This window comes from Ceratotherium simum, chromosome 6 (genome assembly GCF_057802395.1).
Source record: "Ceratotherium simum simum isolate JZ-2026a chromosome 6, ASM5780239v1, whole genome shotgun sequence".
NCBI classification, from domain to species: domain Eukaryota; kingdom Metazoa; phylum Chordata; class Mammalia; order Perissodactyla; family Rhinocerotidae; genus Ceratotherium; species Ceratotherium simum.
This window is the reverse complement of record NC_141905.1, coordinates 29,520,220-29,591,215: the sequence shown is the minus strand read 5'-3', so window position 1 is coordinate 29,591,215 and position 70,996 is coordinate 29,520,220. Positions and strand designations below refer to the sequence as shown.

General features: G+C 51.6%; 1 protein-coding gene across 1 annotated transcript; it reads left to right on the top strand.

Annotated features, from left to right (window-relative positions):
- The first annotated feature begins 30,571 nt into the window (after nt 1-30,571).
- On the top strand, nt 30,572-69,658 carry CHST3 (carbohydrate sulfotransferase 3). Its single transcript, XM_004427007.3, has 3 exons — nt 30,572-31,596; nt 62,093-62,317; nt 63,506-69,658. The coding sequence occupies exons 2-3, from the start codon at nt 62,178-62,180 to the stop codon at nt 64,767-64,769; spliced, it is 1,404 nt and encodes a 467-aa protein (XP_004427064.1). The 5' UTR covers nt 30,572-31,596; nt 62,093-62,177; the 3' UTR covers nt 64,770-69,658.
- The last annotated feature ends 1,338 nt before the right edge of the window (nt 69,659-70,996 follow it).

Here is a 70,996-nt window from a genome sequence, read left to right as displayed (position 1 = left end):
AGGGAACATGGTATATTCAGAGCCCTGGAGAGATGAGGACCTAGGGGAAGGCCACCCGAGGCCAGGAGCAGGTTTTGGAGTTTGGAGAGGCTGCATCCCTGCTGTCTCCCTGGCTGCCTAAGTCCTTTGAGGCCCTGACATCCCATGGCTTCTTGAAGACAAGGTCGTGTAGATGCTGTCCAGCAGATGTGTCTGGTCCCCTCAGCAAGTGCCCAGTTCCGGGCCAGTCCCCTCCCCTTGGGGCCAGCCCGGGTCTTCGGACACAGCAAATGCCACCAAGACAGCTGGCCTGAATCGCAGAGGCTGCTTGCTGGGGGTCCATCCCCTGGCCCCAGCCCTGCCTCAGTCACCCACTGTGGTGGACTGAATGTGTGTCCCCCCAAATTCGTGTTGAAATCCTAAGCGACGTGATGGTATTAGGGGGTAAGTAGGTCATGAGGGTGGAGCCCTTGTGAATGGGGTTAGTGCCCTCGTAAAAGGGACCCAGAGAGCCCTCTCGCTCTTTGTGCAACGTGTGAGGACACAACGAGAAGTCGGCAGTCTGCAACCCAGGAGAGGGCTCTCACCAGGATGTGACCATGCTGACACCCCGATCTTGGACGTCCGGGCTCTGGAACTGTGAGAAATAAATTTCTGCTGCTTATAAGCCGCCCGGTCTGTAGTAGTTTGTTATAGCAGCCTGAGTGGATTAAGAACCCACGAAGGGGTCTCTGGGGGTGCCACAGTCCTCAGGACCATTGGGGTTGGATCCAAGAGGGGGGCTCCAACAGGGGAGCTGCCCCATGGCATTTAGGGTTCTCTGGGGTCACCCTCGGCTGCTGCAGTAATGGGGGAGGGGCACTACTGGCATTTGGGGCAGAGGCTGGGGAGGCTGGTCCTGCGACGCCCGGGGCTGCCCTCGGGATAGGAGAGTGGTCCCACGTGTCCACTCCTGGTTTTCACACCTCCCTTCAGATGTTCATGTCACTGAGAAAACCAAACTCCATTTCACACTTAAACATGGGATATTTTTGCATATTTTAAAACATACTCTGAGAGGGCCGGCTCCGTGGCTTAGCGGTTAAGTGCGCGCACTCTGATGCTGGCGGCCGGGGTTCGGATCCCGGGCACGCCCCAAGGCACCACTTCTCCGTCCAACCCGAGGCCGAGTCCCACGTACAGCAACTAGAAGGATGTGAACCTATGACATACAACTATCTACTGGGGCTTTGGGGGGAAAAAATGAATAAATAAAATCTTTAAAAAAAAAAACATACTCTGAGAATACAAATTAATGGGAGGTGAGACTTGGTTTTGTGGAGAACTCTACCAAGAGTTTTAGCCATTTCAAAAAATCACAGTACTGATGGCAATATCTCTCCTGGGATTTGAGTCCTCAAACAGTATCCTTAAGGCCATCTGCATTTTTAGCCGGGCCTGTGTGACACTCTTAATGTGGTGTGAGCGTTCTTGTGTCACCTCATGTCTGCTGGTAGGATTGTCGCTGGGCACTTACCTCCTGAGATGCACATAAATGTATTATGACTTTCTTTTTCCTTTATATATTAGTGGGGGAATTATATTGTTTTTAAAAAATTATATGTGTAGGTAAGTTTTATTTTCTGCGTTGATGATTTTATAGTGAGGTCCATGACCCCTGGAGACTCTGAGACCCTTCAGGACAGTACCAAGATGTCATTGCCTCTCTCACTGTGATGACCTTTGATGGAGCAAAAGCCACAGCGGGGAACTGCTGGGACCTCAGCAGGAGGCAAGGCTGTGGCCCCAAACTGGGCTGGTCGTCACTGTGTCCTGCATAGACACACACTCGCAGTGACAATACAGGTCAGTGTCACTTAAGAGGGTCCTTGGTGAAGCAGTAAAACTGATACATTTCATTGGATCTCAGCCCCTGAGTACACGACGTTCAGTATTCACGGTGATGAGATCCACGTCGGCCGGGTACCTACGTAGACGGCTGTGGGAGGAAGAGCGCCTGTGAGCCTGCTCCAGTCGGAGCTGAGCTAGCCTCTGTCCACGGAACCCCACTTTCACCTGAAAGGGTGACCACAGACACCCTGGGGGTATTCAGACTCACCTATCTGGCAGACAGGTTTTCAGACAGGAGCAGAGTGAGCCTGTTGCTTCCAGGAAAAACAATTGACCACATTTGTTGTCAATGATAAAATTTGAGCTTTCAAGAAATTAGAATTTTGGAAAACTTGCATCCGCCACTGCGAGCTTGATGGCTTCCCAATATTTAAAGACTTTTCTGATGAGATGAGTGGTCATGTTAACGAATGCAATTTTGACCTTGTTTTATGACGTGTCATCTTTTGGAAGATCTGCACCATTCAGCAAACCACCATTTTCCAAGTGACCAAGGCATGATCTACAAAATTATACCTGCGTAAGAGACCCATTTAAAGTACAAGATGCATTTTATAATAAGAGAGTATGAAATGTTCATTGATACGGTTTCAGATTCCACACTGCAAATGATCTTTAAGAAACCACCAATTATTGAGCTCTGGTGCGGCAGCAAAGAGGCATAGCCACAATTATCTGAAACGGCTGTTAAAACACCCCTCTCTTTTCCAACTGCATGTCTGTGAGGCCAGATTTTCTTCAATCAAAACAACATATCACATGGGGCCGGCCCAATGGCGCAGGCGGTTAAGTGCGTGCGCTCTGCTGCTGCGGCGGCCCGGGGTTCACCGGTTTGGATCCCGGGCGCGCACTTGATGCACCACTTGTCAAGCCATGCTGTGGCGGCATCCCATATAAAGTAGAGGAAGATGGGCACAGATGTTGGGCCAGGGCCAGTCTTCCTCAGCAAAAAAGAGGAGGATTGGTATCGGATGTTAGCTCAGGGCTGGTCTTCCTCACACACACAAAAAACATATCACAACTGACAACACAGAAGCAGATACAAGGATGCAACAGTCTTCTGTTAAAATAGTCATTCAAGAGATTGGCAGAAGTGTAGAACAATGCCTTTCTTCACACTAAATTTATTTGAAGTTTTGGAAATGTAGACATTTTTCATAAAAATATTTTGTTTTATGCATATATTTCATAAAAGTATTTCGGTTTGTTTATAATAAACCTATTACATGTAATGGATTCATTGTTACGTTTAGATGAATTAATATTTTGGTTCTCAATAATTCTTAAGACAGCAAAGGTGTCTCAAGGTCAAAAAGTTTGAGAACCACTAATCTATGCATCTAATTTGAAAATAGGAAGGGAACATTTCAAAATATTTGTTTTGAAACAGGACGCATTGGGCTGCCACTTCACACCCACTAGGATGGCTGTAATAAAAAAGACAGACAGTAACAAGTGTTGGTGAGGATGTGGAGAAATTAGAACCCTTGTACACTGTGGGTAGGAATGTAAAATGGTGCAGGGGCCAGCCCCGTGGCATAGTGGTTAAGTTTGTGCACTCGGCTTCAGCGGCCCAGGTTCGCGAGTTTGGATCCTGGGTGCGGACCTACATCACTCATCAGCTGTACCATGGTAGCATCCCACATACAAAACAGAGGAAGATTGGCACAGACATTAGCTCAGAGTGAATCTGCCCCAACAACAACAAAAATAAAATAAAATAAAATGGTGCAGCCTCTATGGGAAAAAGTCTGGCAGTTCCTCAAATTGTTAAACATACAGTTAAGCTTCTCCACTCCCAAGTATATATACCCAAGAGAAAAGAAGGCATACATCCAACATAAAAATCTGTACACAAATATTTATAGCAGCATTATTCATAATAGCCAAAAGTAGAGATAGCCCAAATGTCCATCAACTCATGAATGCATAAATAAAATGTGGTATGTCCTTACAATGGAATATGATTTTGCAACAGAAACGAATGAATTACTGATTCGTGCTATGACATGGATGAACCTTGAAAACATTTTGTTAAGAGCAGAAGCCAGTCACAAAAGACCGCATATTGTATGATTCCATTTATATGAAATGTCCAGAACAGACAAATCTATAGAGACAGAAAGCAGATCAGTGGTTGCCTAGGGCTGGGGCTGGGGGTGGGAATGAGGGACTAACAGTTAGGGATGGGGTTTCTTTTTGGAGTGGTGAAAATGTTCTAAAATTTGATAGTGGTGATGGTTGCACAACTCTATGAATATACTGAAAAAATATTGAGTGGTATGCTTTGAATGGGTGAAGTATACAGTATATGAATTATAGCTCAAAAAAGCTGTTTAAAAAATAATCTACTTTTAATAAGCTAGGGTTGGATGGGGAAGTATTGGGTGGGATAGTGTTGAGAACCCTGCCCTCTTGTGGCCAGTTTCAGCATAGCATCAGGGAGACAAGGTAACCGGTACTTGCTATCCTAAGACTGACCACAAGAGGGCAGAAGAATACAGCATTTGCTATGCTAACCCCTGGAATACTTTGCTCCTAATCTTGTGAAGCCTCACACTCGGCCAGGTGCCCGGGACTGGGGCAGGAGTGACCTTATAGAACTGCCCACAGTAATGATGCCCGAAGGGCCCCCATTAGCAGACTAAGCCGTCTTCTCTGGCTTCCACATAAGCCCACAGCAGCCCCAGGGAGGGGCACCCTAGACCCCTGAACCCAGGTGGGCTGAGGAGGATGCAGAACTGGGCAGCAGCAACCCAGAGGGTTATCGGATGCCAGCTCTGGCCATTCCTGTGCTTGGCTCTGGGAAAACTAGATGTATGTAAAACGTTTAGTCCCTGGTACCATTCACTCATTCATTTAATCAAAAAAGATGTCTGAGCACCTACAACATGCCAGATACTATGCTAGTCACTGAGGACATGGTAGACCGGGACAAAAACTTCACACACACACACACAGAATCAAAGTTTGTTTAGGGCTGTGAAGGAGGACGGGTGCTCTATGGGCACTTAAGACACAGATCTTCTTTATCCTGGGAGTCAAGAAAGAAACATAAAGGTGTAGGAGTTTATCAGGTGATAGTGGAGGAAGGAGAGTTTCAGGCAGAGGGAACAGCCTGTGGAAAAGCCTGGAGGTGGGGAAAGGTCAGTGACCTCCAAGAACTGAAAGAGGCCGTTGGTTTGGAATATTATTCAGCTGTAAAGAGGAATGAAGCCCTCATACATGCTGTGATGTGGACGAACCTCAAAAAATTATGCCAGGGGCCGGCCCGGTGGCGCAAGCGGTTAAGTGCGCGCGCTCCGCTGCGGCGGCCCGGGGTTCGCTGGTTCGGATCCCGGGCGCGCACCGACGCACTGCTTGGCAAGCCATGCTGTGGCGGCGTCCCATATAAAGTGGAGGAAGATGGGCACAGATGTTAGCCCAGGGCCGTCTTCCTCAGCAAAAAAAAGAGGAGGATTGGCGGATGTTAGCACAGGGCTGATCTCCTCACAAAAAAAAAAAAAAAAAAAGTGGGAAAAAAAAAATTATGCCAAATGAAAGGAGTCAGTTACAAAAGGCCACATACTTGTATGATTCCATTTATATGACATGTGCAGGTTAGTGAGGCGAATCCATCAAGACAGAAAGCAGATTAGCAGATGCCAGGGGTCGGGGGAGGGAGAATGGGGAGAGACTGCTTCACAGGTACGGGGTTTCCTCTTGGGGTGATAAATGGTTTAGGAACTAGATAAAGGGGGTGGTTGCACGACATTGTGAATGTACTAAACACCACTGAATTACACAGCTTAAAATGACCGAGCTTATGTTATGTGAATTTTACCTCAAGAAATGCAGGGGTCCAGCGTGCGGAGCTTAGTGAGCCACAGGCAGCCGGGCAGGACGCGGCGCGGCTGGGGAGTCAGGGGGAGTCTGGGTTTCATGCTCGGGGATCAGGAGCCATGGAAGGTGGAACGTGTGCAGCGCGGTGTGACCACTCTGACTGCTGGGCCAGAAGAGACGACATAGGGGGCCCACAGTCCGGTCAGAGCTGATCACCAAGGTCATGGCCGGGGAGCAGGGATTGAGAGGAGGAGAAGCGCTGGGCTGGGTGGACCGGCGAGCTGCCGGGCACAGGGGAGCCCTCGCTCCTGTCTCATTGTCCCTGCAGGACCTCGCCGGGGTCAGGAGCCCCGAGCCTGGAGGTCAGCGGACAGTGAGGTGTGGGGACTTCTACAGCCCTGCCCTTTCCACACTCTGCCCAGAGACCCGTCCTGGGCTGGATGGCTTTCAGTGGCGGGAACTCCGCCCTTTCTGTCGCTGTGCTGTGCTGACGCGACTAAGAGCTTCCCTGTGTTGAGCTGAAGTTGGCGCCTTCTGCACGTTGGTACCGCTCTGTCCCCCGGCAGCCTGCTCTCTCTTTCCTGCAACAGTCCTTATGTAAGTCAGAGACCCAGTCCCCTGTGGGTCCCTCACGGCCCCTTGAATACCTCCTAGTCTTGCTTATTGCTCCTTTCTTGACCTATTATGATACTTTGTCCCCCTAGACACAATCCTGTTAATGTCTCTCTTAAGGGGTGGGGTACAGATCTGAACCCAACCTTCCCAGTGTGGCCTGAGATGAGGGCCAGAGAGCGTCTACCACCTCCTTTGTTCTGCACGCCATGCTCCTTTGAATGCAGCCAGAGCACCCATCTGGAAACCACATCACACTGCTGACTGTGTCATTCAAGGTTGATGCCAATTCAAGCCCTTAAACCTTTTCTTCTCATGTTCTCAGCCAAGACACATTACCCCTGTCCTGTGGTTCTGAGCTGATTTTGTGGAGATTTTGGACGTTCTACGCTCACCTTGCTGGGCTTGGGCCAGCGTTCTGGTGAGGAACAGATGGCCTGCTTCTGGACTGGGTCTGACCCTCAACTGTGTGGCCTTGGGCAAATCACTGACCCTTTCTGGGACTGTCAAATCGCCACCAAGTCAGAGTACCTGGGTTAGAGTCTGGCTCAGCCTCTCACTTATGTGACTTTGGACAAATGACTTCATCTTCCTGAGCCTCAGTTTCCCCATCTGTGAAATAGGAAATAATAGTGTTCACCCCACTGGTGTCAGGGCTGAGTGAAATGCTGGGTGTAAAGTCCGACACACCTGCCTGTGGGGAAGCGTGTTCCAGTTCCTTCCCTGGCTGAGTGATTTTGAATGACCTTGGGCAAGCTGAGTCACCCCTCAGAGACAGACGATGGATAAGGATGGTGCATTCATTCAACAAACACTTCTCGGGAGACCACTGTTGCCCAGGCCTGTACAGGGTTCCAGGCAGGCATGGCAAGAGCAGGACGCAGGCTGGTCTTCCGGACTTCCGGTCTGACGGTGAATTTGGACACAGACAGGAGCCGGTGGTCATGTCGCCTCTTGAGGGACCTGGGAAGGCTCAAAAACTGAATCCTGAGGCCCAGCCCCAAACCCATTGGCTGCTGGTCTCTCTGAAGGCTGAAATCTGCTGTAGCCACAGAGTCTGGGGCAGTGGATGGGTGGAGCGGGCTGGCCTGGGGAGGGAGGAGACCCACAGGAGGAGACTCCCCACCTCCCCCCCCGCCCCCGGCCATCCCTGGAAGTGGCTTTGGGGAACAAATCCTTCTAATACTTTTGAGATTATTTTGTCATTTGCTATGTTTTCTTGAATACGACCACAGCGGGGAAAATGTGGGGCTGTTGCAGTTTGGCCTGCTCGACCTCCTCCCTCCCTCCTTCCGTCCTCCCCCCTCCCTCCCCCTTCCCTTCCCCCTCCTCCCTCCCTCCCTCTCCTTCTCTCCCTCTCCTCCTTCCTCCCTTCCCATCTCCCATTTGCCAAGCTCCTTACACATTTTTCCAAAGCAGCAACCCAGTGAGTTAGTTTGGGTCAGGCAGGTAGAAAACAGTAGCATCAATTCAATGTTCACTGTTGGAAACAAGAAGGAAAGACATGTCACTCTTGGTCCTGCTCCTCAGAGAGAATCACTGAGAATATTTTGTAAGATATCCTTCTAGTTTTTTTCTTTGTGTATATCTCATTTTTTAAATTAATATATATTTTTATATAATGAGGTCATATTGTACATACTGTTCTGTAACATTGCCTTTGCAATCATGTGATTCCCATGTAAAGATAGGGAAACTGAGGCAGAGGGAGTCCACTGACTGTCAGGAAGAGTCAGGGGGCAGAGTGGGGTGTGGATCCCTGTTTCTGTCCAGGACTCTTGACCCCGAGTACACCTTGGAGCAGCCGGGGGCCCACCTGGAGCTGGGAGGGTGGAGGGCTGACAGCCCACAGGATAGGCTCCCACTGCTGGCTCTCCAGACTGTGTGGGATGCAGAGTCCTTTGTCAGCCTGCAGAATGACAGAGATCCAGGCTCCCATGGGAGAGCCTTCTGGGCCCACACTCACCCGCTCCTGGACACGCGCCCTCTCAGAGCTGCTCCGGGGCCTGGGCAAAGTGTCCTGAATTTTTTTTCCTTAATACTGAAAAATAGAAAAAAAAAATGTTCAAAACTCACCCCAAATCCCACCATTCTACAAATTATACAGTAAAAAGCAAAAATTTCCATCTTTGCCCGTCAAATCCCAACCCCACCCTCCCATTCCCCTACCCCATGCTAACCCATTATCAGCTTAGGGCACAGACTTCCTGAATTTCCCCAAATTTATGTCGATATAGCTTTACAGGTAAGTTTATAAATAGTAGACAGCAGAATACATTTTTTCCTTTTCTTTTCAAAAATGGGATTATGCTATTAATATTGATCTGAATTTTTTTCACCAATAATATATCCTGGACGTTTTTTCAGCTGAATATTTATAGATCTACTTTATCCTTTTGAATCACTGCCCAGTGGTTAAGTTTGGCACGCTCTGCTTTGGTGGCCCAGGTTCGGTTCCCGGGCGCAGACCTACACTGCTGGTTGGTGGCCATGCTGTGGTGGTGGTCAACATACAAAATAGAGGAAGATTTGCAACAGATGTTAGCTCAGGGTGAATCTTCCTCAGCAGAAAAAAAAAATCACTGAGCAAAATTCCATTACATACATGTAATTTTCGGTTTTTCTGTATTACAATGTTGCAACAAAGATTTACATCTACATCCATAACTATATATTTGTATCAACTTCTAACAGATGTTTTCATGCACACTATATTTCTGTATGACTCTGTGGGGAATCAGAATTGGCCACAAAATATGTCTCTTTACCTTGATTATTTTCTCTGAAAGAAACTTTGACACCCCCTCCCCGCCCCCCTCCGCCACTAACTGCCTAAAAGAATTTAACTCTGGGTATGGATAGACTGGGAGGGTCCTTGCTAAGCCCATTCCAAGTAAAAGTAGAAGTTACCCTTTGTAAGAGACATTTTTTATTTTTAAATATTTTTAATTTATTTATTTTTCCCCCAAAGCCCCAGTAGATAGTTGTATGTCATAGCTGCACATCCTTCTAGTTGCTGTATGTGGGACGCGGCCTCAGCACGGCCGGAGAAGCAGTGCGTCGGTGTGCGCCCAGGATCCAAACCCAGGCCGCCAGTAGCAGAGCGTGTGCACTTAACCGCTAAGCATGGGGCCGGCCCGATTTTTACATTTATAAGGGAAATCTCCATTTGTAAAGCTATCTTCCTTTCTGTACGAGGAAGAAGGGGGGATGACCTTATATCTAGAAACTCTTATCAGTGCAGAAGGTGAGGACTTAAATCTGTGTATCAACCTTACTCTTGTTTACTGTGCTTTTCTGATAATCTCCCATAGCTGACTCCCCCTACCCCCAACATCCTCCTTTGTCTTTCTATTTAAGAGGAGAACCTCTGCCATTTTGTCAAGATACTCAGTTACCCAGTGAGTCTCTCCCATGTATACATGTTATGAAGCTGTGTTTGATTTTCTCGTGCTATTCGGTCTCCTGTCAATTTAATTTGTAACCCAGCCAGAAAGGATCCAGAGTGGGTAGAGGATAGTCTTCCTCCCCTTCAACTCATTCCTAGAGGTAGATGGCTTATTCTACAGAGTGGGTACATGGATATAAAATTTTAGCACCTGCCTTCAAATTACTCTCCTAAGAGGTTGTACCAATTTATGGCCTCATGCGCAAAGGATGAGAGTGCCTGGTCCCCACGTGCTCCCCAGCACTGGGGATGGCCAGTCTTTGAAATGTCTGCTCCCCTTTCTCCTTCACAAAACCTGAGGCCCCCTGGTGGAAACGGGAGGAGGCTGAGCGAGGTGGTGTGGTCAGCTTAACAATGCCTCCCTCCAGGATGTCCACGTCCTAATCCCCAGGACATATGGATGTTACTTCCCTTGGCAGAAGGGCTTTGCAGGGGTGATTGAGGTTACAGATCTTGAGTTGGGGAGACTATCCTGGATTGTCTGGGTGAGCCCTGTCTCATCATGTGAGTCCTTAAAAGCGGAGAATCTTTCCCAGCTTTGGTCAGAGGAAGATGTGAAGTTGCTGGCTTTGAAGATGGAGGAAGAGGCCGTGAGCCAAGGAATGTGGGTGGCCTCTAGAAGCTGGGGCTTCAAAGAGAATGCAGCCCTGCACCACCTTGATTTCAGCCCAGCAAGACCCACGGTGGACTGCTGGCCTGTAGAACTGCCAGAGGATAAATTTGTGTTGTTTTAAGCCACTAAGTTGGTGATAATTTGTGATGGTAGCACTAGAAAATGAATGCAGCAGGCAAGTACAGAACTGCCTGTTGCTACTGGCAGATCTCCCAGGAGCTCGGAGGCTGGGCCCGTCTCCCCGGCTCTGTGGCCCTCTTCCTGGGAAGAACCTTCTGGTTTCCTCACCACACCCACCACACACGGCTTCCTTCCTGCTTCTGTGCAGATCTGCCTGCCAAGAAGGCCCTTTTCCTGCCTTTGAACTGAACCCCTCACCTCCCTCCCCACCTACTCCCCCCACCCCACTCCATGCCTTCTGGAGCCCAGTCAGACTGCAGGGAGCTCTTCTTCCTTTAACGAAGTTCAGTTCGGCTCACCTGCATCTTCTCTTTTGTCGCGCGGATGGAGAAGAGAGAAGAGAAGTGGATGAGTGAATCTCTGCTCTCACGCGGCCTGGATCCAGCTGGGGAACGCAGACCCACAGAGAACAAGCAGGCGTGAGTATGCTTTGGGCACCTCTCCAGGCCAGCCTGCCCGTAAAGGGCAAGACGGGATTGTCCCTGCACGCCTTCACCAGCTTTTGCTTGATTAGGGCAATAAGAACCTGCACCACAGCAGGTGCTCTTCGTGGTCACATCCCCCTGGCCCCTCTGAGGGCAGCCACAGCTGTGACGGGCAGACCCGTGCGTGCTGACGGCGTCCCACCCCCTCGCGCGTGCGGCTCTCCACTTTTCTGCTCCAGGACTTTCTCCAGAGCTGTGGAAGCTGGCTGGGCCCCTGGGCAGGCACAGCCTGGAGGGGTAGGGAAGCCAGCGGATGACTCCTCCAGCTCCTGCCCTGCGATGGATCATTCTGGGATGCCTTTTGTAGCAGACACACCCCCGTTGCTCACAGCAGTGACCTCAATACTGCACCTTTTATTAGCTCTTCCTGTCTCTGAGTCATACTCCCTCTCTTCTTCATCCCCGTAAACTCCTGCACCCAAGGCCTTGTCTGGGGCTCTGCTTTCAGAGGAATCCAAACACAGGAATGATCGCGAGTGGAAATCCAGTGTGGTCAGTGCCAGAAGGAATGCAAATAAACGGCTATGGGACACAATACAGTGGCTTCCATGACAAACAAGGTTGTTTATTTCAGATTAAATAAGATCAAAGAGGGCCGGCCCCGTGGCTTAGCAGTTAAGTCCGTGCACTCCGCTGCTGGCGGCCCGGGTTCGGATCCCGGGCGTGCACCGACGCACTGCTTCTCCGGCCATGCTGAGGCCGCGTCCCACATACAGCAACTAGAAGGATATGCAGCTGTGACATACAACTATCTACTGGGGCTTTGGGGGAAAAATAAAAAAATAAAAAGATCAAAGAGAAATGCAGCCAAATGCAGCTGTGACGCTTGATTGGCTCCTGGATCAGAAAAAAAAAAAGACATTTTGGGGGAAAACTTCAAGAAATTTGAAATGCAGACTATATATTTGATGATATTATTAATGTTGTTGTTCTTTTTTTGTGTGTGTGAGGAAGATCAGCCCTGAGCTAACATCTGCCAATCCTCCTCTTTTTGCCAAGGAAGACTGGCCCTGGGCTAACATCCATGAGCACCTTCCTCTACTTTATATGGGACTCTGCCACAGCATAGCCTGACAAGTGGTGCGTTGGTGCGCGCCCGGGATCCGAACCTGGGCCGCCAGCAGCAGAGCGCTCACACTTAACCGCTACGCCACGGGGCCGGCCCCTAATGTTGTTGTTCTTGAGTATCATAATGATTCTGAGATTCTGTAGGAGGACGTCTCTGTTCTTAGGAGAAAGCATGTGTGTTTGAGGGTGAGGTGCCAAGATATCAGCAGCTTTCTTTCAAATTATCAGGAAATAAAAGAGAGAGAGAGAAAAAATGTGCTAAAATGTTAAGAATGGGTGAATTTGAGTGAGGGATACAAGGGTGTTCATTGTACCAGTCTTTCAACTTTTCTTCAATCTGAAAGCTTTAAAAATAATAAAGATGTGCAGAAAGAGCTACAATACCCCAGAGAAAGAGAGAAGCCATCTTCGGGGAGTCAGGACGGCGTCATGGAGGAGGTGCTATCTAGGAAGAGCCTGGAAAGTGGGCATGTTAATTGGCAGAGACAGGAGGGCGTTCCCAGCCCAGGGAACAACACATGCAAAGGTGTGACCGGTAGACTATGTGGCTTCCTTCTGAGGAGCTACCACAGTGAGGCGGACATTGTGGGTTGGCCCCCTGTCTTAGTCTGTTTGGGCTGCTCTAACAAAATACCACACACTGGGTGGCTTATAAACAACAGAAATTTATTTCTCACTGTTTTGGAGGCTGGGAAGTCAAAGATCAAGGCAGATTTGGCATCTGGTGAGAGCCACTTCCTGGGTCATAGACAGCTCTCTTCTCACTGTGTCCCCACATGGTGGAAGGGGCCAGGGAGTTCTCTGGGGTCTCTTTTAATAAGGGCACTGATTCCATTCATGAGGGCTCCACCCACATGATCTAATCACTTCCCAAAGGCCCCCCACTTCCTAACAACATCACATTGGGGCTTAGGTTTCAATATATTAATTTGGGGGGACACAAACCTTCAGTCTATAGCACCCACTCAGCACACATTCAAGCCCCTCTTCCCTTGACTTCCTCTCCTATAGAATCTTAGAAAACGAAAACCTCGCCTTCCCTCATCCCTTGCCGCTGGAGTGACCAAGCGAAGAAGGTGTCAGCATTCGTCTGCTGAGGAGCCCTGGGAAAGTCTTTCCTCTCTGGGTGTGGTTGCAACCTCATCTTCCACCGTCCTCCTCCTGGAACTTGGGCTTCACTGAAATTTGTAGAACACTACACTCACCAACTAGAGAATACACAATCTTCAAATGCCAGGGAATGCTGATCCAGATAAACCGTATGTTGGGCCATAGAGCAAGTCTCGATAAATTTAAAAGGATTGAAACAGCATAGAGTATGTTCTTTGATGTGATGGCATTAAGTCAGTTATGTTAGACATCAGTAACAATATGATATCCAGAAAATCCCCAAATATTTTAAAATTAAGCAACACTTCTAAATGTTCTATGGGTCAAGGAAGAAATTACAAGGGAAATTAGAAAATATTTCTGAGTGATAAAAAAAGCACAACATGTTAAGATAGATGGGGAGATAGCTGGGGTGCTGTTAATCTCTTCTAGTGAAAGTTTCTTTTTCATATGTTGTCTTTTCTGTTCTAGGATTTCCACTTACTGCTTCTTTCCCCTAGCCTCCTCAGAGTGTGGCCCACACGTGTGCAGTTCAGGAGTCAGCTGGGAATCTGAGGGGGGTTTTAGGAGATTTGAGGCCCCTCTTCTGGGGTTCCCACCTTGCTGAGATTTCCTCCTTCAATCACTAGCTGCTCGACCAGCCCTGAGCTCTGACCTCCCACTCCTCCAGCCTGTGCACTGTGGCCGCTGCTTGAGTTCATTCCCTGAGCACAGCAGGGCCTGTGATGTGCCCTCAGGAAAAGCTGGAGAAACGTGGACCTCACCCCGTGTGGACCTTTCCCTCCAGAGCCATCTCCCCTACATCTTCCCCCTGCTTTGGATAGCTCTCCAGTGCCTTCCACCAATTGTTTTTCGCATTTCATCCAGAGTTATAGTTGTTATCAGCAAGTGTGTTAATCCAATGACAGTGACTCTGCCACTCCTGGGAGCCGGAAGTCACTCTTACCCTTTGGGTGATCATCTTCCCCAACACCTGTGCATGGGACATGTGCTCCCGATTTCACATACATGGAACCATTCAGTCCACACTGTTTTGTGTCATGCTTTTTCCCCTCAACAATGACGTGCATGTTTTTCCGTGTGCATGTTTATAGATCTGAACTGTCATTTTTAAGAGCTACATAGTTTTCCACGGATACATGTAATTTATTTTCCTAATCCCAGCTCAGGACACAAACAATCCCGTATAAAGTCCTTTTGCAGACATCTTTCTGTGCTTCTTTGGACGAATTCCTAGCAATGGAACTGTTGGGTCCACAGCACACCTCCGTGCCCTGCCCCCATTTTTTGTGTGTCTTCTGAGCCTCTTTATAGTAGGCAAATGAAAAACTTAAAATCTTTCCACCCAGCTGTGGTCCCAGCCACCTAGTTCCCCTTCCTGGAGGCAACTCATGTTATCAGTTTCTAGAGAATTCTTATGGGTGAAACCCATTCTTCTATATAAAGAGACAGGTATATATTCTTCCCCAGCCCATTTTTCACACAAATGGTAACCTACTATGCACACTGTTCTGCCCTTGTAGCACATTTTAAAAGCCACAATCCTGGGCCAGCCCCGGTGTCCTAGTGGTTAATTCTGGTGCTCCGCTTCAGTGGCCCGGGTTTGGTTCCGGCACGGACCTACACCCCTCGTCTATCAGTGGCCGTGCTGTGGTGGCTCACATACAAAAAAAAAAGAGGAAGATTGGCAACAGATGTTAAAAGCCACAATCCTTAAGAAAAATAAAACAAAACATAGCATTATAAGCTCTATAAATAGGCCTCAAAATATTATGCCAAGATTTTTTTTTAATTGAGCCCCAAAGATGGGACAAAAATGAAATAACTAGCATTATAATTTTAAATCCTCTTTCTTGCCCAAATTGTCTCTGGACAAGTGGCTCTCAGCCGACTGGGCTGAAGGGACCAGCTGCTGCTGCAGAGCTAGGGTGCAGAGGCCACCCTGGGCGGGCCGGCCCTCAGGCAGAGACTCAGGGCAGAGGGAGTGGCTTCGTGGTGGCCTGCTTGGCTGCAGAGCTATGTGCAGAAGGGAGCACAGCCCCTCCACCAGGGTCCTGCCAAGGCCAGCCTGTAGCTGCCCCAGTTCTCAAGGGGAGATGCACCCCTCACCTCCCTGCCTTGGCCGTGGACTCTTTTTATCCTTCATAATCACCAGTTAGCCTGGCAGCCCTGTAATTTGGGAGCCTGGCCACCCCTGTCCTGTAATTCCCCAGCAGACACTCAGACCTTGGGATGGCCCCTTTGATTTGCACTTTGATGATGCTCTGTGGCCAGAAGTCTCTTCTGCAAATTAGAGTCAGGACTCGGTGCTATGGAGTCAAAACTGGGGCGAGGGAGGAATCTGGGGCATCTGGATTTGCTGCACCCGCCTCATCTCCACCATCAGATTGGGCTTGGCCATCTTGGAAGCAGTGGGTGCTATCTTTTCTCAAAGGAGACGGGTCAGTGCTGCGTGTGGGGTTGACTTTACAGCAGCGAGGCTGGAGGACCCGCACGGGAGGGGCGCTCAGGCGCAGGGTAACCTTCAGTGAGGCGCATCCGTTTCTCCTTGCCCACCCGGTGCACGGTCACCTGCAGGGGTGCCAACTTTCCTCGCCCACCGGGCCTGGCATCAGTGACGTGGCTGCACCCTCTCCTGCCTCCAGGAGGACTCCAGGGAGCCTTTGTGTGCCTGTCACGTTATTTCACTAAAACCCAGCCGCCATCGTGCTGCTCCTCCAGCACCCAGGAGACAAGCCCAGCTCCTCAGGAAGAGGGGCTCTGCATGTTATCGAGGACTTGCAGAGTGCCCAGCACAGCTAAGGTTGTTTTGTTTTGGTTTTGGCAGATTTTCATTTGTTTAACGAGTATTAATGCATCAATGTACACAGACACCTTAACAAAACAAAAAAAAGAAGGCTTCATAATAAAATAAGATCGGAAACTGGATGAACTCATTTGCTACCTGTCCTTCCTTGGCACACATCACTGGTAATGAGTCTGGCTAAGAAACATGCTGTTTTTCCCGGCGTCATTTACTCTGGACGGTTAAGGGTTTTGTGGTGTTATTTGATCCTCATGACATCCTTGGGAGGAGTGTGTTCCTCACTCCAGGTCACAGATGAGGACACTGAGGCTCAGATTTGGGCCAGGAGCTCTGCCCAGGCTGGAGCTGCCTCTCCAGCACGTTATCTAAAGGAATTTCCCCCACGTGAATCCTTCCCTGTGCCCTGTCCTGTGTCATATGTCTTCATAGCACTAACCTCTACCTGAGAGCGTGTCACCGCCGAAAGCGTGTCACCCCCGAGAGTGTGTTACCCAAGAGCGTGTCACCCCCGAGAGCGTGTCACCCCCGAGAGTGTGTCACCCCAAGAGCATGTCACCCCTGAAAGCATGTCACACCACCTTCCATTGCGTTCCATTGTATTATCTGATGTTTGTGGCCTGTGTCTGTCACTAGACTGTAAGCCCCTTGAGAACAAGGAGCTGGGGGGCTTTGATCACACCTGAGCCCCTGCACCTAGCACAAGGATGCCCCATTGGGGGCATTCAGCAAGTTTTGTTGAATAAATTCAGGGGCGAGGAGTAGATTCAGACCCAGGTCTGCCCGGTCCAAAGTGGGCGCTTTTTCCATCCCGCCATCCGGCCAAAGAAACCGAGGCTCAGTGAGGAGACCTGATGGATGGAGCCAGCTGGAGGCTGAGCTGAGGATTTGAACCTGAGTCCTCTAGTCCCACGCTCTCTGGTGGGGTTCCTAGTGAGAGGAGCTGCAAAAGAGTTTGCCAACCATCTATGCTCCTTCCTCCCACCTCCTGCCTGGAAAGTTGCAAGCAAAGGGATTTGAGGGGGCGGCGGGTAACTGGAGTATTTCTGAGCAATAGCAGCAGAGCCCAGTCAAAGTGCTCAGCAGGGTGGGCGTTAGGAATCTGGCCACCCTCCGTATGACCCCCTTCACAGCCAAGGAGGCAGCCCCTCGGCCAGCTCGGACCCAGGCAGATACTCCATTGCCAGGCCTGTGCTAAGAGTCAGGCAGGCCTTTGTGTTCTTCAGCAGCACCCTGCTCCCTACACTGCTGGTCACCATGGAAACTGGGCCCCTGGGTTTCTGATGGCAGCTTTGGATAGCATCCCATTAGCCCACAAGCCCCTGCTGCCCAAGCTGGCCCTGGGGAGAGACTCCAAGTGGGCTGAGGCCTCCAGGGCTTCAGGGATGACCTGTTGACCCAGTTTCTGGTCAAGATTTCAAAAAAAGAGAGAAGGCCAGACATCGGCTCATTTAGCAGGGAGGTGTGGTTGGCTGGAGCCCTGTGCTCAAGGCTGGGAAATGGAGGCCTGCAGAACCGCTGATCCAGAGCACAGGGGGCCTCGAGCATCAACTGGTCCAATGTCTTTATTGCGCAGATGGGAGAATGAGCCTCAGAAAAAGAAAGCAAGTTGCCCAAGGTCACACAGAGTATGAGTGTCAGGGGGGGATGGCCCCTTGGAGACGGTCTTAGGTTGGATACTCTGAAGTGGGCTCTGAGTGTAGGATTCACGTGACAGTGATAATTTGGGGTTGTTGTCCCAGAAAAGCCAGCAGGGGAGTGGGAAGGGGTGGAAGCCAAGCAAGGGGGAGATGTCAAGCCAAGTACCATGGGGGAAGGTGGGGGACCTCGTCCTGTAGGCAGGTTTGGGATGGGGGTCACACCTCAGGGTTGTCCCAACAGGAATCAGATGCTATGGCTGCACGAGTGCCAGCTGCTGTCGAAGGGTGGCCCCGGGAGGATGTGAATTCCCAGGCCCTTGCAGGGCTCCCTGCACAAATACCGGCCAGCCAGGCTCCGGCATCCCAGAGCCTCCTCCCACGAGAGGAGCACGCTGGGGGAGGGTGTGCCCAGAAAGGTGAAGGGATGGGGGGTCTTATCTGCTCCACAGAAGGAAAGTGATGCTCAGAAAAGGCAAGTGACTCGCTCAAGGTCACCCAGCTACTTCGTGGCAGAGTGGGGCTGGGGTCAACTCCCCTGGCTCCAAGTCCGGGAGTCTTCCGTTTTACTCAGTTGGTTTTCATCGTGTTCCCACTCCGAACTGCTGGACAAAAGCTACCCAAATCAGAGACACTCTGAAAGCCACGAGAAGGGGGGCGATGCCTGGGCAGTCTTTGGCAGGTCTTGCTCCAGGTGGTGGACTGGCCCTGCACACAGGAGGCCTTCTAGAAACACTCCTCTGGGAGCATTACTGGCAGCGTGGGGTTCCTGCAAACGCACCAGACCAGCGTGAACAGAAGTCAGAGGGCAGAAGCAAGGGGAGCGGAGCCCAGAGCACTCGGCTTCATTCCCCACTTCAGATTCTCAGAGCTGGGAGGGTGCCCGGCGCCACGGCACCCACGCCCCTGATCTGCAGAAAGGGAGACTGAGGGCTTCAGAGTTAATGACCACCCAAGGCTGCACAGATCAGTGAGGGAGCCAGAGCCTGGCCTGCAGGGTCCTATGCGGTCATATTTCCCTGTGGTTCCCAGTACTGGGTACTGGCTGGTTATTTCTCAAAGTAGATAACACACATCACACACAGTCATCCACACCCCTCCCCTTCTCCCCACCTGCCTGGCCTGCTGAGGCTCAGGCTCTCTTCATCTCTTCTGGACCGTCAGAGGGCCCTCAGGCCTCCCTGCCTCCAGTCCAGCCCCTCACTGCCCATGGAACGGCTGGGACCCTCCCGTTGAATCTTTCCTGGCTCCTGTTGGTGTGCACACCTCTCTGTGGGGCACAGGGGCCACCCATCTCTCAGGCGCCCCCCATCTCACACCTCACATTTCCTTGCCCTGGAGTTCCTGCAGTCTTCCAGTGAGTGTTGCTTTATTGCCCATGAGGCTGTCAGCTCCAAGGTCCTGTTCGCAGTGTCTGTCCTGTTCGCAGTGTCTCTGCACTGCATGGTCCAGCGCTTGGCACAGAGGAGATACCGGTCAAATATGTGAAGAGTGTAGGGCCAGCTTCATGGGTGTGTGATCTAGGCAGCCTCACAGGACCCCAGGCTTAGAAGGACCCTGCGGTGGGTTTAATGTTCTGCTACTGTTGTCTTGAAGTTCTTAATAATCTGTGAACAAGTGCTCCTCTATTTTTATTTTTCGCGGAGCCCCACAAATTATGGAGCCAGTCCTGGGTGGATGGATGAATGAATGAATGAGTGAATAAGTGCCTCAGTGCCTTTGCACATGCTACTTCCTCTGTCCCAAAGGTCTTGTGCTCTCTTCACCAAGGAGGACTACTCAAGCTTTATTCAGTCAGGGTCCTGGCACACTTAACAGGCCTTTGTGGAAGGACAGAGGACAGAGGTGTGAGCAGGGTTAGGGGGGCCAATGTGGGATGGGGAAGCACCCAGGGACTAGCGCAGGCAGGAAGCTTCAGGGCCTGAGGGGCAAGAAGAGGAGGCGGTGCTACTGGAGCCAGGGAGAGCTGGACCCAGGGCTGCTGGAGGGGCTGTGGGATTAAAATATCCCCCACCTCTGTGCTCCCATCCTTCCATCTCTTGTCAGTGCTGCCCACAGGCCGAGCCCAACAGGAAGCCAGAGGGCAGAGCCCTGGGTGATGCGGGCAGTAGAGGTCCACCCCTTGGGGCACAGAGCAGGCTGAGAAGGGTAGAGAATGGATGGGGTGGCAAAGGGGGCAAACGGAATCACCACAAACCGTATGTTAAGCATCTTTCCCCTGCAAAGCCTTTTGTGATGACCCTGAGGACAAAGGGATGTTTCCTCCCCTGTCTCCTCACATGACAGCAATAATAAGCACTACCGCACTGTGCCAGGCACTATGCTAAGTACCTATGCTGCAGAGTCTACTATCAGCCCATCTTACAGATGAGGAAACTGAGGCTCAGAAAGGTCACACAGCCAGCAGGCGGGAGAACTGGCATCTGAGTTCTCCTAACCCTCGTCCTGGTTGCCTTGCTCTGGAATAATTAACACAGGTCTGTCTCGCCACCAGCACGCAAGCTCCCCATGAACACCGTATCAGGTTTACCTCTGTCTCCCCAGCACCAAGTCAAGGGCTGAACGTGTAACGGGTGCCTGGCAAATACTTGTTGAATAAATGAATGAATGGATGATTACGAATTGTAAAGCTGTTTTCCAATATATGATTATTATTTCTTCTTTCTCTTTTTTCCTTACCCTTGATCCCTTCCCGATAATTAGGCCTGCCTTGGTGGCTCTATTCCCCCACACTCCGAAAGGCTTCGGAATCCCTAGGTCCAGGAAGAGGAGGTGCAGGACCACTGCCCCCAAGAGGCAACTTAGTATAAGGGCTAAGAACGCAATCTTTAGAGCCGGACTACCTGGGTTTGAATCCTGGCTCTGCTGTTGACTAGAGGGTGACCTCTGTGAGCATCAGTTTTCTCACCTGTAGAGTGGGGATAATGATGGTGGTGTGATAATAATGATGATCATGTATCACACACCCCTTAGGCACCACTTCAGATGCTCTTGGCCTCTGCTATTACTCATTCTAACCACTGCGGTGGCAACAGCTCTGCCTGGACTATGACCAGCTTCGATGGGGTGCAACCTGACAGCGCCCGGCCTCATGTCCACGCTGCGTGCCTCTGGCCTCCTGTCCTGGGGCTTCTCGGAGGCCATCAGAACAGAGGGTGCCGCAGGGCTCTGCTTGCTGTCTACTCCTGCATAACCAAGTGGGGGGTGGTTAGGTAAAGACCCCTGTGGTGGCCATTGGCCAGTGGGAGACAGGAGCTGGTGGATAAATTCTTCCTCCTTTTTTCCCCCTGCTCCAACTGTCTTGAGGTGCATTTATACACCTTCTTGAAGGATGCTCCCAGGGGACAGAGCCTTCATTCCACTGTACCTAGTGGAGGCCAGTGGGATCACACACCCTCCTTCCCTGCGTCTCTCCTTGTCCCTCCCTCCCGCTCCCCGGGGTCACTCCTCCTAACCAAGGTTAGGAAAGTTTCAAACCTAATGTTTTACCTCGGGCTTTGCTTCCTAGGAATCCAGACTAAGACAACCATTCCTTCCTCTAAGGGTTTGAGAGAAGATGAAACCAACTCATTAACGTAAGGTGTTGAGATCAGGCCCCGCACCAGTGGGCTCCGTCCCATTACCGCTGGGCTCCTCCTTCTCCCTCTTCCCCACGTCCAAGCAATCAGAGGCCCGCTCACTTCACCTCCTAAATAAATCTTGACTAGGTCCCCCTCTCTCTGCCCCCATGGCCACCACCTGCTCCTCGCCTGGACCCTAAGTGGGTGCTCACTCCAGCCTTCCCCTGCCGAAGCCTCCTCTACTCTGTGTCCACAGCGACCTTCCTAAAGAACAAATCTGGTTGCACCTCTCTTCTGCTTTGAACCCTGCCATCTCTCCCCACTGCTCCTTAAACTGGCTCAAGCTCCTTAGTGTGCCGAGACCCGACTCTCCAAGGCTCCTCTCTGACCATGCCCACCCGCATCTGGGCTCCAGGCAGCTCTCCCTTCCCTTCAGCTCTTCACTTGCACCGTCTCTACCTGGAATGGTCTCTGCATGTCCCGCTTCCCTCCTCATCTGGCTAACATCAAGTAACAGCAGAAACGGGGAGCCTTTCACTGAACTTTTTATTGAAATTTTCAAACACATACAGATAGAATGAATACTATAATGAAGCCAATGTACCTATCACCCAGCTTGAACAATTACCAATACATGGCCGATCATGTTTCATCCATATGTACCCCACCCACTCCTTCCTCTTCTTCAGATTATTAGGAAGGAAACCCACACATCATGGTATCATTTCATCTGTAACTATTTCACTGTGTCCCTTTACAAGATAAAGACTCTTTTTTACAAAAACAGTACCACAGTATCACTATGACATCTATAAAATTTAATAATAGTTCCCTAAATAGTTGTAGGAAACACCATCAGAGTTCATATTTTACTAATTATTTTATAAATTTTTTAAAAATACAGTTTGTTTGTTTGAATCAGGATCCAAAGTCCATACACTATGTTTGGTTAATATGCCTTAAATTTCTTTTTTTTTCCCTGTCAATTTCTTTTAATTTATGTTTCCCTTCCATCTCTTCTTTTTTCCTTGCAATTTTTATTTGGTGGTTGTTATTGAAAAACTTGGGTCTTTTGTCTGTAGAATTTTTCTCGATCTGAATTACATCAATTTTGATGGTATCATTTCAACAATGTTCCTTTGTCCCTCGAAGTTCCTTAAATTAGCAGTTAGATTATAGCTTGGTCAGATTCAAGGTCATTGCTCCCCTCTGCCTCTATCTTCCTCCTCCTCCTCCGCTTCGTCCCCCTTCTGCTTTTGCTTCTCCTTTTTGGCAAGACCATTTAATAGGTGATGTTTGGGCCGGCCCCGTGGCTTAGCGGTTAAGTGCGCGCACTCGGCTACTGGCGACCCGGGTTCGGATCCCAGCACGTACCGACACACCGCTTCTCCGGCCACGCTGGGGCCGCGTCCCACATACAGCAACTAGAAGGATGTGCAGCTATGACATACAACTATCTACTGGGGCTTTGGGGGAAAAATAAATAAATAAAAATTAAAAAAAAAAAAATAGGTGATGTTTTGTTCTTCCATCAGGAAACGCACAACATCTGATGGTCTCTCTCTCTGTGATATTAGCAGCCACAGATGACCATTGCCTGGATCCTTTAACACTTCAAGCTTACAAAATGGTGATATTTTAATTCTATGATTCTGCCTTTGTTTATTTGCTGGGATATTTCACAAGACTTAATTTCAGTGGTTCACCAATCTTCTTTTGTTTTCTGAAGCTTCTTCTCTAGTGGATTACCCGGAAAGGGCTCAAGGGAACAATATTTCTTGGGTTCTTCCATATTCATAACAGTTTGACTTTTATCCTTGAAGGTCAGTGTCACTCAATACAAAATCCTTGGTTCATATTTCCTGAAATATGTCATTACACTGTCTTTTGGCATAAATTGCTGTTGAAAAATCAGATGACTGTTTTTCCTTCCTTTATAAGTGATTGGGCATTTTGCTTGGATTCACTGCACTGTTATTATTATTTTTCTTTAAAGCTCAATAGTTCTCCTAGACTTAAATCTCAGGGTTGATTCACCAGGTACACAGCAAGCCCCTTCAACATGAAATTTCAGGCCATTTGCCTTGAATTATAGTTTTTTGGTATTTGTTCTACGCCTTTGTGTTGGTTTTCTTCAGGGTTCTTCATGGATTCTAGTACATGGATGTTGAATCTTCCTTTTCTATGAACTGTATCTATCACTTAAGTCCTGAATCTTTCTATCTCTATTTTATTTCTATATGTTAAAATGCCCTCTGGTCTATCTTATTTTTCTCTTAAAATATTGTCTATTGTGGTTATTCTCGTTTCTTCTCATCTTCATTTCTGAAATGATCTCTTATTCTTTTATGCTTAGTTATTTGCTGACTTTTATCAACACTCTTCCCAAAACTTCCTTCTTTTTTCCCCATCACCTCATTTCTGAGTTTATCTGATTTTTTTTTTTTAAGATTTTATTTATTTATTTTCCCCCCAAAGCCCCAGTAGATTGTTGTATGTCATAGCTGCACATCCTTCTAGTTGCTGTATGTGGGACGCGGCCTCAGCATGGCCGGAGAAGCAGTGCGTCGGTGCACGCCCGGGATCCGAACCCGGGCCGCCAGCAGCGGAGTGCGCGCACTTAACCACTAAGCCACGGGGCCGGCCCTGAGTTTATCTGATTTTGATTTATGTCATTTCATAACTTCCATCATTTCTTAAATTTCTCTGAATTTGTTTTGAAATAGTAAGTTACAGATTTCATCTCTTCTGTGGACATGATTTTCTGGCATGATTTCATTATTTGTAGGAATGTTATTTCACTACTTATTCTCCCTTTACTTATAATTTTATGCAGGATTCAAACTGGATGCTTTTATGATGCTTCTTTTTAAAGTGAAGTGAATTTTCCAGTACTTTTAGGAGACATGGGGTGAGTAAGGGTAGTTTTCTAGCTTCATGGCTCTTGGGCCCTTTATACTGTTGAGTCCACAAAGTGATGGTTGTAATTACTATTGATGCATAACAAACCACACCAAATTTAGTGTATAAAACAGCAACTGTTTTATTGTGTTCTCAGATTCTGTGGGTTGGACATTGAGAAAGAGTACAGTGAGGATGGCATGCCTGGAGCCTCAGCTGCACAACTGAGTGCAAGTGATTGATGGCTAGGGGCTGGGGTCCTCTGAGGGCCCGTTCACTCATATGCCACGTGGTCTTTGCTTCCGTTGTGCTCCATTGGTCAGTCACAAAGTTCCAGCCAGGTACACAGATCCCACCATTTAAAGGGGCAAATGTCAAGGTCACATTGTAAGAAAAGCACATGGGATGAGGAGATAATTTTTGCAGCCTTCTTTGGAAAATAAAATCTGCCCCAATGATTATATATATATAAGTACATGTATGTGTGTGTGTGTATTATTTATATATATATATATAGATATATATATATATCCCTAGTGTACCTGTCCTGATCAGTTTGGATTCTACTCTCAAAGTCCCAGTGAGGGACTCTGTCATGAAAAAGAGCCCCAGTCTATTAGTTTCAGGAGTTTATAGAAGAAGCAACAGTGAGTTTAGAGGGCCCAGATGGCTGCAGCTCCATCAGCCCTCATAGCACGAGATCCCCCGGCACGCGCATGCAAATTAGATTCTGCAGAATTACTTTTCAGTTTCAGCTGCTGTTGAATTGGCTTGCCATACTTTTAGTACTAGTTGCTGATTTGGGTGTTTACCTAGTCTCAGGAACATCAGAAGCCCAGTTGTCTTCCTTCTGCTTCCTCCCACACAGACACTGATATCACAGGGGTCTGGTAACTGCCTGTGGTTTGTCCCCAACCCCCCTGTATTTTTGGCTTGTGGGTTTAACTTGTCACCTACTTTTGGCATAGATGTTGTCTGTGGATCATCTGATTTTTTTTTTAATCCTAGTTGTGTTGTTTTATTTCGAGGGGGTGTATTAGTTACTCAGGCCATCATAACAAAATACCACAGATTAGGTGGCTTGAACAGGAGAAATTTATTTTCTCACAGTTCTGGAAGCTAGAAGTCCAAGATCAAGGTGCTGTCAGAGTTGGTTTCTGGTGAGAACTCTCTTCCTGGCTTATAGACAGGCGCCTTCTCACCTGTCCTCACACGGCCTTTCCCCTGTGAGCACCTGGAGGGGGAGAGAGAGAGAGAGAGATATCTCTGGTGTCTCTTCCTCTTCTCCTAAAGACACCACTCCTGTCAGATTAGGGCCCCACCCTTATGACCTCATTTAACCTTAATTACATCCTTAAAGGCCCTATCTCCAAATACGGTCACTTTGAGGGTTAAGATTTCAACATACGAATTTTGGGAGGATACGGTTCAGTTCATAACAGGGGGAATTTGGGGAGAGGCAAAAACTACATTGTGCCACGTTCCTGGAATAAGACAGGCTTTGGCTGCAGTCCATACAGGCCAGTGACCCAGGATAGGGAGCAGAGTGCAGAAGGCTGGGGAGTGCTCTTGAGGGGGTGAAAGGAGGGTTTCCAGCACATGACACAGGCCCTCCGTGGCTGGGCTCCTGCCTACGTCTCACTCTCATCAACTCCTGACACCCACCACCTTCCCTGTTACACTGCGAGAACAGCAAACTGCTTCTCGTTTCCCTGCACACATCACCCTGTTTCTGGTCTCCTCACCTTTCTCACACAGACATGACTGCCTGTAACGTCCTTCCTCGCTTCCCTACCCTCTTCTCTCTATTTCGATGAACAGCGCCCAGTTATTTTATCCTTTAACATTTACCTTGGGCATCTCCTTCTCTAGAAAGTCTTCCCAGCTGTCAGGCTGGCTGCAGGGACCCACATCCACGCTCCCATGGTGTGGAGCACTATGCACACATTCCCGTGCCGCCACTACACCTCCTCACGGCACTTACCTCTCTGCAGTGTAACTGTCTTTATGAGTCGCCCCACTAGCCTGTGAGCTCTCTGAGGACAAGGCCTGTGCCCCGTCACTGTTGGCAGACTGGATCCCTGCTCTCAATTCTTCATCCCCCTGTCTCAGAACTCACTCTCTGTGCCATCCCCGTGGCTTCATGGTGAGTAGAATAGACTTATCTGCCTCAATGACTTTAGGTTTGGGCCTGGGATTTGCCTTGGCAGGGATGTCAGCAGAGGCTTTAAATGTGCTTGGGTGGCTTCGCTTGTCTCCTGTACTCCTGTGATCTACCTTGCGAAGAACATGTCCCAGGGTAGCCATTGGTCCACGTAGAATGTGGGGACATGAAGAGTGACCTGAACCCAACCCAAAGGCTGGACCCACGCCCAGCAATCTGTGGCCTGAAACAGAATCCCTGCTGACCCACCGACCTGTGAGTGAGGACAATGAATGCTTGCTGTTGTAGACCACTGAGACCTGGGGCGTGTTTGCTCTGCAGCAACAGCTGACTAAGACATCAGTCATCCCTGTGTTCCAAGCCCAGCATAGTCCTGGGCCAAAAAATATTTGTTGAATAAAGAAGTAAATACATTCTTTGATTCAATACCTTTGCAGTACGAGTCTACTCAAGTCACCACACCTCCCAAGACCTCTGCTACCTCTTCTTGTCAAAGGGGAAAATAACGGTTTCTTTGCAGGATCGCTGTGAGGCTTAAATGAAATAATGTGGGTGAAGCTCCCGGCACTTTGTGCTAAATAAGTCACATTTTCCTTCCTCCCTCTCCACCCCTTGACATCTTTAAGTGAGCTCCTAGGTTAAAATGATGAGGGGGCAGAGGATGGGGTGGGGCAGCGGGGAGAGGGAAGAGCTGACTCTGGGCTGTTGAGCCTCGGGGCCCTTTAACCTCCGGCTGGGGGAGCCTCCTTATAACCTTCCTCTTCCCCTCCTCCTTTGCCCCCAGGATTCTTCCCTGAGTCACTGCTGTCTAGCTCTACCTGGCCCAGAGAAGAGGATTTGCCCCAGATCCCAAGAAGGGCTCAGCATGCAGCTGGGCTCCTTAAGAGGACGGGCAGCTTTCACTTCCTCCCTCTTAAAAGCTGGCAGCTATGTACTACTATGTAAATGACCACGCTGTGAGGAAGCCCGAGCTAGCCACACAGGGCGAGAGGGACATGTTGAGGAGCACCAAGGAGCCAAACATGGGAGTGAAGCCCTCTTGGACTTTCCAGCCTAGCTCAGCCCAGTTGCCAGCTGAATGCAGCCGAGTGAGAGCCCTCAGCTGATGCCAAATGAAACAGAGCAACCTTCCAGATGAATCCTATCAACGCACAAAATTGTGAAAAAAAATACATTTTCGTTGTTTTAAATTATTAAGTTTTGAGGTAGTTTATTATACAATAGATAAATTAATAGATAAATGAAACTCTTTCTCTATAATATATATGTTATATATAATATTTATTTTTATTATTTATTTCTGAACCATTCAAAAGGTAGGAAGGAAATCATGACCTTAAATACTTTGGTGTATATCTCTAATGAACCAACATTATCTTACAAAACAGTGCAGTTATCAGACTCAGAAATTTAACATTGACATAATATTATTATTCATCGATCCCTATTACTATTTTGCCAGCTATCTAAGTAATGTTTTTCATAGTAATTTTTTTTTCTGTCCCAGGATCCAGTTCAGGATTACACATTGCAATTTAGTAGTTGTATTAGTTACATATAGCTGCATAACAAGTTACCCCAAAACTTCGTGGCTTAAAACAACCACCTTCATGACCTCACAGTTTCTGTGGTTCAGGAGTCTGGATGTGGCTTAGCTGGGCTCTTTGGCTCAGGGTCCCCAAGGCTGCATCAAGATGTCGGCCAGTGATCTCAAGGTTCACCTGGGCCAGGGTGTGCTTCCAGGCTCACTTGGCAGTTGTTGGCAGGATGCAGGTCATTGCTGCCTGTTGGCCAGAGGCCTCCCTCAGTTCCTTGAAACAGGGGCCTCTCCATAGGACAGCTCACAATGTGGCAACTCACTTCATCAGAGCAAGCAAGCTGAGAAGAGGTGGGGAGAGAATGCTAGCAAGACGGAAGGCAGTCACGGAAGTCACTCACGGTCTTTTGTAACCTCAATTGCAGTCCTCTGTAATCTCAGAAGTGACATTCTGTCACCTTTGCTATAATCTATTCATCAGGAGCAAGTCACCAGGTCCAAGCACACTCGAGGGAAGGGGATTACACAAGGGTGTGAACACCAGGAGAGGGGGTGTTATGGGGACCATCTTAGAAGTCTGCCTACCACAGTGCTCATGTCTCTTTAACCTCTTCTAATCTGGAATGGTTTCTTAGCCTTTTTCTTTGTCTTGCATGTCACTGACATTTTAAACATTACAGCCCAGCTGTTTCATAAATGTCCCTCAGTTTGCGTTTGTCTGGTGTTTCCTCGTGATTAGATTCAGAAGCTGCGTTTTTTGGCAGGAATACTTCATACTCAACACTGTGTCCTTTAAGAACATCCCATCAGGAGGGACAGGATGTCAGCGTGTCCCATTGCTAGTGACCTTAACTTGGATTGCTTGGTCAAAGCGGTGCTCAGGCTCCCACATTCGTAACCTCTCTGCAATTCTGCCTCTGGTTTGGAAAGTTCTCTCAATTGTTCAAACAGGATAAAAAAACTGAGACCAGTTCTCTTGGCAGGGCAGTGTGCGGGAAGAAGTTGAGCCTGAAAACTATTGTAGGATGAAAATTCTCGATGTCCTGCTTCAGACCTTTATCCTATACCTCTCATTGGCACCCAAGACGCCCTCACTGGAGGCCCAAGTGTTGGCTGTCATGCCAGCCTGAAGCTTGGGGAATGAATACCCTTTCATACCTGTTTCTTTCATTGCTGGTCCCTTCACTTAGAAAGCCCTCGTCCCAGCTCTTCTTTTCTACCTGCAGGACTCCAGCTCATCTCTTCAGCCCAGGCCTGGGGTCTTCAGCTCCAGGAATAAGGCTGCAGCATTGCACAATTCCAGGGGTCAACAGTCACATCATGATCCTTGTACCTGGCACCCCCTGGCGTGGTGCAAGCCTGTGTTCTTATTCTGGAGACACCCCCCACCCCCACCCTGCTCCCAGCCCAGCCTCGCCTCACCCAGCCTCACCTCACCTAGCATATTGTATCACTAGTATTTATTTAGACATAGGTCTGTCTTCTCTAGACAGAAGGTGGGACAAAGGCTTGTTTACCTCTGCAGGCCCCAGTATCCAATATGTGCTCAACAAGTACGGGGTGAACACAGGAATTTCTCAGTGACTCCTTGCGCTCCCCTTCTCACCCTCACCTCAGCAGCACAGAGTCCCATTCTCTGTTTTCTGGTGGTGACACAGTTCTAGGTTTTGGCCTTTGTATCCCCTGAGGTGCATCACAAAGTTCTGGCAATAAAATCCAAGACTCCATATGTCCGACAGGAAGGCCTCCCTTATAAGGCCAGCAGGTGCAGTGAAATAGAGCTTCTTGACAGATTTGCGAGGCTGAAACGGATGTCCTCCCTTCCGAGAAGAGGCGATGGAGTCAGCAGGAACCCACCACGCGCAGGGGCAGGGGGAAGATTCCTGCTCTGAAAACCAGTTGGAGAGCATGCAGACTGCTTCCAGGGCTGAGACAGGCCCCCTGTGAGGTGAGGTGAGGGCAGCCAGGGCTGCAGGAGATACAGAGGGATTCAGGGCACTTACCCAGGAAGTGAACTAGGGTCTGAATTCTCACCAAATCTCTGGTCCCCTATAGCAGGTCACAGAACTGTTAATAACAGAACTGAAGCACCCAATCAAGTTTTTCTGCTACAAGAGACACCAAGGTCTCACCTCACAGCCCAGAGCACTTTGCCCAGGCCCCCTCCAGCCTGCAGCCCTGAGAGCTTCAGGTGGGCTGGACCCAGGTAATGAACAGGGACCTCTGATGTCCCCCATCTGTCAGGAGCTCCCGGGAAGGCCGGGGTCGTGCTCAGTTCTCTTCGGGTTTCTCATCTATAAATGTTGAGAATGAGGAGGGAGGCCAAGTGCAGATGTTGAGGTTTGTGCTTTTGGGGATTTTCCTATTTCTCCTTTACAGGAAATGACTTATTGTGCCTAAACCCTATACTATCCCATTAAATGCCAGGACCACTGTCTTACAGAGGCCTGAATTAGCTCCTGCCGCTAAGTGTTGGGAAGACTCAGGAGAAAGCCTTGCGAGCCAGAATCTAAGCCTGGGAGGCGCGGGCATCACCAGGATTCAGGCAAGTAACAGGGAGGCGCGGATCGTGTTCCAGTTCCGAGCCCTTTACCGCGCTCCTGGTGAAGCTAGCCTTGTACCTCAGAGCCGGCGCTGCCCAGCTGGGCACTGCCCCACGAGCGGGAGGCGACTGGGTCACTCGTTCGGCAGTCCCCCTGCGGAGGTGCCCGCTGCCCAGGAGGGTCGGAAGATAACGCGAAGCGACTCTGGCTGGGCCCGCATGGACCCTACTTCCTTCTGGCTTCCCGGGTCCTGCATTGGGGCGCCTGGACTGGCGGCGGGAGAAGGCACAGAAGGGCGGGTGGGTGACCTGTGACCGCCCAGGGAGGCGGTGCTGTAGTCTTTGGAAGCCCGGGGGACCATCATTTGCGTCCCCCTCCCCCGGCCTCCCCGAGGCGGGGGGTGAAGATCCCCCCGGGCAGAGATGGCGAAGAACCCACGCAGCCAGAGGAGTCTCCCTGGGGAGGGATAGGATGGGAGGCTGGTTATGGCTTGGGGGGCTCTGGCAGGGTCTCCTGCGAGGTCTTTCCGCGAGGATCTCCACGCTACCTCTCCCCCCACCTACCCACTCAGGGGCCGGGAGCTCCTCCCAGCCTCTCTGGGAGGATTCGAGTGGCCCCGAGTCCCCGGGGAGGGGCGGGCCGAGGTGCAGCGGCCGGAACAAAGGCCCACAGAGGGGTCCTGGAGAGCGCGTCTCCCCGGGGGCGGGGAGGGCCCTCTCCCCCCGTCCCGCCTCAGCTCCTCCCTCTCCTCTCCTCTCCTTCCACGCGGAGGCCCGGCCGGCGCGCAGCCCGAGCTGCGCCAACTTCGCCAACGGTTCCCAAGTTGCTGGGCGCGCAGGGCTGGGAGCAGGGTGGGGTGAGGAAGAAGAGGAGGAGAAGGAGGGCTCGCCAGGCGCCTTGGACGCGGTTCAGGAATCCGCCGCCGCCGTGGGCCGCTCGCCGGCTCTGGCCCGAGCAGGGAGGGCTCCGGGCAGGACTGCTCGCTCACTCGCTCGCTGCGCAGGACGGCGCCCGCCTGGCGCCGCTTCTCGCCCGGCGTGAGAACCGGCCGGGCCGCGCCTCCCTTCCTCCCTCCTTTCGCACCGCGGTCCCCTGGAGGCCGCAGAGCTCGGGCCGCGAGGGAGCCGGAGCCCCGGAGCCGCTTCTGCCGAGAGGAGGGCAAAGTTGCGAGCGGATGCTGCCGGCGCCGGACCCCAGCCGCGGAGAGTTGGATCCGCCCCCGCCGGAGGAGCCTCGGCGGCCGGGTAAGTGGGGCGCCAGCGTCCCGGAACCGCTTCTGGGGCCCGGAGGAGGCCGCCCAGCCGTGCGCCCCCCAACTTCCCCGTCCGGGCGCGCGCGCCAAACTTTGGAGGAGGAGGGGGCGAAACCGAGGGTGGGACAGGGAGTTTCCGGCTCGGGGAAAACTCCACGCAGGCACCCACACCACCCAGACCTACTGCACCCAGATTCACAACTGCCGGGTACACACAGTTCATCACTCAAGCCGCAGACACACCGCGCACACGCTCTAAGCACACGCCACGCCGACCTGGCACACGCCAAAGACCGAAATTTACAGTCCCGGGAGCGCAGGATTTTGGAACTTTAGACCAAGCTTGTCCTCCTGCCCTGAAATAAGTCCACGGTCTTTGTCTGCTGTCCCCGCAATCCTCCAGTGAGGAGCCCCCAAACGCGGCTGGCAAGGGAGGGGCTGCCTTGTCTTTGGAAAGTCGGGCCAGGATCCCAGGGCCGAAGAGTGGGGAGGGGAAAGCAGACATTGCAGTCGGTTTTCAGGGTTCATCAGGAGCGAGTTTGGAGTGGAAACTCGGTGTCTGGGTGATGTGTCTGGGTGTGCGCAGCCCTTCCGGAGGCGAGGCCCGGAGAGAGGAGGGAGTGATTCATGAACTCAGACCGGCGTGCTGGGGTCTGTGAGCAGGGTGGAAAAGGCCGGCAGGCCGGTGCTGCACTGGACAGCTGGGTGGTGGCAGTGACAGGGCCTGCGAGGGAAGCACAGACCCTTCCCCCCAGCGGATGTGCTTCCTCAAAGAGACTTTGGGGGAACTGGCTGAGGAGATCCAGCCCTGCGTGTGTATGTATAAAACTGGGTGGCGGATGTTTAAGACTCCAAGGTCAGGGAGAAACCAGAGTGGTCCAGACGCCTTATTTCTTTTCATTGCACCTGAAGTTGTGTTTGCTTTCGGACGCCCTGATGTCCTGGGGGCCAAGGATGGTTCAAGGATTATCCTGGACCTAGCACAGTGCCTGGCACATAGTGGGCACTTAATAAATAGTTGTTTGCTGAATACTAACACCAATAATTAATATTTGTTAAGGACACTATGAGCCAAGCCTGGTGGGCCTCTGCTGGATTGGAATTGGTCTTCCTGCAGAGGAAGGGGCCCTGAGTGGCTCCAGGGAGCCCTGCCTAATCTGTGTGGGGAAGTGGCCCAGGCAGCATGTTCCACTGTGCGCTGTGGGCTGGCACCAGGGGCTTGAATCTCATCATTGGCCTCTGCTCCCCTAAGAGGGGCAGCAGGAGAGTCCATTTCTGCATCTGACTAAGCTGGGCCTGCTGTGGGGTGTTTCTTCCTGGCTCCTGCTGGCCTGGCTGGAGATGAGTCTCATGAAGAGTCTAGGATCTGTGTCCTCCAGCAGGGGCTTGGCTCCGTGGTGGCAGCAGGTGGAGGGGCCATCACAGGCCCTGTGTTGAGCACTGGGTGGGTGTCTCTGCGCCAGCTGGCGTGAGCCTCCCAGAGGAGCGGAAACGTCTCATGTTCCCAGACTGGAGTTGCAAGCAGTCTTGGGAATGATTGCCTCCTGGCATAGGATTGAGAGTGTGGAAGGATGTGGGGGCCACCTGGCCATGTAATTGCAAAGAAATGTGTCCTTCCCCACCCCTGCCCCTTTGTGACTAGGTTCCTTGTGCATTTCAAGCTTCTAAATGGTCTCAATGCTGAAATTAGCGAAGTATGTGGGCAGCGGGCGCCTAGGACTCTGGCCTCAGATGAGAGATGGACTGATCTGGGCTTGGCCACCCCCATTGTCAGGTGGAATGCTGCAGCCAGTCCTTTCCCAGTATCGCCTTTCCACCTTAATTATTTCTTCTGTGGATCAAGAGCTCTACATATATTATCTCATTAAGCCCTTACATCCCTGTGAGGTTAGCATTTTATCACCATTTTACAGATTAGGAAACTGAGGCTCAGGGAAGTTAAGTAATTTTTTCGAGGTCACACAGCTGGTGAGGGACAAAGCCAGGATTCAAACCTGGGCAGTCTGACTCTGGAACCCATGCTGTCTCCACCATGCCAGGCTGTCTCTAAGGTCCCTTCTGGTTCTCCACGGCAACAAGGAAGCAACACTGATGCACTTCTGACAAGGTCCTGGGACCTCTGACTGCAGTCCTCTTTTTCCACACACTCTGCCCAGCCTGGCTTACACCATGGGTCATGGGAATCAAAGCCTGGGGGGCACCAGGCTGCTAGAGCTTCCATGTGGATCTGGAGTCAGGAAACAATGTCGGTTTGGGAGCGATTGCAGGGAGATGTTGCAGCAATTCCAGAGAGAGAAGATTCTCTGCTTATCCGAGAAGTGGAGACACAGGTGCCACTTGTGACCATATACGTCACAAGTTTGGGTTTGGGAGAAATTGCCAGGTAAACTTCCTCAAATGGATTACTATATTCCTTTTCCTTTTCGGCTCTCACCAGGGTAGAAATCTATTACACAGGGAAATCAGCCCTCATCTGCCACCTACTGCTGTCACTTACCTGGAGAATATAAAAAGACACATCGTGGATGTTCTTCCCACCCCCGCCACGTGCCCTGGAGGGTTGGACTTCTCAGTGGGGTCTGGTCCTCAGGAGAGATGGAGGGGGCAGAGCCGGGGCAGCCAGGGAGGGTGATAGCCACACAGCTCACCTGGTCCTGGATTTATGGGTTCTCATACATGCCCCATAGAGGGACAGCGGTTGTCATCCCCACTTTACAGATGAGGAAATGAGGCTCAGAGGGGTGCAGCAGATGCCCGAGGTCACGAAGCTAGGGAACTGCCAGCCACGCTGCCTTCGGGACACCCCTGCAGGCTCTTAAGGGCAGCTGTGATTGCAGTCTGATTGGTATTCTGTACTCTGCTAAGGGCTGAAAGGGGTTACTCCTGTCGGGACAGGATCCTCACTGCTCTGCCCACCCCCATGTCTGCCCCAAGAGCCTCTGATACAGGTGTCCATAGTATAGGAAAAGCTGGCAACCTGCAAAGGAAGCAAGGAGCAGAGGATGAGCACTGCCCGGCCAGGCCCTGCTCACCTCCCACAGGAAGCCCACCTGGGTGAGTTCTGAGAGCCTTCGCAGTGCTAAGCTGCAAAGATGTTGGAGCCCTCTCCCCCCACGCTGCGGAGTGGACATGCTGTGCAGGATGGAAGTTGGGAGACTGGGTGTGGAGAGAAGCTGCCCCACCCGTGGGACGGGGGCTATTCATCCTTGTCGCCCTGGCTCTGTCCCAGTGTCTGACACATGGAGGTACTTGGGGACGTTGTCAGATGATGGGTGAAGCCCAGGGAGGGGCTGTGAGTGCCTCTGCTGAGAAGTCTTAAAGCAGTGGAGCCAAGGGAATCTTAGCCATGAGGAAGGACCCAGAGAGTTCTCTGCCCTTCATGAAGTCACACAGGAGGAAAGGAAAACAGCTCTCCTTTTCATTCCTTAAACAGAAATACTTGTCACCTTTTCTTCTCTGATGCCTAAACAGATGATAGAATGCTGCTTGTCCTGCCCTGAGCGTGTGGATTCCACAGCTGGGTGTGGGGTGGTTCCTGGGAGGCTGGAAAGTTTGTTCTGTGCTTGAAGGTAGACACACTCAGCCTTCGTCTCCAGCGCCCCATATCTGGCTGGTTGCTCCTGCCAGCATGGAGGGAGGGGGCAAGCAGGCCATGGGAGCCCCTGACCTCCAGTAACTTCATGTTGCCACCCCCCATCCCTCCTTCTATGCCTCTCCCCTCCACAACCCCCACCCCCAAAGATGGCTGTGTGCTGAGGGACTGTGGGTTTCTCTGGGCCCCGGGAAATTTTTCACAGGGGTTCCAGAGGACTCTCTGAAAAGGATTTGGAGGAAAAGTGTGGAAAATAAATACGCCAGCCCCCAGCTCAGCCTCTCCTGAATACCACAAGTAAACAACCACCTCGGAGGCCAGGCTGGGAAGCTCTGTTCTGGCCTCCTTGTGGTTACACCTGGCTCACTGGCTGTCTTCACCAGCTCCCTCCTTCCTGTGCCCTCCCCGTCCAGCCCCTCCTCCTTGACTTTGGGAGCCTCAAAAGTCAGGGAACACGTCCACTGCTGGCCTGTCCTTGTGCTGCAGGACGGGACACTGGTGGCCGGGGACAGAAGGAGCATGTGGGAGAAAAGACCGCCTGCAGGAGGTTGCAGCTCAGGCCTGCTCCATCTGAGTAAGTCTCCCAGCCCTGACCCTGCTCAGCGAGGCCGAGGGGCTCTCTCACTGGTGAATTTGACTTTGATAATGGAGAATGATGGGGCTTTTTCCAGTTTTGTGGCATCTGAGGAAGGTTTGCGTCTTAAAGATTGGTTTAGAGTGGATGGACCAAGGCTAATTTTCCCTCCAAGGGGGGCTCACACGTGAAGAAACCTTCAAACACCATACAGTTGTGTTGAGGGCTTCACGGACTAACTAGAATTTCAAGGTTCTTTGCTTTGGACCGGAATCATATCCGCATAGGGTGCTAGTGGTCTGAGTTCACACCAGTGATTTCAAGAAGCTCGAGCGCTATTGTAAGTTACTGTGGCTGCGGGGCAGGAAGCAAATTCATGATAACTTAATAACTTCAGTTTATTCAGTTGAACACTCTAAAAGCCAGCGCCCAGTGAAGAGGGGAGAGCCAGGGCTCTAGGGTGGGGGCAGTTCCCCGGCAGGGTTGGCAGCCGAGGGCCCCCACCTCAGACCCAGGGAGTATCTAAGGGGCTTTCCCGTTGTATGTGGCTGTGCCGAGCTGGGCCAGCAAACCGAAACCTGTAGGATTTGGGGAGCAGGCACTGTTGGAATGCTCTGGGTCCTGCCTCCAGATGGGGAGCCCCTTTGTCCTGTGCTGCCAGGCTGCTGAGAGGGAACTTGAGGGGTGCACCCCATAGATTGCAGCCTTGGTGGTAGAGAGGCTGCACACCCACATACTCACAGACCATCACACACATTGTCATGGGCAAGAATACACACACACACTCAGATATGCCCCCCAACACACAAATATTTCAGTAAACAGCTGGACACATTACACACCAAAACCAGGTTTGTAGGCACAAGTGCATGCACACACACACAGATACACAAATACTGGGACACACGCCTTCCAAAAGGCAAATTATGTAACAACTAAGAGACACGTTCTAAAGCCAGAATGCCCGCGGTACTGCGTAGTAGCTATGTGACCTTGGGCACATCACTTAACCTCTCTGGGCCTTAGTCTTCTAATCGGTAAGAAGGGGGTGGTAATAGGGCTGTAACTGACTTAATATCTGTGAGGAGTTTAGAAACGTGTCTGTCGTAGTGAGAGCTAGGTATGTGTTATAACCATTATTCACCCCATGCTGTCTGCCCCAGATGTTCAGATCCAGGCACACAGACAGCACTTCTCAGAGAGGTACCCACAAACTCGTCAGCTAATGGGATCCATCACTTTGCACTTTCTGAGCCCTGATTCTCAGGATGTGTGGCATTTGCTGTGCTAGACTCGAATTAGAATTTTTTTTTTTAATTTTTGTTTATTTTTTTTTTTTTTAATTTTTTGTGAGGCAGATCAGCCCTGGGCTAACATCTGCCAATCCTCCTCTTTTTGTTGAGAAGACTGGCCCTGGGCTAACATCCGCGCCCATCTTCCTCTACTTTATATGGGACACCGCCACAGCATGGCTTGACAAGCGGTGTGTTGGTGCACACCTGGGGTTCTGAACCCCAGGCCGCTGCGCCGGAGCACTCGCACTTAACCGCTACACCACCGGGCCGGCCCCTCGAATTAGAATTTACTAGAAAGATCATTTCATCTTCCCTTAGGAAGCTCCGTATGTTAGAACAATGTGGGCACTAACTCTTTCAAAGAAGGGGGTGCTTCCTCTAGCAGCAAGGATTTTCAAACGAGGTTCCATGGAGCCCCCAGTGCAGCGGGGACCCCACAGAGGCCTGATGGGACGGCCTCCAGGCCTCTCCCCCATTTGTCTGTTCTACACATCGGGAGTCTGAGGAATGTTCTGGTTCATAAGAAGGCTCCACAGCTCAGATGTTTGAAAGCCTCCTTTCCAGGCTGACCCGCCTTCCCTCCCGTGCGCACCCCTGTTGGCGCACACCGCACCCATGCCCGCGCATGCGCCTGTGTGAGCGCACGCAGCTCCCTGAGACTTGGCCCCGGGCCTCTCCCACTCTGTTCCCCACTTCCCTCTTCTCCTTCCTCTCCAGCTGCCTCACCATCTGCGGGATTCTGGAAAGTGCTAACGTGTCTGAGCCAAAGCGGCGCTATCTGAGGAAATATTTTGAAAACAAGTGGGCCGCCCCCTGGCTGAGCCTGCGCTGATTTTCAGCAGGGAATGTTACAGCTGGAGAAGGCCGGGCCTGTCGCGCGGGGTTAGGACAGACGTGCCTGACGAGGCCCGAGATTAGAGACCTAGAACCTGTGAGTCAGGAAGGGGAAGTCATCCCCGCAGGGCATGAAGAACCAAACCGCTCATGACCTCAAAGTTCAGGCCCCTGTCTTATTTTTATCCTGAGAGAGGCTATGTTTCCTCCACTTTTCCTCCTCCCCCTGCCTGTGGTGCGGGTGCCGCGGGGCAGGGTGCACAGGAAATGTTACTGGTAACAGTCTGCATGCTCAGCATCTTCCAGGCCTGCACTCAGAGTTCCTGCGGGAAGCTTGTGAGGTGGTACTTTGTTCTCACCATTTTACGGTCCAGCATCTCAGAGCTGGTGAGTGCGAGGCCGGGCCCGAGCCCTGCAGCCCAGCTCCGGTCAGCGCTCCCAGCCCTGCCGTGATGTCCCCTGTGTGTGTGTCTGTCCTGCTCTGGCTGCAGCCAGAGAGGCGAATGGCACAGAGGAATGGTCATTTCGTAACTGTGATGAGCTTGTGCCGCTGGTTTCTGGTTGGGAAGCTCCGGGGAGGCTGGCTTCAGGGGCAGCCACAGCCCCTGTGGGCACTGCAAGTGGAAGTCTGAGCCTCGGCCTTCCTCAAGGCTGACCCAGGCGGGGCAGTTCTGGTGGGACAGCAGCCTCTTTTGCAAGGCCGGCATTTGCTGATTGCTGCTCCCTCTTGGCAGTGACCTGATCTCAGGGAGTGGCGTGGATGGCAGCAGGAGAGGTTTAAATTAGCGAGGAGGGACTGAAGGATCAGGGCCTCTGTCTTCCTGATGGCTGTTCCAGCAAGACGGAAACCCCACTCTGGAGTAAGCACCGAGCTGCTCAGGCCGCCAAATGGCTTCCCTGGGCCTGTGATCTAGTGAATGTTAGCCCCAGCCTCTTCTTTCATCGGCCCTTACCTTGTACTTGGGGTTCCAAGTTCCAATCTGCCCTCCTTTCCCAGACGCACGTCTCCTGCTAACAGGAGCACCCTATCCTGGGAGGATGAGCAGGTCCCTTCCTCCCAGCCAGCAGCTCCTGGAGGGTCAGATCCATGCCTCCTTCATCCCAGGGCATCCAGCTGCCGAGAACACTCCTTCCTTCTTTTTTTGTGGCCAGCTTCCATTCATCCTCAGCTGCAGCTTGGATGTCACTTTCTGGAAGCCCAGTTCAGTGGCCCTCCCTACGGCTGCCTGCGCATCCCCCTCCCTGTGCTTACTCCGCTTAGCCACTGCTGGTCTCATGGTCTGTGGTCTCCACCAGGTAGTGAGCTCTGCGAGGCAGGACAGCGTCTGCCTTTTCCACCTCTTTGTCCCCACTGCTTAGCACAGCCCCAGGCACGCAGTGAGTTCCAACACCTGAGTGTGGACCCATGAATGACAGATGTGACACGGAGCCCTGGGATGAAGGAGGCGTGGATTTGACCTTCAAGGAGCTGCTGGCTGGGAGGATGGGACCTGCTCATCCTCCCAGGATAGGGTGCTCCTGTTAGGGAGTGATCTGTGCAGAGGTGGTGGGAGTCGTGGTGAGTGGGAGGGGGCAGTTGACATGGACCAGAGGCCCTGTGTGGGACAGGAAGGGAATGGGAGAGTGGGGCCTCTTGCAGTCGGTACCTTGTGTGCACTGGGCTGGGATCCTGCGGATGGGCCTGAAACCCTCTGAGTTGCCCCTTGAGTTGCCCCTTTGAATTAGGTGGGCTGGTGCGTGGTTGCACTATAGGTCCCACTACCCAAGCCCACTAGCAAGTGGTTCTCAGTCCTGTCCCTTTGTGGACGGATGTCTGTTTAGCCTCTCTAGAGTTCAGCCCCAAACCCTAGACAATGGAGGACTTCCATGGATGGGTCCTTTCCCCTGAGCAGAGAAAAGGAAGCCCAGCTGGCAGGCAGCCTCCCCAGAGGCGGTTGCAGCTGCAGCCCTTGAGCTGTCCTTGCAGAAGTAGTGGGGCCATGAGTGCTGGATTCTCCTCCACGCCCACCGGGGAGCACACACGAGGGTGCTCCAGCCAGGCCATCACCTGTCCAGGTACTGCGTGTCTGACACTGTAGAATGGGCTGGGGTAGCTGAGGCCACCTCCAGGCTAGAAATGGAGAGGAGACTTGGGCACAAATAACCACCTTCGAGTCCAACTGTGATGAGCCCACAAAGGTGGACATGAGGGAGGACTTGGGGAAGGCTTCATGGAGGAGGTGGGCATTCCAGTGCAAGAAGGGAAGCTGGGCAAAAGCACAGGGATGGGAGAGTCCAGATGGAATGCAGAGTGTGGCGGTGAGTCCAGTTGGACTGAACTGTAATTTGTAGGATGCGTGAAGGAGAGAGAGAGAGATGAGGCAGGATGGAGTTGTGGTTGCACATGAAGGCTCCAAAGCCAGGCTGCCTGCATGGGAAACCTTGCTCCTCACTCACTGGCTGTGTGATCATGTTCAAGTTACTTAACTTCTCTGTGGCTCAGTTTTCTCACCTGTAAATGGAGGTACTAATAGTACCCTTCATGGGGTGATATGAGAATAAAATGTGTTTCTATGCAAGTGTTTAGACCAGTGACTGGCACACAGGGAGCGTCAAGAGGAATGAGCTATTATCTTCTTCAAAAAAATACAGCTAGGAAAGTAAATTGAGGGCAGACAGATCACAGAGGCCTTTGAATGTCATACTTTCCATTCGCTAAGCACCTGCTCTGTGCCAAGGACTTTACAGACATTCTCACGTAGCCCCATACAACCTAGCAAGGCTGTTATCAATGTTTCCATTTTACAGATGAAAAAACTGAGGCTCAGAGAAGCAGAGTAACCTGCCCAAGGTCACCCAGCCAGGAGGAGTTAGAGGCAGTTGTGAAACCCAGGTCTGTCTGGCACTTACGTCTTCCTTCAACATGGAGATTGGAGAGACATGACAGAGGCAGCGTGGGGATGTGCCCTGGACTGGGGTCGTGGCTAGGAGCAGAGCATGGATGCTGTGGCCATGGGTCCGTGGGCAGGGAGAGCAGGAGAGATGCCAGGCAAGCCTGGAGGGCAAGGAGACGGGGAGGCCCTGAGGCCACAGCACACGGCTCACTGTTCATAGCCCAGGGGCAAGCCATGGACTCATTTTGGGAAAACATGACATCACTGAGTCTCGCTGTCTGCTGCCCACCTGCCAGTCTGCCCTCTGTGGTTCTCCTGGTGACCTCTTGCCCAGAGTCCTTTAAGGGGACCATTGAACCCCAAGTAGCAGGGCCAAGTCAGCTCCCCAACTTCCTGTCCTGGGTTTCCCTCCCCAACTGCTGTCTCCCGCCTTCCCACTGCTACCCCCGCTGCATGGGGCCCCCGCCCCATCCCCACTCATAAATCCTGCTGAAGCAGGAGCTTCTGGAAGTGGCGATGGGCATGAAGAGCTTCTAAAATGTCCCCTATGCCAGGCCTCTGATTGGAAATCTGGGTGAGGAGGGGACAGCTCAGAAGCCTGTGTTGAGTTTCTAGAGTTGCTTTCCCTCTGAGAATGATGCCTGCTATTCTGTTGGAATCACTTTAAAAAAGTAAAGCCTGGTCGAGCTGTGTGCCCAGCACTATGCCAGGTCCTGGAACCCTTTGCCTTCCTGGATGGTACAGCTGAGTGTCTGAGAGCTCTTTATGTACTAAGCATTCTCAAGCTGAGTGATTTATTTGCATCAGTCTAAGTGCATGAGGTAGCCCCATTTTACGGATGTCAATGCTGAAGCCCAGAGAGGTTAGGTGACATGTCCAAGGTCACACAGCCAGAATTCAAACCCTTGGCTGTCCAACTCCAGATGTGCCTATGCTCTTAGCCACTAGACCATCCAGCTGCACATGAAGCCACCAGAGAATCGTAGGAGGTGGGGTGTACTGAATGTGCCTGCCAGATGATGCGGTGCAGACAGGAAGAGCCCAGAGAGTTTTCATCTCAGAGTGTGGGTGACTCCCCAGAGCTTCTTGGAGATTGTGGATCCATTTACGAGGTGGCAGAGAGCGCCTAGCTTCTTTGGCCGTGCAAACCCTGCTGACATGGCCGTTTGGGGTGAGACTCTCCCCTCTGGACGGAGCACGGGGGCTCAGGGGGCGCCTGTCCTGTTTTTGGTGGACCAGACTTGGAAAAGGAGTATGAGTCAAGCGAGGGGCAGGGTGCCAGCTTCCTCAGCCCAGCCCGTGGGCGCAGGGTGCCAGGCTGCCGCAGCTGCTGCCAAGACTTGCTGCTCCCTCCGGGCTGCCCGCAGCAGCTGGAAAGAGGGGCCGGTGGCCCGCCCTGTGCTGAATGGCCCTCTCACCCTCACCACAGCCTCTCGAGGGCGGCGTGACTGTCCCTGTTTTCTTGGGGGGGACATTGAGACTTAGGTTTTTCTGGCTCGCCTGAACTTGTCGGAAAGGGGAGGAACCGAGACTCTTAGTTCTTTCTGCAGAGAGAGAGAGAGACACGGACGGAGGGAGGGGTCAGGCCGCCCTCTGACACTGAGCAGTGCAGGCTGGCTCTGCTCTCAGGCCTGCATTTCTGATTCATTCTGCAGTCACCAGTCCCTGTGTTGCAGGGCCAGTGACCCTCGGGGGTGAGAGAACAGCTCTGATTTCTCTTGGGCCGTGAGTCGCCATTTTCCAGGGAGCACTTTTGCAGCCATAGGGGCTCTCTCTGGACCTGGGGGCCGGGGACAGTTTCCTTCTCTGCCCTAGTGCCAGCCTCACCCGGGTCCTGCCAGTGCCTGTCCGTGGAAGGGCCTGGAAACAAAGGGCCTCCATGAGAGGCCTGGCCACCGTGATTACCAACATGTGACGTGTTGCCTTGCTCTCAGTGGACAGGTGCCAGACTCCCAGAGGTCTGTGGGGTCTGCAGCCTGTGGGGTCTCTCGTCACCTTTAATGCCCAAGTCCCGTGTGGTTAGCAGAGCTCCACCTGCCCTCCCCGAGGATACCGGGGAATCCCCCAGGACTCCACAAGCTGCCGTGCAGTGCGGCTCCTCCTGACAGCCCCCCTCAGCCCGCAGGTCCCCCAGGCTTCAGGGGTGGCCTCTCTTACCCCCACGGGAGAGAGAGGACCCAAACCCATCACTCCCTCCTCCTCAGTCTCAGGCCCAATCAATAATTTCTGGAGAGTTGTTGCTTTTCTCGCAGAGAAAATAGACTGTTAAGTTCGTTGCTCCCAAATTATCCTTTCTGGCTTTGCCTCTGTTTAAATTCAAAGGCCTGTTAAAATGACTTTTCCAAAATGAGAGTGTCTCATCTCAAAAGAACTTTGCCTTTACCTCTACAGGTGGAAAACTGGTGCTGCTTTTATTGTTTTTAAGTTTGATAAAATTTTATAAAATAAGTAGTACATGCCCGTGGTACCAAAGTGGAAAGGTACAAAGGCTATATGGGGAAATCTCTTCCTCAGGCCTGCCCCCGGCATCCAGGGCTCTCCCAAAGGCAGCCAGTGCTCTCAGTTTCTTGTGTGTAAACTGCTCTTAAATCGTCCAGTTTTGACAATTAAAAGCATACTTTATTGGGCTTCCTGTTCCACCAAACTAAGGCACAACCCAGGAAATAGCACGGGGCCTGCAGAGCCTGGCTCGGCCCAGACTGTTGGTGTGGTTACTGCCTGTCATCATGCTAAGGGTTGCTCCCTCCCAAGCTGTGCTGGCGGCCACACCCCAGCCCCCACCCTCAGCAGTCACCTTTGCCTCCACCCACACCACACAAAGGAGGCCTCCACGGCCCTCATCCCCCGCAGCCCCAGCACGGCCCCTCAGCTTCCAAGGCTAGCATTCTCCAGGCTCCGGGTTAACCCTGTGCTCCCAGCTGCCCCTTCTCCATCTTCCCGTCTTGTCTGGCTTGGCAAGGGCCTGCAGCTGGGGCCTATGGCGTCAGGGCCTGGCGATGGTGATCTGACCAGACCAGGCTGTCTCTTGGCCAGACTGCATGTTCAGAGTCCCCTGGGTGTGGGTGCTCACACAGGCACTCCATCCTTCTCCCCTCCCAGCCCGAGTGTGATCAGAGGCCTCCCCTGCTCCCCCTTCTCCCCTCCCTTCCCTTCCCATCCTCTCCCCTTCCTCTTCTCCCCTCCCCTCCCTTCCTCCCTGCATCCTTTCCTCCTTCCTTCCTTCTTCCCTTACATATTTATTTGGTGCTGTACAGCAATTGTAAACTCTAATGCAAAATGGAAAGTGATAAGAACGGCACGAGGTAGAGAAATAAATAGTGCCAGGAGAGCAGAGTGCCTGAGATTTGACTTCAGCAGACCCAGCCCTTCATGTCCTGGCCTTGCACGTCCAGCCGGGTGACCTTGGGCAGGTCACTTAGCTTCTCTGAACCTCCCTTTCTCATCTGGATAACGAAGGAGAGAGGGCGGTGGTAAGGATCCAGGCTGTGCACAGGGCTGGCGTGGGAACCAGGAGTCACAAAAGGGCTTTCTAAGGGGGAGAGAGGCAAATGTGGGGGCGTGGGGAGGCAGTGCTGTTCCTCTAGGGGATTCGTTATGGCTGTGGGGGCTGGATCAAGGAGGGCTCTGGGGACGTATGGGGTTTGGGCTCAGCCTTGGGGGACAGGGAGAATTCAGCTGGGCATGGATGGTGGGGGTGGTGGCCTCTTGGCAGTGCCAGCCCTGGGCTGATGGCTGCCTGCCCTCCCTTGGGGATGCCTTCCTTTTCCTCTGTTTCCGCACAGAGAGGGACCTCGGCTTTGTATTTTTTTAAGTTGTGACTTTATTGTTTTTATAATAATGATAGATGCTTAGTCTGCAAAATTCAAGTAAAATGGACAAATACAGAGAAGAAAGCAACAAATCACCCCTCAGTCTTACCCCCTAGATGGAGCTGGTTAGTTTTTCGGTCCACATACTTCTCCGGGCATATGTACATAGATGAGGGAGCAGTAGAGGGACAGGAAGTCTTGTAAACGTGGGGAAAATGCAGAATTTTATTTAGCTTAAGGCCAGCATTATAGAGGCCGTCTGCCCCGAAAGCAGCCCCTCTCATCTGTTCGCCGCCTACGTGAGCGCATCCCGTGAGGCAAGGCAACTCACACACCGTGATCTTTACAACGTCCGATTCAGACAAATTACAAAAGGGGAGCTGGTTGAAATTAGTACATTCCAGCACTAGAACAGTGGCTTTCAGTCTTTTTGGACCAAAACCTCAGACAGAGACACCCATGCATAACTGAAATAAAAGTCTTATGAAACCCATATGTATCCTTATGACACGTGATGCTCTGTGATATTTTCTGTTCTATACAATTCTATTCTATTCTATTAAAAAAACAAAAGGTGGTCTGACCTACCAAATTGATTGCACAACCTAAAAATATCGCTCTAGAACAGTGGTCTTCAAACTTGAGCATGCAGCCAGACTCACCTGCAGAACTTACTGAAACAGCTTGCTGTGCCTGCCCTCAGGGATGCTGATTGAGGAGGGGCCCGAGAATGTGCATTTCCAGCAAGTTCCCAGGTGCTGCTGCTGCTGCTGGCCCAGAGCCCCCCTCTGAAATCCCACCCTCCTAGAATGGTTTTTTTTTTTTGAGGAAGACTAGCCCTGAGCTAACATCCGATGCCAATCCTCCTCTTTTTTGCTGAGGAAGATTGGCCCTGGGCTAACATCCGTGCCCATCTTCCTCTACTTTATATGGGATGCTGCCACAGCATGGCTTGTTAAGCGGTACTTCGGTCCGCGCCCGGGATCCGAACCTGCGAACCCCGGGCCACCAAAGAGGAGAGCGCGAACTCAACTGCTGTGCCACCCGGCTGGCCCCTAGAATACTTTTTAAGGCAAGTCCCTTGTCAGAGACTACCAGAGGATCTGCTTTTTTCAACAGATGAGAATGGCTGATGGCTAACACAAGAATTGTAGATCTCGGACATTTTTGAGGATGCTGGTCAGGCACTGTCTTTGGGATCTTAAACACCACCCTCCTGAAATCCAGCTCTCACTATTAATATCAAGTGCTGAATGCGGAAAAGGTGTTTAAGCGAAGGGACGTTTATGCCCAGCCCTGGTTGAGTTACCTGCCTCCTAAATCCTGAGCCCACAGAACATAAAACCCTCCCAGCCCTTTTGAAAACACCGTTCTTCTATAGGCAATGAAAGGAGCCGTTTACCGTGTGGATTTCACCTTTCTGTTTTTTAAAGGGAAGAAAGCGGGTCAGGCATGACCACCCCCTGGGGAAATCTGCCCCCTGGCTCTGGTTAGGGTCCAGTGGGTTTCACGGGCTGTCCCTGGATTTCCAGCTTTAACTAGAACCTCTTCTGGCATTGCAGCTGAGCGGCCACATCAGCACCCCGGCTTTCCAGCCTGCTGACTTCTGAGACTGGCCTATGTTCCAGTCTTCTGCTCCGCCAACCAGGGAACTCTCAGCCTTTACCGCTAGTCCTCCCCCTGCATAGCCTTGGGGCCTCCTCCCAGCCTCGCAGTCCTCCAGAAGCCAGCCCTCAGCTGGGAGCAGCCTCGGGAGGGAGGGAAGTGTTAAATGGGCACAGAGCCCCTCTGTTCCATTAACAATGGCCCGTTGATGACTGGATTCTGCCCGGGGCAGCCCTCTTGACTGGACTTTGGGGAGGAGGGGGCGGCTCCAGGCCCCCAGTCAACCATTTCTGGGTGTGAGGTTGATTTGGAGGCTTCGGCCTCTGTCTGCCCACAGAACCTCATTCTTCAGGCCCTGATGCAGCAGTGACAAATCCTCTCACCCCTCCCACCCCCTCCCAGGGGCACTGTGGGCCCCAGAAGTGACTCAGTTCAGTCTAATTCAACAAACATCTATTGACCAGCTCCTGGGCACTGAGGTTCAGTGCTAAGAAGCTGTGGGGACTAAGAATAACTGCTAACATGAATTTAGTGCTTATTATAGTCAGCCCCACACTGCTGCCCCACCGAGTCCTAGGAAGCTTATAAAAATTCCACTGCACAGACCACCCCCTCCCAAATCTTCAGGAGTGAACCCAGGCACTGATATTTTGTAAAAGCTCTCAAAGTGATTCTCATGCCCAGCTGGGATTATGCATCACGGGCCTCCTATTGGTTAAACACTGCGCTAAGCATTTAATGTATAATGTCCCGTTTCGTGAGGTAGGTGTTTGTGGAAGGCTGAATAATGGCCCCGCAAGGATGTCCACATATGAATCTCCTGCACCTGTGGATATGTTACCTCACATGGAAAAGCATGATTAAGTTAAGGCATTTGAAATAGGGAGATTACCCTGGATTATGCAATGGGCCCAATGAAATCATAAGGGTTCTTATAAAAGGGAGATTTGACTACAGAAGAAGAGGTCAGAGTAATGCATCATGAATGACTCAACCAACCATTGCTGGCTTTGAAGATGGAGGAAGGGGCCATGAGCCATGGAAATCAGGCAGCCTCTAGAAGCTGGAACAGGCAAGGAAGCAGATTCTCTCTTAGAGCCTCTAGAAGGAACACAGGTCTGTTGACGCCTTGATTTTAGGCCAGTGAGACTGATCTTGGCCTTCTGACATTCAGAACTGTAAGGTAATAAATATGTGTTGTTTTAAGCCACTGAGTTTGTAGTAATGTGTTACAACAGCCATAGGAAACTAATACAGGGCTATTGCTAACCCTATTTTATAGATGAGGCACAGAGAGGTGAGGTGGTCACCTGGGGTCACACAGCTAGTGAGTAGTAGAGCTGGAACAGGAAGAAATCAGGTGTGTCTGACCCCTCAGTCAGTGCTCTCTCCACCTCACCACACTGCCACTCTTTGCAGCCAGACAGACATGGGTTCAAATCCCATCTCTGCCACATTCTGTGCTTCTGTCCTTTGCTAATGGTGGAGCCCTTTTGGCGGGGAGGGGGTGTGTGTCAGGAGGGGAGAAGGGAGGTGTGAAGACCAATTGGGATGCTAGGATGGGCCAGATTGTCCCTAGGTGGAATGCCCACAGGTCACCATCCCTGCTTCTCTACTGCGTTTCATGATGCTGTCTTCCAGGCTCACTCAGTCTCTGGGATCTGGCCTACTGCAGTAACCCAGCTCCAGTTCAGAACCGCAGGGTTGGGGCCAGGAGCAGCATTCTACTCATCGTCACCCGCAGCCAGCAACAGCTGCTTATGTGGGACAGCCAGCGAGCTCCCATTTCCTGGGAGGCCAGCAACACGTTGCCTTTGCCTCCAAAGCATGTTTCTTCCAAGACTCTCCAAGAACCTTGTTTTGGGGCCATGCATATTTCTCAGAAAAGGAGTGTGAGACATAAAGTGGTCTAGAGAGTTGTCCCAAGTTGCAGGGCAAGTTGGCGACAGGTCCTGGCAGACCAGTTCCTGGCCAGGACTCTGAGCTGCCTACTGCCATACAGCTCCCGCCTTTTGGCTAAACTTGCTTGCTCAGTGGTACAGCACAGTGATGGGATTCATGGACTGTGGAGCCAGACTACCTGGGGTCAGATCCCAGCTCTGCCCTGTAACTGAGGGTAAGATGTTTGGCCTCTACTTGCCTTAGATGGGGATGGTGATTATTATCTAGGAAGGTAGGGCTGCTCTGAGGACTGAATGCATTTATGTGTGTGAAGTGCTGGGAACAGTGCCTGGCTCATTACAGGTGTTAACTTCTGTTATTATGCAGCTCCCTAGGGCAGAGACGATGTCTTTCCCTCCCTCTCTTCCCAGTGCCTGTTCCCCTGCTTGGCCGAGAGCAAGCATTCAGCAAATGAATTCACTTGTTGAATGTCAGCTTTTATCATCTGGGGCTTCGCTGGGGACTTTCCCAAATGTTTTCACCAGTTCCACCTTGTTCTTCAAACCCTTCTCCTCCTTCTTGCCTGGGAGCTGCAGAATTGCCATAAACCAGCCGGATGCTTGCTTTGCCCCTTGGTAAATCCCATGACCAGTTCAGAAATAACCCAGATGTCCCCAGGTCTCGCCAACTGTGAGTGCCAGTGTTGCGCAGTTAGTGTGGCTGCCCAGATCTCCTTCACTCCAAGGCGGTGCCTGACTGACCTGCTGGGGTCTCCCGGGGGTCTCTGGGCCCTGTGGCAGCACTGCTTGGGCCCCCAGTCTTGGTGGCCTCACATGGACTCCGTGTCTGCTCCCAGCTCCTCTCCTTACTGGAGCCCACGCCAGGTCTTCCAGCTGATGGGGCTCAGATAGCATGTCACTCCCTCCGGAGTCCTGTCGCCCTCTCTCTCTTTCCCTGACTGTGAGGTTGGGGCTTCCTCATCAAATTCCACTTCCTCATTCAGCCTCCCCCTCAAAAATCCCCCACGCTTGTCCTCGCACATGAATGGTCCCTGGGAGGGTCGCCAGTCCGTGGTTCTACAAAAGCCAAACTCGGAGTTCCAGTTTGGATTCAACTAGCGTACTCTTCTGCCCCAGGAAGGCCATTTCTGCTCAATCTTATTACCCACCTCTAGCTCCACTTTCCAGAGATCTCTTTAAACCCCGCCTACTATTGTGGGAGCTACTTTTCTTTTCTTTTTAACTAAACTGTTTTTGTTTGGAGATAATTGTAGATACACATGCAGTTTTAAGAAATAATACAAGGAGAGTGAACCCATTACCAGTGGTAATACATGGTAGTGAACCCATTACCAAATTTCCTCCGATGGTAACATCTTGCAAAACTCTAGTACAATATCACAACCAGGATAGTGACCCTGACAGTCAAGATACAGAACATTTCCATGGCCATGAGTCCCTCATGTTGCCCTTTTGTAGCTATACCCACCTCCCTCCTGCCCCTACCCCTTCCTTAACTCCTGCAATACTAATCTGTTCTTCTTATAATTTTGTCACTTCAAGAATGTTATATAAATGGAATCCTGCAGTATGTAACCTTTTGAGATTGGCTTTTCTCACTTGACTTAATACCCCGAAATTCATCCAAGTTGTGTGCATCGGTAGTACATGCCTTTTTATTGCTGAGTTGTATCCCTTGGTACAGGGGAGCTGGTTTTAAATGGACCACTCAAACACAGGCCTAGAAGCTCCCCAAGCTCTTGTGTCCTGAGTGAAACAAGGAACACAGACCTGCTCCCGGCATCCATCCCTGGTCAGCAAGAGATCAGCAACCCCCTGCCAGTCTGGCCTTGCTGCTGAGCTCCTGTGCACACAGGCAGCAGCTCCCGCTGTCTGAGATGCCCTGAGGGCACGCTCTTTAGGGAAGCTGGTGCCCTACCACGTGGCTCTCAATCTTTGCCGATTCTAGGTTAGAATCACCTAGGGAGCTTTAAATAATCGATGCCCAAGCCGTAGCCAGACCAATTCAGTCATAATCCCTGGGCCTCAGTAATTCCAGAAACTCCCCAGGTGGTTCTCACATGCTGTCAGGTTGAAAAGCAGTGCCCAAGTGGACTCAACAAATGCTCAACAGTCCTGCTACCCCTCTAGTCGTGGCAGACATCACCAAGCAATGCCAGCACTCTTCCCGTGGAGATGTACCTTCTCAGGTGCAGCACTCCAGGCGGCCGCTTCCCATTGATCAGCCTTGGCCCAGGAGTTGAGATTGACTGCCCTGCTAGCTGGGAGGCCTGAAAATGTTTGGCAATGGACATATCCAGGTGTGTCTAGGCCTGAGGGCTGGTACGTTAGGTGAGTGTCCCTCCAAATAATGCTAGAAAGGTGGGCCCTTGACCAGTAGTTGTAGTGGCAGCAAAGGCCACAGCAGGCAAGGATTGTCTGAGCTGGTTCTGTAGGAGAAGGTGAAGTGAGTCAGCCAGTGTCCTTCCCTGGCAGCAGCCTGCAGCCCAGCTGGGAGAGATGTGCACGAGGAGTGCGAACCAACAGTGCCGTCAGCATGGACCGGCTTGGCTCACTTCTGTCCAGCCCTGTGATAATGACCAGCCTGTGTGCAGTCTTCCCTATTTCAGAGCCTCACACAAGCTTCTCTGATGCTCACAACAGCCCTGTGGGGCTGACCAGGCTCAGAGCAGTTAAGTACCTTGCCCAAGGTCACCTGAGAGAAAGTGGGAGAGCTGGGACCCAATCCAAGTCTGATTCCACGCCCAGGGCCCTCTGTCCAGTACTCAGAGCAGTTAGAAGATTGACTGCCAGCACCACTCTCCCCACCCTCAGTCTCCTCTCCCAGGGCCAGGTGAAGATGGCTCCTTCAGGGCCATAGATCAGCCCAGACAGTATCAGTAGTCAGTGCAGGCTAAGAGTCCGCCTGCTCCTCTCTTTCCTACCCCCCACCACTCCCACAGATCCGGCACTGGGATGCTGGGCAGAACTCCCTGGTGAAAAAGAGAAGAGGCTGGAGATCCTATTTTTGTCCCAAGGAATAAAGCCCCTTCCTGCTGTCAACAGGACCATTAAATGGGGGCTTGAGGAAGCTGTGGGACTGTAGACGACCCCAGAGGACCCAAGTTTCTGTTTCTTCTGCACTGAAGACAGTAGGGATGGGAAAAAATAGGGAGTAAAAGAAATTCTCGTCTCCATCCTGTCCCTTACTTGGACATTCTGCGGGCGCAGAGAGGTTCAAAGTCTGCTTAGAAAGGTCAGAAAGTAGGATAAAGCAGGAAGGGGATCCTGGGCTTATGCATTGAGAGTTTTTCTCTACCCAGTTGTCTCAGAAATCTTGTAATGGAGCTGTCTTTGCAGAGGTACAGAGCAAGATGGAAAGCTGTGTGACTACATTGAAGGGCAACCCATGGTCGCCCCACAGTTTCCATGGGCTTCTCCTGAGCATGTTCACATATGATGTACGTATGCATGTATACGTGCTGGCACACAATTCTGGTTGAAAGATTGCTGATCAATAAAACTAACAAAAGCCCCTAAACCCACAAACGAGCAGAGAACTTTCACTAGTGCACATGGCCAAAATGGAAATGATAGGACACATAAGGAATGAGGGAAGAAAAAGAACTCCAGAGCCTAGAAGATTCCTAGCCTTCCTTAGCCTGTTCCTCCCAAAGTAAGAGTAGCAAATGCATGACACACGTGCCAACTCTTCCCCATCCTGTACGTGTGGCAGACGTCACTAATCAACCACCATATTCTCTCCCACAGAAAACAAGCTTGACCTCAGAATTCTTGTCATCATAGTGCTCCAGGCAGCCAATACCAATCTATTGGCTTTGGTTCATGGAGTGAAAACTATTTGCTGTCCTCAGCTTAACAGCATTATTTGGTTCAAGATGCTGGAAACGTGGTACAGTGACCATCTTTGTCAAGCTCCCTCTTGCTTGTGCTGGGTTAATTTCATCACAAAGCTTCTTAGACGTGGTCATTCAAGTAAATATTAAGCACTAACTAAGAATAGGAAAGTGGACTGGAACACAGCTCCATACATTCTTTTTATTTCAGTTTATTTTGTAACCATTTCCTGTTATTTGGAAAAGGTAATAAGTGAACATGATAACAAATTCAAACAGTACAAGAGGATATAAGTGAAAAATGCGTCCCCATTCCCACCCTTATTTCCCAGTCCCCATAACCACTCTTTCCGATTTCTTGTTTCTCTCTCGGGAGATATTCTAAGTAGGTACCAGCATTTGTGTGTATCCACCCCTGATTTTTGCACATGTGGTAGTTAGTATACCACACACACTCTTCCCTCTTGCATTATCACTCGTGTCTTGAACAGCGTTTCATGTCAGCTCATACAGAGCTGCCTCTTTCTTTTTAAACATTACAGAGTATTTCCCTGATAAATGTACCATCATTCATCTAACTGGTATGTTTTTGGGTCTATTAACAGACATTAAGGTCATTTTCAGCCTTTTGAAATTATAAACAGTTTACTGTTTGTGTGTATCCTCGTTGTACCTGTGCAAGTGTATCTGTAAGATTAACTCCTAGAAGTGGAATTGCTGGGTTGAAGAGTGTACATATTTAAAGTTGTGATGGTTTTGCCAAATTGTCCTTCAAAAAGGACGTGCCCATCAACATTATGAGAGAATCCTAGGTATTAGTCAGGGCAGGACAGGCTATGCTGTAGCAACAATTAGACCCCAAATCTCGTGGCTTAGCACAACAGAGGCGTATTTTTTGCTTGCATCACATCTGATGCAGGTTGGGTGGCTCTCAGGATCTGGGCTGCTTCCGTCTTGTACTAAGCCAGTCAGAACATGTGGCCTCCAGTGTTGCCACAGCAAGAGAAGAGAGGGCCCCAGGAACGTGTGGGATCGTTTAAGGACCAGGCCTTGAAATGGCTTGTGTCTCTTTAATCTACATCCTGTTGATCAGAACCTTGGTCCATGGCCTCAACCTGACTTCAGGAGAGGCTGGGGAGGGTGGAGGCATGTGGGCACTTGATGAGCACCAAGTCTCTGCCAGCTGGTTTCCCCCAGAACTTCACCTACACAGTATATTATAGAACATTTTGTTCCTCAGTCAAATATGTGAAAAAATGGCACCATGTCTTGTTTCGATTTGCCTTTATATGCTTTCTTTAGGCAATTGCCCTCAACCTTTTTCTCCTGTAATACCTGTAGCAGATTATGTTCACACTCAAGACATACTCCAGTGGACTTGCCCAAATTTTCCCCAAACCCAAAAAACATTTTGTGGGGAAGCCCTAAGACTTTTTAAATTTTGGCTCTTATTCATAAAAACATATAAAGGCATGTGAGTAATAATATAAAATTAGCCATGTAAAGATCTTTGCCAGCTGTGGTGTGGACTGGATTGGCAGCAGTTCTGTGCAATTTCCTAGGCTCCCTGTAACTTCGCCTCCTCTCTTATTTGTGAATGCACAAGCCAGGTGAGGGAGAAAGGTGGACTTATATGAACCTTACATCCATTGCAGTTCTTTTCAAAAAGCAACTTTTTTTTTTATTACAAATTTTGATGCTTTAATTATTCTTCGTAACTTTACCATTCATTGTAATCTGTGGTGTTTTGTTTAATAAAGAGCTTTATGGACTAAATTAAAGGCTTGGAGGATGGATGCAGAAGGCATATGTGTGGAGTGTTTCTGTAAGAGGAGACTTGAAATTTGGGCTGGCATTGCAGAGTGATGTCACATAGTAGAATGCCAAACTAAGGGGTGGTGAGGAATTTTGTTTGGTAGCCACTAAGGATCCTGTAAAGTTGGGAGAGCAAATCGGTTTTGTGTCACATGCCAGCTCTAATGGATTGGTACAGCGTTGAGAAACCTTATGAGGCTACATCTAGTCTCAGCTGAAAAGAGGAGGATGATTGATTAGTGATATCTGCCCCCGGCACAGGACTGCTGAGTGGTGGAATGTGTGCCATCTATTTGCCATGCTTGTGCTGAAGATTCCTGAGTGGGCTAAGCTCTGAGAGTCAGAGAGATGAAGTTGGGCAGGGTCATCACTAACCTGGGAGACAGGAGACCTAGGTCATAGTTTGAGTTTTGTCACCAGCCAGTTGTCTGCCTTCCCCTCTCAGAGCCTGAATTTCTACAGGTGAAAAATGAGGAATAGCGGACAAGAAAATTTCCAAGCCCTTTCCAGTCCATGTTTTTTGACAAAATAGAATCCTAGTTTAGATACTGGTGTGTCCTTTTTTGGTGCAACATCATAACATAAACATCTTTCTGTGCAATAAAATAACTTTATGCCAACATTCGTTTTTCAGTGGAGTATTAATCAAGCATCTTCTCTGTGCCCAGTACTCATGAGCACTAAGGAAGAGAAGACCAACCTATGGGAAACCACAGCTAACTCTTCACGACAGTGCATGAATCCATTCATTCATTTCACAGATGTTTATTGAGCCCTGCCATGTGCCAGGTGCTGTGGGTGCAGCAGAGAACAAGACTGTGTCCAAGGAAAGAACTAGGGATCCTCCTAGAGTCCTCTGTTCGCCTTACCTCCCTCTGCCCATAGGCATCATTGTTTATTTATTTATTTTTTGCTGTGGAAAATATACATACCATACAATTTACTTTTTTAACCATTTTTAAGTGTACAGTTCAGTGGCATTAAGTACATTTCACATTGTTGTGCAACCATCACCACCATCCATCTCCAGAACTTTTTCATCATCCCAATCTGACGCTGTGTCCCCATTAAACACTAACTCCCCATTTCCTCTCCCCTCAACCCCAGGCAACCACCCTTCTACTTTCTGTCTATGAATTTGGCTCCTCTAGGAACCTCACATAAGAGGAATCATACAGTATTTGTCCTTTTGTGTCTGACTTATTTCACTTAGCATACCGTGCTCAAGGCTCACCCACATTGTGTGTGTCATAGGCGTCGGGTTGGCTACCTAACATCTCTCGTGTCTATCCTTCCTCTTCGCCCCTCTGCCACCACTTACTCAGGCTGCCCCCTCTCTCCTGGCCCATTGCAGAAGGGCTCACTGGTCTCCCAGCCTCCAGTCCTGCCCTCTTCCAATGCATTTTCCATACCACTTCCAAAGCGATCTTATATTTCTCTTTTTAAGTTTCAGATTAGGTTTTAAAACTCATTAAAGTGATACATGTGCATGGTTGTCAAAAATTCAAAGAGTATGAAAGGGTATAAAATGAAAATATCATCACTTAATATTCCATTTTTGTAGCTGTGCATCAGCATTTTTAACCCCTGCATGGGGTTAATTGTGCCAGTGCACCGCAGTTACTCATCCAGCCTGGTCTGGGGGGACACTCAAGTTGCGTCTACCACGTTGGATTTCCAGGGCTGGGTGCCCATCCTTGGCCATGAATCTTGGCCCATGTCCAGGTCAGTTCCAATCCAGCCAGCAGACCCCTCACCAGGCTGCCGGGCTTCCTGGACGCCGACCTCCACTGCAGCTCCTGACCGGGCGAGGGCAGTGAAACCCAGAGCAGTGGGCCAGCTCCGACCTGGCCCAGGCCCGCGGTTCAGCATGAGAGGCGCGGGAAGGGCCTTTACTGACAGGGAGGCCTGGGACTGTTCTCCAGGGCCTTGTCTTTCATGCAGCTGTCAGCTTTGGGGTTTACGCAGGATGTGTTGTTCACACAGCTGAGCAGACCCTAGTGAAGTGACTGGCAGCCCCCCTCACACACCAGGCTGGCCCTCAGCCCCACGGTCCACCTCGTGGCTCTGGCCCACAGCTTCTCACACGTTCTTGGGTGTCCACTGCCACTCAGGTGACACACCTTCACCTTTGGCTGCTTCAACTCTGTCTGTCTTGGCTGGGGTTGGATGCGTGCCCATAAGGAGGGTATAGACGGGTTTGTTCTGGGGAGAGGAAGCTGGAGCCCTGGGATGTGAGGTGCTTGGGGAGAAATGATAGCCCTGAGCTGCACAGGCATCAGCCAGGCATTTATTCACTTGCTCATTCTTTCATTCCTTCTCTTCTTCCTTCACTCACTGGTTCATCCAACAACCTCTGAGCATTTACTTTCTGGTCAGACACTAAGCTTGAGATACTGGGGGGCCTTGGTCCTTCCCAAACCATCTCTGGATGTCCTCACGTGAAATAGAACCTCACCTGGACAGGCCACTGGATGGGCTTCTGCATTCCCCAAGCAAAGGTCATCTACAACAGAGTCAGGCCAGCATCTGAGCTCCTTCTCCCTGCCCTGCCCTCTGTCTCCACTCTAGGGGATTCAGAGACAAACCACAGAAACCCCGAGGTCTCCCTTCCCAGGTATTTGGCAACATGGCATGGTTGGGGCAGCCTCCCAGCCCGCGAGGACTGCTGCCCATGGGTTGGTTCAGAGTTTTGCCACAGTGGGCTTCACGGCTCCCCTCTCTGCCCATGGAGCCTCCTCCATCTCAGCCCTTGCCCTCCCTCAGCCCCTCTTCTCTGGGCGGCTCCTCCTGCCTGGGGGAAAGGCAGAGTGAGCAGGGCCTGCCACAGCTGAGGCCCCAGTCCCCGCTGTGCCCTTGGCCCTGAGCGAGTGAGGGGAGTGGAGTTTTGCTGCCTGATGCAATGTCTGGCAAGGCCCGTCCCTTATCAGAGCTCCATTCACAGCAGACTCCGGGACCCCACCTCCCGCAGGGGGAGGTAGAGGGGGACTGCAGCCCATCTGGGGCCTCAGTGGAAGGCCTGGGGAAGCCAAGGGCCTGACTGGGAGCCATCCAAGTGGAAAACTATTGTCTAGTGAGGGCCCCTTGCCAGGTCATGAGGGAGGCCTGAGCAGAAAGGATCCTGAGGGAGAGCAGGGTAGGGAAGCCAGTGCCTGGAGTGTAGGGCCTCAGCCCACAGCCCACAGTCCACTTTCTTTCCAGTGTTCCCTCACTAAGTTTTGTCTGGGGTGCCTTCACTGTTTTCTGCCCTGCTCGTCATTAGCACATAGCTGTGAGGGCTTGCACTGAAAGCCTCAAGGCTCAATTTCTTCATCCTCAAAAATAGCATCCTCGGATTGATACGATAATTCAAGAGACTAATGTATTGAAGTCCCAAGTGTGAAATTTTGCCCATAGTACACACTCATGTAGGTGCCCATAGTATACCTCCATAGTATACACTCACGTACATGCCCATAGTATACCTCCATAGTACACACTCACGAACATGCCTGTAGTACACCTCCATGGTACACACTCACATACATGCCTGCAGTATACCTCCACAGTAGGTACTCACGTACATGCCCGTAGTACACCTCCATGGTACACACTCACATACATGCCTGCAGTATACCTCCACAGTACATACTCACGTACATGCCCGTAGTACACCTCCATGGTACACACTTACACACGTGCCTGCAGTATACCTCCATGGTACACACTCACGTACACGCCTACAGTATACCTCCATAGCACATACTCATATACGTGCCCGTAGTGCACCTCCATGGTACACACTCATGGATGTGCCTGTAGTGTACCTCCATAGTACTCACTCACGTACATGCCCACAGTATACCTCCATAGTACACACTCATGTACATGCCCGTAGTACACCTCCATGGTACACACTCACAGACATGCCCATAGTATACCTCCATAGTACACACTCATGTACACACCCGTAGCATACCTCCATAGTACATACTCATGTACATGCCTGTAGTATACCTCCATAGTTCACACTCACGTACATGCCCATAGTATACCTCCATAGTACACACTCGTCATGCATGCCGATAATATACTTCCATAGTACACACTCACATACATGCCTATAGAATATCTCCATAGTACACACTCAGCACTTGCTGATAGTGCACACTCAGGCCATATACTCATAGCACACACTCACAGTATATGCCTGTAGTACACACTCATAGCACACATCCATAGCACATGCTCCTAGTATGAGTTCCTAGCACACACTTATAGTATCTGCTCATAGTACATGCTCACAGTGCACACACATGATTCACTCACAGAGGGAACAGCTGCTTTTTCTTCTTCCTCTTCATATTGCCCATCAACTTAGAATGATTAAGCATCTCACACTGGGCTACATGCTTTTGGAAAAGGCTGTCATCCATTCATTCAGCAAGTCTTATGGAGCACCTACTCTGTGCTCAGATCCCGCAGAACAGGACACGACTACAGAGGTGGAGCCGACAGACAGGCTCTCTTCTCATGGAGCTGACATTCCAGTGGCTGAAAGAAGCAGGAAACAAGTAGATTTCCATCTAGGAAGGAAATAAAGCAGGAGGCAGAGAGGGGAAGTGATGGGGGGAGGGGAGATGGTCAACGTTAGGTCGGTGGTCAGGGAAGGACTCCAGAGGGGGGGACATTTGAGCTGAGCACTGGGTATAACTGGGCCGAGGGCAGCTGTCCCCGCTCCCTGCATCCAGGCAGAGCTGGCTGGGCACCTGCCCCTGGCCTTCTTCACCGTTGGCCCTGGCGCCCTGGAAATGCGGACGCCACCTTTTCCTTTGGCTGTCACATCATTGCTGGGTGTTGGAGGAGGAAAGATATTGAATACTCCCCTGGGAGGCGGCATCCGCCAAGAGAAGGAAGAGATTTTTCATTCTTCCTGTGAGCTAAGCAAGGGAGGCAGGACTAGCCCGTGCACCACAGGTTTTGGGAGGGAAGTAGTGCAAAGGTTTGTCCAGTGTCACAGATGTCACAGACCCACTTCTTGCAGAGGGCCCTCTGCAGGGCAGGTTCTGCCTGGAGCTTTGCTGGGTGACCTCATTCCAGCCCTGTCCTCCTCCCTCCTGATCCTGTGACCTTCTGGCACCTGTGACCCTTTCTTACCTCTTGACTCTGGGGACCTCCTGTATTTCCCTGGGAACTCTAAACCTCTCTCTCCTGCCTGCCCACCCACCCACTGGGCTTCCAAAGCTAAACCTAGGGGCAGCCTGCCTGGGCAGAGCAAAGGACCAGCAGACTGCCTCACGTTTCATGTTGGAGAAAGTTTTCACCCTCGCTTCTTCCTTTTAGGGCAATGCCAGGAAGGTTCTCGGGAACCCTGTATTATTTGGGGGGTGAGGGGGCTGGGATGGCAGCTCTAGAATAGAAACAGTGCCTGGAAGCGAGGGGAGGAGAAGGCTCAGGAGCTTTGTCTTCGAGGCAACCAAACTTCTAAATCTCACCCAAGATGTTAGACCCAGAAGGGAGAGGACAGTGAGGGCATCTACCCCTCACCACCCTGCCTTTCTCTCCTCTCGTATTTAATGAACACTTACCGTGCACCAGATCCTGTTCCTCACAGCAAACTTATGCAGTAGGTACCACCCTTTTCATGCTACAGGTGAAGAAACTGAGGTCCAGAGAGGTTAAGTCACTTATACCAGGTTACACAGCATGGTAAGGACTAGACAGGAAGGACTAGAACCCAGGACTTCTGGTCGCAGCTCGTCTGCTTCCCTCACACCATCAGACCCAGGCAACTCTCAGCTGAGAGCCGGGAGGGCAGAAAGTCAGGATTTCAACCCCCTGTGCTCTGCAGAGTCAGTGTTGGGTCTCACCCTCCCAGTGGGACAGGTGGCCTCACACCCCACCATGGGCTAAATGGGGTGCATGGGGAACATGGCCCTGCCCATCATTCTGCAAACTCGTGCCGACAGCCTGCCTGGCACCAGCTTTGACCGGTTCACTCACCAGTGATTTGTGGGACTGCTGGTATGTGCCAGGTGCTGTTCTAGATGACAGTCTCGACTTCAGGGATCTGGCAGTCTGGGAAAGGGAGACAGACAGACTGTCTGGAAAGCCCTACTCTATGTGGGGGTCACTGGGAAGCACTGAGAGGCTCAAATGACCTGGACCTGGAAGGGGCAGTCAGGGCCGCTGCTGGAGGAACCTTGGGCAAGTTACTTAACTTCAACCTCAGGTTCCTCCTCTGTAGAATGGGACGGTTGCTACTTAATAGGGCGTTTGTGAGGATTTGATGAGGAAATGCAAATCGAGTACTTAGCATGGCACCTGGCACAGAGTAGTGAGCACTTAATAAAATTCAGCTACCCATAATATTCCAGCTGGCCCTTCCAACCAGAGTGTAAGCCCCATGAGCGCACGGACCGTGCCTGCTTGTTCCCTGCTGTATCCCCAGTGCCTAGACCAGAGGCTGGCACATAATAGGGACTCAGAAAATATTTGTTTAAGAAGTGCGTGGGGTAAAGGCCCAGAAGGATTAGGAAGAGGCAGGAATATTCCAGTTACTCTGGAGCTGGCCTTGCAGCCTCTTCCCCACTGGGCCCTTCTCCACCCACCCACACTCAGGAAGCACCCCCAGTGCCCCGTCAGGGAGAGCTGCCTGCCGCACCACCACCCCTCTGCCCTGCACAGCTGGGAACCTCCACTCAGCTGCTGGGGTACACAGCTGCCTCCTCACATGCAGAACCCTCGCCCCACTGCTTTCCCCTAAGGACAGATTTTCTGGCTGTCCCTGAAGCCACTTCTATTTTGTGACAAAGTTGCAGCCCTGGGACCTTCCTTCCTGCCCTCCCTGCCCTCAACACCAGCTGCTTCCCTTGGGAAAATCCGTTTTTTTCCAGAGAGACATGGTCCTGGTTGCCCTACACAAGGTCACAATAAGATTTTTTCAGACTTGGAGCAGATTGTCTCCTGTGGACGAGGGTCCTCATGGAGAAAGGGAGAGACTTGCAGAAGTGGGGGTTGTGCTGGAACCGGGGGCTCGCGGTACAGACAAGTGCATGTGTGACGGTGAGGACAAATGAGAGATGCTCCACTGGACAATGCTGTATTTGCTCTGGTTTTGAAAAATATACACACCTTCCATTGAGGGTCATTTATTCTTTTATCCATTCTGTGGTTTAGCAACCGTGCATGAGTGTCTCCTGTGTGCCTGGCCCAGTGCTAAGGGACAGTGAGGGGCCCAGACAAACTCCCAGTTCCCCATGAAGGGATGAGCAGCACTGAACAAGTCATTACAAGTGGGGTCGCTTTATGACGAAGTCTCAGGTGCTCATGGGAGTCTTTGTGCGGTGGTGGGGCTGGGGGAGCCCTAACCTATCCCCGGGGAGGCTGCCCCAGGAAGCTGAGACTGAAGACCGAGGCCACGTGAAGGATTTTGGTAGAATTCGTGTGCTCTGGTGGGTTTTTCCTTTGGCTAATTTTTAAAAATTTCCACATCCACATGATAAAATTTCTAACAGTGCACAGTGTTACACAGCAAACAGAAGACTCACCCCACTTTTCTCTCCCCACCTCCCTGTCCCTTTGTTACAAGGCCTTGTGTGGCCCTGCAGTCATAGTCCATTTTTATCCAGCATCTATATTTTTCTCTCACTTAAAAAAAATTTTTTTCAAATGGGATCATACCACATCAGAGGTTCTCCACCTGGGTGATTTAGCACCTCCCCCTCGCCCAGGGGACATTTGACAATGTCTGGAGACATTTTTGATTGTCACATCTGAGCAGAGGGGATGCTACTGGCATCTAATGAGTAGAGGCCAAGGATGCTGTTAAACATCCTACAATGCACAGGACAGCCCCCCAACAAAGAGTTATCTGCCCCAAAATGTCAAAAGTGCTAAGGTTAAGAAACCCTGTCCTATATAAACACATTGTGTCTGTAGCTTGCTTTTATATGTATACATATAATTACTATATATGTATAATAGATTATTCACATCAACATTTGTCCATCCATCTCATTATTCTTTGTGTCTGCATAATAACCCATTGCATGGATCATTTTTTATTTACGTGTTTGCAGTCTTTTGCTATTGCAAACATTTATACTCAAGGAACATTCTTTTCCATATACGTGCCTTTGAGTCATGGTGTGAGGTCCAAGGATAAATTGATGGAGGCGGCATGGATGAATCAGAGGGGTCATTAGCATTTTAAATGACCTGATTTCAAGTCTCCCTGGGGCATAGTCCACTGGGAGAGTGGCTCTGGGGTTCTGGCTGCTAAGCAGGGCCAGGATCCTCAAAAGTCTGGTGGAAAAGCTCCCGTTCGTTCTTATCTCCAGACAAGGGTGTCCTGACCGCCTGTCTCTCCACAGGACGAGGGTGTCCCCCACCTGAAGACAACAAGCCAGGCCCCGAGTGATGCCCCTGAGCTGAGCGCCCACGGCCCCAGCCTACCCCATGGAGAAAGGACTTGCTTTGCCCCAGGACTGCCGGGACTTTCTGCACAGCCTGAGGATGAGAAGCAAATATGCCCTTTTCCTGGTTTTTGTGGTGGTGGTTTTTGTCTTCATTGAAAAGGAAAATAAAATCATATCGAGGTGAGGGCTGCAGGTGGGGGCGGAGAGGCAGCTGTAGGCCTCCCTGTGGGCCTACACAGGCAGCCCTTCAACCAGTAATCCTCAGGCCCCTCCTGTGCCCAGGCAGAGGTCCCACACACGTCCTCAGGGCTGCACAGTGGTGAGACCTGGGCTCTGGACTCAGGCAACCTGAGTCGGAATCCTGATTCTGGCCCTTTCTAGCTGTGACAGCTTTAACAAATTACTTCACTTTTCTGTCTTAAGTTCCTCTTCTGTAAAATGTGGCTAATGATGGGCCTGTCTTGTTGTAAAGATTAAATGAGAAAATATAAAAGAATTTAGCCCAGTGCCTGGCACATAGTTGGTGTCCAGTACTTGCTGGCTGTGGTTATTATTAATTAACTCCCCGGCCTAGGATGATGCCTTGCATTAACAGCCCATCCCCTATACCAACCCGAAGTCAGGGATGAGAGTGAGCCCCTGGAAAGTTAGGGTCCTGGTACAGATACTCTCGTGGGCAGGGCTGCCATGTGCAGCTGCCCAGGTTGTGTATTGCTCCACGCCCGGGGTATGCACTCACACAGGCTACACCGGGAATGCTGCACCCTAGAGTTGGTAGTGTACTGCTGTGCGCAGTGGCCCTGCCAGTAGACCTGCTAGACACATAAATGTCTGGAGAAAGCATCAACCAAGATGAGTAGGTTAGGAACTGGGCTGTGTAGCAGGCGCTGTGTCAGTGCCCTGCCTGAGTTCCTCAGCATGGACTCTTCCAGTCCTACTGCAGGTTCCTGCAACGCTCAGCCTGAGAGCGTTCTCTGCACATGCACACTGGCTAGCCGGGAGTAAGTAAATGCCTCTGGGAGCAGCCCTCAGCCACGGCCAGCTGGGAGCTTCACACCCCTTGGGTGAGAGAATCCTGAGGCTTGTTCTACACTGCCTCCCAGGGTTCCCCAGTCAGATCGATTTGCCCACAGGGATAGCCTGCTCACCCTGTATGGACCTCCATTCCTCTCTGCCTCGCTACCTACCCCTTCCTGTGATTGTCTGCCAAATCAACTACCTACACTCAGATCCTTTCCTCAAAGTCTGCTTCTGGGGAAACCCAACTAAGACAGGCTGTGGGTGGTCAGCCTGGGAGGCTGCTTAGGGCTGCACAGGGGCTGGAGTCCCCAGTCAGTCGCTGACCCTGCTCTCCCTTTGTCCTCACAGGGTCTCGGACAAGCTGAAGCAGATCCCCCAATCCCTGGTGGATGCCAACAGCACGGACCCGGCCCTGGTCTTGGCCGAGAACGCATCCCTCTTGTCCCTGAGTGAGCTTGATTCAGCCTTCACGCAGCTGCGGAGCCGCCTGCGAAACCTCAGTCTGCAGCTGGGGGTGGAGCCCGGGGAGGGGGAGGAGGAGCCACCCCAACCCGCCCGGGCCCAGCCCCGGCGCCACGTGCTCCTCATGGCCACCACGCGCACCGGCTCCTCGTTCGTGGGCGAGTTCTTCAACCAGCAGGGCAACATCTTCTACCTCTTCGAGCCGCTGTGGCACATCGAGCGCACGGTGTCCTTCGAGCCGGGAGGCGCCAACGCGGCGGGCTCGGCCCTGGTCTACCGCGACGTGCTCAAGCAGCTCTTCCTGTGCGACCTGTACGTCCTGGAGCATTTCATCAGCCCGCTGCCCGAGGACCACCTGACCCAGTACATGTTCCGCCGGGGCTCCAGCCGCTCGCTCTGCGAGGACCCCGTGTGCACGCCCTTTGTCAAGAAGGTCTTTGAGAAGTACCACTGCAAGAACCGCCGCTGCGGCCCCCTCAACGTGACGCTGGCCGCCGAGGCCTGCCGCCGCAAGGAGCACATGGCGCTCAAGGCCGTCCGCATCCGGCAGCTGGAGTTCCTGCAGCCGCTGGCCGAAGACCCCCGGCTGGACCTGCGCGTCATCCAGCTGGTGCGCGACCCCCGGGCCGTGCTGGCCTCCCGCATGGTGGCCTTCGCCGGCAAGTACGAGACCTGGAAGAAGTGGCTGGCCGAGGGCCAGGACCAGGTGAGAGAGGAGGAGGTGCAGCGGCTGCGGGGCAACTGCGAGAGCATCCGCCTGTCGGCGGAGCTGGGCCTGAGGCAGCCGGCCTGGCTGCGCGGCCGCTACATGCTGGTGCGCTACGAGGACGTGGCCCGCAGGCCCCTGCAGAAGGCCCGGGAGATGTACCGCTTTGCAGGCATCCCCCTGACGCCGCAGGTGGAAGACTGGATCCAGAAGAACACCCAGGCGGCCCGGGACAGCAGCGGCATCTACTCCACACAGAAGAACTCCTCGGAGCAGTTCGAGAAGTGGCGCTTCGGCATGCCCTTCAAGCTGGCGCAGGTGGTGCAGGCCGCCTGCGGTCCCGCCATGCGCCTCTTTGGCTACAAATTGGCAAAGGATGCCGCCACCCTCACCAACCGCTCTGTCAGCCTCCTGGAGGAGCGTGGCACCTTCTGGGTCACGTAGGGGGCCTGGGGCCACGAGCACCCCTCCTTGTGGAAGTCCCGCCCTGCCTTCCTCACACCCAGGGCGGTGGTGAGAGGGCCGCGCTCGCAGACGGCGGGCAGGGGGCCGTGCAGGGAGCCGGAAGCCCCTCCGCTATAGAAGTAGGCCCCTAGCCAGCTAGCTTCCCCGCTGCAGCCGTGGGCCTGAGGTTTCTCGCTGAAAACAGGACAGTGCCTGGTCCCCTTGAGGGCCATCAAACCCAGACCTAAGGGGCTGCGGTCTCCTGCACAGGTCCAGGTGGGCCCGGGGCCTATTGACAAGGCTTTCTCTCTCTCATACACACACACGCGTGCACATGCGCACACACACGCGCACATACAGAAACATACGTGAAACACACATAAATTCTTGTGGACACTGTGGCCCAGAGTCCAGATATTTAACAACCAGAAGGGGCAGTGGGCACTGACCAGTCACAGTCCGACCTCCTGCTGTCCTCAGTGTTAACCTTTCAGTGTCTGGATTTCTACACAATCCCGTGTGGAATCTGGGTGGGTCCCTGAGGAGGGGCTGGGGTAGCTGGGGTGTCAGAGCATGGCATTTGGGGCTTAGCAACCAGGAACGAGTCAATATTTTCATAAATGGGATAGCTGTGCTGGTTGCTGATGAAATCAGCCCGGTATAGAGCTACAAAACACACAGACATAAGTAAAGACCAATACCTAGACACACACCACATACACAGACAGGAAAACATCATAAAAACACAAATACACACACACACATTTATACACAGACAAGCTTCTCCTTTGCTTTATGCCTACAGGGTTTATTTGTATCCCACACCTAAGGAGGAGCCTTTAATTACATTTTTAGAATTACTTGGGGGCAGGAGAAAACACAGTTACAGGCTATGACCCCCTTCCCCGGCCGGGTTTGGGGCTGAACGGTGGATACAGAACTGCCTTGGATTCTCGCAGCTACCTCCTCTGTCCCACTCACGTCCTCGCTGCTGGCAGGCAGCATGTTTTAAAATGGCGTGGCTGACCCTCACATGACTGCAGCCCAGAGGCCCCATCCCCGCTCGGCTGGCTTCCTGAGAGCATATCCATATTTGACGGCTGCCTCAGGCCTAACTGACAGAAGTAGCTATGGTCCCCGGAGGCAAAAGGCAGCTCATGGGTCCTGCCATTTCCAGCCAATCCCCTGTGGGGCAGGGCCCAGAATAAAGTACAGAGTGCTCTTGGGGGAGAAGTCACATCAGGATACCCTCTCCCCTGAAAAGACAGGGGACAGAGGTTAGCTGCATGGTTGGTTGCCATGGTTATGTGGTTAGTGTCTGAAATTCCTCCTTTAGGGCTCTGGGAAGAGTATTGCTCAACTCAGGCTGGGTATTTTATTTGGGTTTTTTTAAGTTATTTATGGTTTGGTGTCTTGTGGCTGTGTTTTTGGTTTTGTTTCTGGAGAAGTGCCACTTGGAAGCAGTCCGGGCTTAGGGTGCTAAGGGGGGCTGGGAGAACCAGCGGGGAACACTCTGGCTCCTCCCAGAGGAGGAGGAGGAAGAGGAGCCTCCTCCAGAAGGATCAGAGCCTAGGTGGCCATGTGGCAGCCCACAGTATTCCACGGGCTTTTCTGTTTGAACTCCATGTGGAACAAATCTCAGAAACCACCAGCCTTCTTTGCTGAGTGTCCAGAAGCAGCATAAATTAGCAGCCCTCACCCCCTCCCCGAGAAGAGGCCAGATTTGAAAATCTCTCCCAGGCCCCTGGGGGGTCGGGGGCCTATGACCAAACAGCAGATGTCCCCAAAGTGGAAGTCTTTCCCATTTCCACCCTAAACTGGGGAGCAGAACTCAGTACCTCCTCAGAACTTGCAGGGAGCTGCAACAGTTTATTAAGGGCTGTTTCTGATTTCCTGGACAACCTCTATGTCAGATCCGTCCCATTGTCAAACCCAGAGGGCTGAGTTTTGGTTTGAGTATTATAGATGCCAGGGAAACACAGGATCTGAGTCCAGCTGGTGTTGCCCTGGGGAAGGGAGGCATGTGTCCTGGCTGGAAGCCGCAGTTTGAAAAGGTGAGGACCATAGCCATCTTGTGGGATCCGTTATAGTCAGCATATCTGAGCTGCTGGGTCTCCCTTAGCATGGACTTCAGCCATTCAAGGAGGTCTTCACTCTAGGTCTTCCAGTCCAAGAATAAGTTGTGCAGGGAGCTGCCTCTAATTTGGTGTCCAAAGGGACTCCAACTCTTAAACTTGACCCTGGGGTAGAGTGGGGCCAGGGTGTCTGGCAGGCCCAGAAGTGCTGGCCGTTCTTCCCCAGCTCCTCCCTGCACTCTTCCCCACCTGGGCTCTTCCATCCAGGGCTCTTCCGGGGCCTCCTAGTGTGGACAGCAGGCTGCTTCCTTCCTGTGCCTCCCCGCAGGGCCGAGCCCTGAGCTCGGGGGACGGCACCGAGAATGGACCTGCGGGACTTCTCAGGACATGGACAGATTGTACACTACAAGTTGACTTAATTTATTTATTTTGTGGAAAAGACGAGACAGAAATACCTTATTATTTGCAGGTACTCAAAGCTGTACCCAAATCAAGAAGGACAAGACAATAATAATAGAAACCATTCGCTCACTCCGTAGACACAAGGACACTGGGAGATGATTCAGAATACAAGAGGACTGAACCAGGATGCAGGAGTCGCGATGGCCCCGGGCTGTTGTTTAAGGAGACACCGTGGTTTCCTCCTTTTGATTCGAAGATGTGACAGGAAGGCCCTTTCTGCTGTATTACCTTTGCCCAGGGGTCTGAACAGGACACTACTCAAGTGAGTGTCGCCTTGGGGCTCAGCAATGCCCTGGGAACCCGTGGGGTTTGGGGAAGGACAGGGTGGGGGTGACTACTGACTTTACACTCTGCAGGACCTGGCTGGAGTCATGCATGCGGGGTTTTCCTAATGGAGCTGGGCCAACGAAGGTGGTCCAGCTGGGGGCTAGTGCCTCCTCCTCCAGCGAGGCCAGCCCTGTTTCTCTGCTCCTGCTGGCTCCACCAGGAGCCGTCCCCTCCACAGCACTCACCTGTCTGGAGACAGGGGAGCAGTTAAGGCCTCACCTCCAGCAGCCGCCAGCTTCCCCGGAACAAGAGGCCCATTCAGCAATGAGCGTTTACTCATTTTCTCTTTCTTCATGAAGACCTCTTTAGTCTGGCCTATGTAAATAGTTCAGAACATTCCAGGCCTTGGTGAGACAGGGCAGTGTCCAACACCCGCAGGCCGTCGCCACCGCTGCCCGTTCCTGGCTCCTCCTCTGGGCCTTCTTTGTAAACCTTGGAGTGGATGAGGGCATGGGGGGTCCTTGGGAGTAGCCAGTGGGGCTGGATTCCTGAGTCCCCACGGAGAGGGAAAGAGCAGCAGCAGATGGCTCTGCAGCACCCCCTGCAGGTCATCACTGAGTGACTACTAAGGTTGAGAGCAGAGTCTAGCCTTGTGTCCCTTTATGTGATACACACACTTGAACATAAATAAGTGAACAGAAAAAGAAATGTTGAATGAAGTGTTTACTCCCTGTCTTCCAGCACCCTCAGCCTGGGAGCTACTGCCAGAGGGTGGTGTAATGAGGCAGCTTGCTGTGTGAACCCCCCAGAGCAGAGGGCACCCACCCAACCCATTACAATGGCACCTTTCCTACCACCTCTGCCGTCTGTCCGACGATGGAACGGGTTCCAGCAGGAGGTCAGGGGGTCCCTGTCCCGGAAGGTGGCCACTTGGCCTGGACAGCAGTCAGGAGATGTAAGCATTAGATGGCCTGGTCCTGACCCTCAAGGTCTCTTCCAATCCCTGGTGCCGTCTCCCACGCTAGGGCCTGTTTTAATTGACCACAGGGCCTGTCCCTTGATAGCCCTGGATTATAAAGCACAGGAGCAGAAGACTGGTTGGCTGTGTCCCCAAGGCAGTCCCCTCCCACTTCCATCCCCCAAGGCTGAAAGCAAAGGCAGGTCTCAGAGGGAGATCCTGAGGCCAGGAGAGCTCGGGGGAGGGGGGAAGTGGGGATCAGATGCCTGTGAAGCCAAGTGGGTCTCGTCCATCTGTACAAGTGGAAAGAGGGCACATCCGCTGAAATCCACATTGATGGATTTGCTTGTGAAAATTCCTAGGACGTAGTCCAGCTAGACGGGAGGGGCCAGGCCCAGGGTTTCCTGATTGCAGCCACATGGCCTCCCCACTGCCCCTGGTTTTGGGAATAATGGGAGTTGCTCTTTACCTCAACAGGACAAGCAGAATGGGCAACTTCAGATGTCTTAAGAGCTTCAAGATCCTTTGGTCTTGTGTCCTTTGTCATTCCATGACTGTGCCTAGGGGACGAGTTAGTGTTTTCAAGGACGCAGAGCAGTGCCATCCTCATGGGCCTGGCTCATATTGTAGAGCAGGTATTTTATTTGGGAAATAAAATGACCCAGCTACCCTGCTTCCTCAGACATTCGGCTTGAACTGGGCGCCCCTGCAATGACCATCTCATCAGTATATTCCAGGCCTAGTTTGCCTGGCTCCCCTGCTCCCTCCTGGATCCTGCCAACTCCGTCATTTTGCTGAGACCTCAGCCCTGTGTCATGTTGCATGGCCACATGGTACAGGACAGTCCCTGCGTGGCCATGTGTGGCCATGGTGTAGACAGAAGTGTCCGCGTGTGTGTGTGGGTAGCATGCAGCTCCTTCTGCTCGGCCACGTTGCTCCCAGCCCCCTTGCCATCAATGTCCCAGACATCCTTGCTGTGGCAGCAATCTGCCGTCTCCTGGAAACGCAGGGGCTGCTCTTCAGAGAGCTGGCAGCCACCACCGATCAGGGTCTGCTTTGCGGAACAGAATGTGAACCCATCACTTGATGGCTTACTTGACTTATTTAATTAAAAATGAAAACATGCAGTGAGCAAAATCTGAAGTGTGTCTGCCTTTCTTTTGCATTTGTTCTCAGCAACGATCATAAAAATTAACAGGAAAACATTCGCCGCGGTAGGAAAGGGGTGGCTGCGTGAAGCAGGGCAGAGGAAGGCCCTGCCCAGTCCGGAGGGGTGAAGGGCCCAGTGGAAGTTTGTTTAAGTGGAGGGGGCGTGACGAATGTTCTCTGTGTTACCAGGATGGCAGAGCTGGTGGTCACTGTGCTTGGAGTCGGCTGCAAGAATGAGCCTGAGAGATAAATACTCAGGCATCGTAGGGCAGGGACAGGAGCACTGGCTAGAGGTCAGGGGACCTGGGGACAAGTCCCAGCTCTGCCACTGTCTGGCCCTGTGACCTTGAACAAGTCACTTCCCTTGTCTGGGCCCCAGTTTCCTTTAGAATGAGGAGTGTGATCAGTGGTTTACACCATTGTTCCAAAAAACACCTTTAGGAATTCAAAAGTCGGGGCAAGGGCAGGCGACACCCTCTCACACAGAGCCGTGGTGCTGTGTTATCTGCTTCACATGTTGAAATAGCACCTAAGATTTCGTTTGGTCTTCCACCAAATCTCAAAAACCACATGAGGAGGTTGCTAAGGACCCTTTCAGCTGAGAAATAGAATGGAGTCCTTTCAAATTGCAATTACGTTGCTCTATCAGTCATAACAACTTGAGTGTGAATTAGATTTCAGCTCTTTTTGTCTCCTAACAGCCACCTGGAAGGAATGGGCATTTCCTCAGGGAGAAGGTTCCTTTTGGAACACAGGAAGACAGAGCTGGTGGAGCTGTGTGGGTTTGGGGACCCAGGGGAAGCAGGGAGAGCAGCATTCATGAAGAGGCAGAGAAAAGCTGAGCACTGGGGACAGGGTATCTGGGGTGAGGGGGTGATGACAAGGTGAGGCATGACGTGAGGGACTGGAACCCCCTCCCCAAAACTCAAACCTGTATCTGCCATTTCACCCAGGCCAGGCCTTGGAAACTCAAACCATTTTCCTCCCAACCCTTACAATGTAGGAGTCAGTACAGTGACATCCCAACCTGAGTAGAGTCTTCGCTGCCCCACCCCAGCCAGGTGCCACTGCTGTCTCCACTCCTCTGGGGCCTGGGTATATTTAGTTTAATTTCTAGGCTGTGTTTCCTACCACAAATGACCTCCTGGAGAAACAAATTGCCCTAATCATAGAGTAGAGAAGCCTGCACATCTCCCCACCCACTCACCCCTTCAGCCAGCAGCCCAGGCCAGAAACTGTCTTTCCTCTGCTCCCAGACCTCTGGGCTCCTGAACCTTCCTCTACTACACCCCAAGTCACCCGCCCCTGGGAAGGAG

Bases quoted from the DNA above. Each gene is read 5' to 3' on its own strand.
- CHST3 (XM_004427007.3), top strand. From the start codon at position 62,178: ATGGAGAAAGGACTTGCTTTGCCCCAGGACTGCCGGGACTTTCTGCAC. The intron at 62,318-63,505 runs GTGAGGGCTGCA...TTGTCCTCACAG, and splicing joins GAAAATAAAATCATATCGAG to GGTCTCGGACAAGCTGAAGC.